The sequence below is a fragment of the Phodopus roborovskii genome, unplaced genomic scaffold, assembly GCF_943737965.1.
Source record: "Phodopus roborovskii unplaced genomic scaffold, PHOROB, whole genome shotgun sequence".
Taxonomy (NCBI): domain Eukaryota; kingdom Metazoa; phylum Chordata; class Mammalia; order Rodentia; family Cricetidae; genus Phodopus; species Phodopus roborovskii.
In genome coordinates, this window is record NW_026125064.1 from 73856 (window position 1) to 126357 (window position 52502).

The following is a 52502-nucleotide window of genomic DNA, read 5'->3' on the forward strand; positions in this document are numbered from 1 at the left end:
GTTGTTTCAGTTGCTGTGATAAAATACCATAACCAAAAGCCACTTGGGGAAGAGATCTTTTCAGCTTCCAATTACATATCACAGCCCATCTTTGAAGGAAGTCAGGGCAGGAACTCAGGCAGGACAGGAACCCAGAACCAGGAGCTGAAGCAGAAGCCACAGGCAGAGTGCTCCTCACCGGCTTGCTGGCTCAGCTCCTAGGACCACCATCAGGGGGGTGGGGGTGGGGGCAGCACTACCACCGTGAGCTGGATGCTCCAACATTAATCATCAACCAAGAAAATGCCCCCACCAACTTTTCTACAAACCTGTCCTAACTATGGAGGCATTTTCTCAATGAAGAGTCCTTCTTCCTGGATAGCCCAAGCTTCTGCCCAAGTTGACATAAAAATTATCCAGCCCAAAAATTTACACCTGGCAAACTTGCTGAGTGAGTGGAAGAATGCATGAGTGGATGGATAAAGCCTTTGGGTCTCCAAAGAGATAAGGATATACTGCTTGTCTTCCTCAGTCCAGGCACCATACCAGGCCAGAAGAAGCTCAGCTAATAGAAACAGAGTTATATCTGTCTTCACTCCCATACCCAGACCCAGGAGAAGTGTTCTTGCCTTGAGTATGCCTCCTTCTTTCTCTCTGAGCTTAAGTTGTGTTCCTGGAGCACAGAATGGCCTTGAGAAGAAGGAAACATCAGCGCCCAGCCTCTTGAGACTTGCTATCACTCAGCTGTCATGCTTCAGAGACCCATACACCACAGGCATAGGGACCTGCCCAAACCCCAGACAAGCTTCTGGCTGGCACTAGCATCACCAAGGAAGTGTATGAGTGAGGTCACCACCATCACCATTGGGCTGCAAGAGACTCCAAGTCCAAACCATCCACCTGAGCCCAGCAAACACCTACAGGAATAGGGAATGTTTTAAAAAAATCATTGTTTTTTCCTTAAGTTGCTAAGTTCTGGGATGAATAGATACCCAACAAAAGTAAAGGAACCTGCAAAGGAGTAATAGTGTTAAGACATAGATAGTCACTGGGTGCGTCCACCTCCCAACAAGTGTCTCCCAACAAGCCTCCCCCTCCATTCTACTTCAGCACAAACGAGTCTCTGCTAAGCAGAGCCACGTCACCCCTTTACATCACTTTGAGTCCTTTGAGAGACGAACGTCACTAGGCACTGTCAGCATCAAATGCCAGAGAAAGAAGAGGAAATGTCCATTTGCAAAGCACGTATGTCCCTGTGGTGACTCATTTCAACAGTTGACATGTTGAGATCTGGAAGCACCTGGAAGATGGGCATGCCTGTGCAGAACTGTCTTGATTAGGTCAACTAAGTTCAGAAGACCTACTCACTGTGGGCAGTACCATTCCCCAGACTGAGATCCTGGACAGGTAATAAAGAAAACAAAATGAGTTGAGCACTAACATTCATCTGTCCTTGCCTCTTGACTGTGAATGCGATGTGACCGACTGCCCTGAGCTCCTGCTGCAGTCATTTCTTCTGTGTGACGGAAATCTGTGAGGAAATAACTCTTCCTTCCTGGGCTGATCATCAGAGGATTTTGTCAGAGTAACAGAAAAGAGGCTAAGACAGTCCCCAAGGCCACTCACACTACGCCTGAGCCCATGGAGTTCACTCATTAATGTAGTTTTGTCTTCCAGGCTCTTTCTTTGTGGTTGTAAAACTGTTTGCCCAAAGACCCAATATTTGAGCATGAACGAGGTTGTTTAATAATTGATCATTAAATAGCTTCAATGTAGACTATAAGTCAAAGTGAAACTCAAGATTATCATAGGAATAAATATGACTGGGTCAATAGCATCACTATGGGAAACCCCTGATGTCAAACAGGCTACTGTTTGCGTGACAAGAATTTCGTTCACCTCAAAACTCGTTAAGAACACCAGAACTGGAGTACACTGTGGTGGCACACATAGGTAATACCGGCTCTCAGACTACAGAAGCAGGTGTGTGAGTGAGGAAACCGAGCATCTAGAGTTCAAGGCCAGCCCAGGCTGCACACACACACCCCTGTCTCCGCAACAGGGTCAGAATGTTATAACCAACATCTGAGGGCAAGCAAGAAGCAGTTTGACTGTGACTTCCCTGCACCTGAGCGACAGATGGCACAGCATTTTCTCCAATATTATTAGTTTTTTTTGGGGGGGAGGGGTAGTTGGAGAAAATGGAAAAGAACAAAACACAATGAAAAACCATTTTCAAAAATGAGAAAAAAGAACTTGAATGTTCTAATTGTGAGAGACATCCTTGGAGTCCCCAAACAGAGAAATGTCCACCCAGGTTTAGCAATAATCCAAAGGAGCCCATCATGGAAGTGAACTACAGAAATACTTCAAGAACACAACATCCCTCAGTTATTAGAAGTCCTACATACAGGACAGGTGTTTTCTGTTACAAGGAGAACATAGGATTTGTTTCCTCAGAGTCTGTCAGGCAACAAGATAATGATGGATTTGAACCAGTGACGAGGACACCTGAACTCTAAATCCAGGATCCAACATAGAGATTCTGAAAACATATAGCTGGCTTGAATAAGATGTGATGGGTACAAGTAAAAGTGGGGAAGACACCAGAGATACCACCAAGCAGTCATGGACTAGGAGAATACCAAGCAGGTGCTTGAAGTTCCCACTGAACTGTCCCAAGAGGAAACACTCCCAGCAAGGGTTTGCTGATAGAGTTTCCATGTGACACCAAGGATGCTATACCAGATTCTGCAACAATGCTCAGGAAAGAGAATGTGCTTCTCCTGGATGCTTCAAAAGAAGGAAGTGTGGGACATTTCCTTAACCTTAGTTGTTGCCTGAATCCCTTGGCACAGAGCATATTGTTGGAGAAACACAAGAATTTACCTTACCATCTGTGGCCTTACCCACCAACAAGCTTGTGAAAATGAGAACAGAGTAATGGGAGATTGTGGTTATGACACTGGGGCATGCCTGACAGGGAAATCCTCCACAAGGGTGGGTTAATAAGTGAAGGAAAAAAATAATATAAGTCTGTGTCTAACTCCTGCCTGTTCATGAAATCGGCTGACCTGGCTTCAGTAGCCAGTGGAACTGTGGCTAGTCCCTGTTTCTCTTGCTCATGCATATTTTATTTGTGATCTTATGTAACTTAGGCCAGTAACAAAATAAGGATATTTCCATATGACCAAGTACTGCTTAATTTTACTGTTATTTAACTTTATACAATAGAATGGAAACATATATTTTATATAAATACCACTGTACAATTTATGGCTTACTTGTATTTTATGTTAAAGATAAAATTACAATAAATTTGTATGTCACTTTAAAAATCTTATGACATGTAAGTCTAAGCAAAGTGGTTGTGCATTTTAAACAATTTATATCCTAGGCAAAGCACTTAGCAAGACAAAGAAGCAAGGGCTTCCAAATGAGAAATAACATTTCTTTTTACAGATGGTATGGTTTTTATATGTTTAAATTTCTTTTTAAAAATGCACACATACACAAACTGTTAGAACTGTCAAAACAATTCCATTAACTTTCAGGGTACAAATCACTTAGAAGTTCCTCTGTCTGGAGCTGCATTAACTCTAGAAATGTATTTGGAGAGAATTTCTCTCTGTGTGGTTCTGTACCCACCTATCCATCTATCTGGGCTGTCCTTAAATCTTTGAGCTACACATCAAATCTCAGGCTGATCACTCCACACTTGTTCAGCCTTCCTGTGAGGTTCACAAGGATTCCCCCAGCTCTGTGGTCATCAGTGATTCCAAATTTGCAGATGTAACCATGCTCCATCATCACATTTAGGAAATGATTGATGGCTTAAGGGCGTGGCCTGAGGAGGGCCTGACATTTCCTCTCTTCTCAGAATCATTGATGACCTTGAGAGCATCTTCCAAGATATCCATGTGCTTCATGATGGTGGTGTGCAAAGATGTGTACCAGGGTGGTGGTGTGCAAAGATGTGTACCAGGGTGATCGTGTGCAAAGATGTGTACCAGCATGGAGGTGTGCAAAGATGTGTACCAGGGTGGAAGTGTGAAAAGTTGTGCACCAGCATGGAGGTGTACAAAGATGTATACCAGGGTGGTGGTGTGCAAAGATGTGTACCAGGGTGGTGGTGTGCAAAGATGTGTACCAGGGTGGTGGTGTGCAAAGATGTGTACCAGGGTGGTGATATGCAAAAATGTATACAGTGGTGGGTGTGCAAAGATGTGTACCAGGGTGATCGTGTACAAAGATGTGTACCAGCATGGAGGTGTGCAAAGATGTGTACCAGGGTGGTGGTGTGCAAAGATGTGTACAGTGGTGGGTGTGCAAAGATGGCAAAAAGAGGGCAACTTGCTTTTTTTTTAACTTTTCTACACACTTCCAACTGTGCTCTAGTCTCGCCTCTGCTTTTCAAGTTGAAGAGGAAGCAGTGTCTCATGGCAGGCAAGGAGGAAAAGAGAGAAGGGAGGGACTGAGTATCCCCAGTGATCAATTCCTCGCCCGGGGTTCTACCTCCTCAAGACACTGAGAACAGGGAGCTGACCCTCCACAAGGCTATTTGTCTAGAGGTTAAATATTCTTAGAAGTGTGCTGCATCTTAAATCTTTATTGTAAACATCTCTTAATGCTGTTCCTTTTTAAACTGTCTGTCAGGGGCAGTTTGTCTGCTTGATTGACAGCTGTCAGACCCTTCATGCTTGGCTGAACACAGCAGCAGATTCAGGGATGAAACTTAGTGGCTAGAGCAGGACAAGCAGAGACAAAAGCCTGATGGGAGTGGCTGCTGTTGTCTGCATGCTTCCTGAGTCCACCAAGACTGTGAGCAAGATGCGGCCACTACTGGAAAACAGCAGAGGAGGCAATCAACAGCACCGGTCTCATAGAGGCCTCTGGGGTGGGGTGTCAATCAAGCAGCCACTCCTTCAGCTGTCCCCTGAGCTGCCATCAGGACAGTCTCAGCTGTGAACTGTCATAAACCCTCCAGGTTGCCCAAGGAAGACTTAAAAATCAGCTTCTCCCTGAAGAGACTCCTTTCTGGTGGTGGAAATCACCTTTGTGGTCACCTCGCTACCTATGCTTTGCCTCAGGAGGCCCTGACTGGTCATAACTAGTTCAGATGACCCTGCGACGATTCTGCCTACGTCCATTGAGGGTAAGCCCACTCACAGGCACTACAGACACAATGCAGTTGTGGAGGAGGAGGACTTCTCTATACACAACAGCTAAGGTATGTGTGTGACTATTGGTAAGAGCAGGCATGCTCTTCCAAGCAGCAGTTCCTCAACAGTGCAGCTTAGGCTCCAACAAGGTCTCCTCCAAGTGGTTGTGAGCTTTCATCATGGGTCGAGTGTGCTGTGCTTATCACACGAAGAACGGTCAACTCCCAGGGCAGCCAGCCTTAGCAGAGCCCAGGAAAAGATAGAAGATGAGTTCCAAAGAACGTCCTGGTACAGAAACAGCTGAGCCCATGAAGGACAGTCTAAGTACTGAGAAGACAGTGGGGAGCAGTGTGCAGAAGTGAAGGGTGGCAGAGAGCCAAGAATACAAATAAACATCAGAGATCGTGGCCATGGAAGAGCATCTAGCCTTGGATGCTGTAAAAGTTCTGGACAGCCAACCAGGAAGACTTACTGGTTTCAGCTTGAGTCAGGGTGGCTGTAATACCAATAGCTAAGTTTTCAATGTCTTAAGCCCTGGCTGTAATACAAGCTACTGGGTGCTGGACCACAGAAATTTAAAACTCAGAGCTAAGAAAACTCTGAGTGACGGGGTCCACACATCCCTGATTCGGAGCTGCACTTTTCCTAATGACATTTCCATCCAAGAAAAACAAAAGAAATGCAGCTTGTCGGTGGCAGTCCCAGCACCTCCCAACAGAAGGCTAGACATGGGGTCAAGCCTTGGGGACAGGGCCCTTGGGGACAGTCAACATGCACACTATCCATCATGAGACATTAGAAATATCCTCTGGCACTTCTAGGTAAAAAGGTTTCTAATCTCATTGTGAATGGTTAATTTTATTAGACTCTTCTGAGATAAGTCCTTTTTTCACAAAACTATCAATTTTGAGGCTTCCTTATATGAAAAACGTGGATTCCTACATATCAGTTATTACCATTTTCTCATACACTGTGGTACTCCATCTATTCAGATTTTGTTAAGATCATTGCAGCCATCTTCATAAGTAAGATAGCCATAAAGTTGGCTTTTCTGTACTGACTTTAAAATCATGCAAAGAAAAAAAAATTTTTTTCTATCTCAGCTTCTTGGTTTCTACAAATTAATTTGCTTGTCCCACTGAGCAAGATGGGAATAAACCCAAAGTAGGGTCAAGTTTTTATACACTATAAATTTACAAATAAGTACCTGTTTACATGGGCTTAGTTATAATTTCTTGGAGTACACTCTTTAAAAATTATTGTAGGGCTGGGGGTGTAGTTCAGAAAGAATATCTTAACTAGAGTTCCAGAGGCCCCAGGTTTGATCCTCAGCATCACAGGAGAAAAACAAAAAACAAAAAAGCAAAACAAACAAACAAGCTGATGGAGGAATTACCCAGGCTGGTTGAGTTTGAATGTCAAGGTTAAATCCAATCACTGTCATTAAAATTGTCCTTAGTGAATATATTCTGCAGCCTGGATTAACAGCGCTGCCTCTTAAGAAGCCAAATTTTCTTTCTAATAATCTAATTATTTCCACACAGAAATTGCATACACTGTCATCTTATAATGAACCAGTCCAGTTTATTAGACAGTATTTTTTTTAATGCTTGGCTTATTATGGGAACACAATGGGCCTGATGAAATTGATAGGGTATGGTTCCTGGATTGCCACCCCTTGGTTGCAGTTAGAGAACAATTAGTTGAGACCTATGTGGAAACAATGATACTGAGGCCAGCATCAGAACACCCAGGCTGCAACATTTTAGGATGAATTAGGGCTCATTTTGTTAATGAAATCTACCTAGCACAAAAAGAAAGTGACACAAAGATGTTGATGACCTGATGTCCTAGCAGATTCCACTTGCTGATAGTGGCATTTTGTAACATTTTTACACTGGAGGAAAAGTTGAATGGGCTGACAACAAATAACTATGCTAATTGCTTTGTGCTGAAAAGACTTGTTAAAGGGTACCAAATGTCAGACAAGAGAAATAGATTGTAGTGATTTGTTGCAAGATGTGACAGCATTAGTTAATAACAATCCACTCTGTGTCTCAAGGCCACCAGAGATTTGAAAGGAAGGTACAGTAAATCCTGAGGTTACAGATGGGTTAACTACTGTCATTTCAGCACTCCAAGGTGCTAACTTCACATGGCACTCTACAAATACCTACAATTTAAGTTATCAATTAAAAGTAAAATAAGACCTATTTTGACTTGCTTGGAAGGTTTCATTTTAACCTCTTTGCAATGTGCTGGCATTTCTTATATAATTCAGAAAAAATAAACCCATAATATTATCATGACAGTCGGGCGATGGCTTGTTTTATTTGAAGGGCTTCCTTTGCAAGAACAAAATTATGCACTTTAACTACAGAATAGGAAGCAAAAATTTTTGTGTAGAACTTAAGAAAAGCTAGGCCTAGTGGTACAGGCCTGTATTCTCAGTTGCTCTAGAGACTAAGGAATGAGGAATCAAGTTGAAGGTTTACCTGGGCTGTCAATGAGGCCAAGGATAGCCTGGAAAATTTAATGAGACCTTGCTTTAAAATATAGTGTGAAAGGAGAGCTAGCTCTAAGCCAACCTCCCTGTGTGACTAGCTCCTCCTGGGCTAGAGGCAGCCAGCTAAGCACCAGCCATCACTGCTCTGACAAAATGTGATCAGCCACCTCACATTCCTACCAATTTCCCCACCATGAGAAGCTGGGCCAGAAGACAGTGAACCAAAGTAAACCCCTCCTGCTTCCCATCCAGGCCACTCTTAAACACTCACTAAATACAGACCATTATTCCTGTGTGTCCCATGTGTCCAGTGCTGAGCCAGCACAGACCCCCATCACCTAATCTGATTCAATGGAACTCAAGAATGACTTCCTATAGGATAACAAAAACAAAAAGATGATCATTGGCTTCCCTCTCCTAGAGCTGGGCAGCAACTCCCTAAATAAAACTATCACAGTAAAAAAAAAAAAAAAAAAAAAAAAAAAAATGTTCCCTCACTCTTGAATCTCACTATAGACTGTTAAAATGCACCTCACTCTTGAATCTCACTATAGACTGTTAAAATGCACAGGTCCCCTCCCCATGCCGCCCCACACTGCTCCTTCCCACTGTTCTTAGACCCCCCCTACACACATGACCAGCATTGCAGAAACTATCTCCATTTACTTCTGGGGTGTTTCCAGGTGCTCAAAAGAAATGATTTCAAAACATTTAATCTTGTCCACCACTCTAGGAAATTGTGGTGTCTGATTTTTTGTTCATGTTTCTGAGAGGGACTCTCCACTCAGAAACACCAACACTCACCGCCCCCCAGGCCACCAGCACTCCCTCCAAGTGAACATATGAAAAGTCTCTTCTTTTATGGCGGGTTCTGACCAGGACAGGAGGGATCCCTGAGCCAGGCTGTCCCCAGCCCAGGACCCCAGGCAGCAGGGCATGGCAGCATGACATCTGGAGGGAGAGTGATTGTGTAGAGACTTTCAACACAAGTCTCATTTTGAAGTCTAGTGTGTGTCACTCCTGGCCTGTCCACTCCGTTCCTTACTCACCCACGGCTACTGTGGATATGAAGACATGAGTGAGCTCATAGCATGAGCTAGGGTCTACAAACACAGCTAATTCCCATTTCCCTTGAGAGCCTAGTTTCCTACTGTATTGTTTGTTGGCCGCTACATGACAAACGACAAAAACAATACCAGCAAATAGGAGCAGTGTACACCACCAGTGTGCATAGCATAACTCACAGCACTGAAAGGATGGATAAAAGGCAGCAGGTAAGTGTTGCAGCACATGTAAACCCGAGTGAAGCCTGCGACTATGACACCAAAGTGAAAAAGCCACTCAGAAAACAAATGCAGCTCCATGAGTCCACTTGTGTGGGACAGAGTCATAGGGCTAGCTACCAGGTAGAGGGAAGGAGGGGGTTTCCAGAAACAAACAAACAAAAAAAATAGCGTTGATGATGGCCGATGAAGAAGAGGCCTGAGGAGGAGGGCCAGGAAAGTGGGGGGGGGGGGCGGCACAGAGAGGGCATCGACAAATCAGTGAGGACCAGGACCATGGACAGGGCAATGGAGAGGGCATGAGAAGACAGTGCAGTTGGGAAATGAGAATGTGGAAAAGGAGGTTGCTGCTTAATGGACATATATAGTTTCCATCCAGGATGCTGAAAATTAAAGTCAGTTTCATATTAATGTGATTAATAATATTCATAGTATACATATTTTGCTGCAAAATAAATCCCACAGTCTGTCATCTCACAGTTTCCTAAGTTCTAGGACACGGCCTCAGCGGGGGTGATGTCAAGGTGTCAGGAACCTGTCTCCTTCTGGATGTTTCACACTGGCAACATCCAGTTCCCATGGTCTCCAGGTTGTTGGTGGAATTTACTAGAACTGAGCCCCTAGCTGTCTTGTTAGCTCTCATCTAGAACTACTCTAAACTTCCAGAAGCCTGGCAGGTCTTTGACCTACAGCCCCTCCGTCCCTGACCAACTACTCTTTAAGGGGACCTTGAAAACACTCACCTGTGAACTCTGACCTGGCAAGGCCAACTGTTTGTGAAGTAATCACAGTCCCTTTATGGTCCTGCCTGACATCCCAGGAAAGGTGTGGTTGTGGTGTGCCTGCTAGGGAATCATGGGAACCATGTTAGTGTTTTACCTATATATCCAGCCTTTGCCTCTGCAGGAACAGTCTCAGTGAATCCAGTTACCCCTGAAATCAGCAGGTGAGGAAGGACAGGCTGACGCCCTGTGGTTAGCTGATAGGACCCTGTGAGAAAGAAGATTCTAAAGAAGGAGGGAGGGAAGGAAGAAAGAAGGGAGGGAAAGGGAACTGGGATCGATATATAAAATAAAAATAAATAAATTAATTAATTAAAAAAGAGATATTACACAAAGAAAAAAGAAAGAAGGAAGGAAGGAAGATTCTACAGCGAGATATAGAAGAAATAAAAGCATGTCTGCTCTGGAGGCCCAGCCCGCTTTAAGGACCTGGGGAGCCTCCTTGATAAGACACAGATGATGGAGGGGCCAGCGTGATCCTCCCATCACTCTGGTAAAGGAACCCCTTGTGGCTCTCAATTAGGCAATGCTTCTAGCTTAATAGTCTGGCTCCAGCTGTTGCCTAGACTTGAAAGCCATAAAACTGGGTCAGGCAAATGATTTCAGGCCTCCAGAGCAGTAGCTCCTGCTAATCAGTTTATCTTCTAGAAGCTGCCAGGGCTTTGAGGATGGGCCAAGTAACAGCTCCCTGCCATGGCTCCCTGGGAGAGGCCCATGCACCCAGCCCTGTCACAGCAGACTCTCCAGGGTCTTCTCAGAGCCACTCCGGTGATCCCAAGGAATAGTCAAGGTGGAAAAGCAGATAATCGATTGGGGAATAACTTCTACTCAGATAAAAATCACCAAAGGAGCAGACAGACAGCTTATTAGAGCAAGGCCAGCTGTCCAGAGAGGACAAGTGCATCACGGGAGGAAACTAGCTGGGTCCAGCTAGGGCAGGAGCAGCTCATTTCAGGACATTGGGCCCATCTGATGAGCACTTATAGAGTGTGTCCTCAAGTACCAGATGCAAGAGGCACAGCCAGTCGCACAGGAGACGGATGGGGACTCTGCCTCCAGAAGGCTGCATGTCCTTAAAATGTTAAGGGCCTGGGATTTTTATGTGGAGCACAATTCTATCATATTTTGCTCTTATAGGTGAGGAAATCACATCATGGTTGTATTGAGACAAAGTGTTCCTTTACTTCTTTTTGCCCCTAGAAATTTATGGACTGATAGAATGTGGTGTGTGTGTGTGATATGTGTGTATGTGTGCGTGTTATGTATGGTGTGGTGTGTGATGTATGTATGTGTGTATGTGTGTGGTGTATGTGGTGTGGTGTGTGATGCAAGTGTGGTACGAGGGGTGGTATGTATGTGTATAGTGTGCATGTGTGTGATGTGTATATGTGTGTGGTGTGATATGTGTGTATATATGTGTGGTATGTGATATATGTATGTGTTATGTATGTAGTGTATGTGTGTGTTATGTGTGTGGTGTATGTGGTGTGGTGTGTGTCTGTGATGTATGTGTGTGTATGCAGTGTGTGGTATGTATGGTGTTGTGTGTGATGCCTGTGTGTGTGATGTATGTGTGTGTGTTGTATGTGGTGTGTTGTATGATGTGTGGTGTAGTGTGTGTGGTGTGTGTGATATGTGTGTGGTGTGTGCTATAGTATGGTGTGTGTGTGGTGTGTGGGTGTGCAGTGTGTGTGTAAGCTCCTTGGAGCTGAGCAGCAGCTGTAAAAGAAGCATCATGGTACCGTTTCTCCCCCTGTATGCTTGAGATTTTCCATAATGAAAAAGAACTAACAACTTAAACTTTAAAGTGATAAATCAAGGGATAGCTTGGTGGTTGTAACTTTAAGTTTTTATCCTGTGCACACATGTCATGGTCCATATTTAGAGGTCAGGGGGAAATCTTGTGGGAATCTGTCTTTCCTTCCACCATGTCCCAGGGTAGAGTTCAGGCCTTCGGGCCTGTTGAGCAGTCAAACTTCCTGACTTCTCACGGCAAGTCTCAGGCCTCTCCACAAGGGGGCACCAGAGCCCACCCATCACTGGGACAGGGATGGTGGCACAGTGCTGGTTAGCGTGGACTGGCTGAACTACATTTCCCAGTAGGCCCCTTCCCCGTGTGGTCTGGTAACGTGGGTGGTGGGAAGCACCTTCTTTTGAGCAGCAGAGGAGACAGGAGGTGTAGCTTAGGCCTCACATGCTGGCTTGGCGCAGCAGCTGGTCCGCCATAGCTGTCATTCACCCGAGCCTCTCTGGACATAGCCAAGTGTGTGTGTTTAGCTCTGGTATGAGAAGCCCCAGCTTCAGCACACGGCTGTCAGCTGAAAAGCCCATATGACACTCGGAAGTCCTGGGTAAGAGACCTAAGCGCTCTCGCTCCTGCCCATCAGGAGTACTCCCTCCCGTCACAGGAGCTCCATCTTGCTCTGCAGTTACAGGCTACTTTAGTTAGTGAGGTCACCACAGTCCTGTAGTAATGCTGCATACAGCTTGTGCTCCCAAAGCTTGTCCTCCAACCTGACTCTTGGCTTAGGCTTCTCAGCACACGCACACTGCATGCCCCAGGGAGGCCTTGAATGGGGCAGATTCAACCTGCTAAACTTGGTTTCTGGTTAGCCTTCAGACCTGTACCCCTCCCCTCTGCATCCATGAGGGTCTCCCTACAGGCTAGCCCTTGTAATGCCCTTGTTCTAGTCTAAAGATCACTCCCCTTAGTCTCCCACTGCTCATGCAGGATTCCCTCCTGGAAGGTGACCTCAGCACCAAAGGACTTAGCCTCCATGCTCTGGTCACAAATGTGGGTGTGGCACTGGCGGCCCCAAAGTTCCAGAAGAGTAAAGCCTGCCTGCTTCTATTCATTCGTTTTAGGGGCCCGAATGCTGTCGCATACAGATTCTCTCCTGAATCACTGAGTAGGGACTGAGTAGGCGCTGGCTCTGTTCTGTTCCACTCCTCTTTGGACTTGTGTGAGAGCTCAAATGTCCTTGTTGGAGGAGGGCTTTGAGGTTTCCTATGCTCAGGACACTGCCTGGTGTCACAGTTGACTTGCCTGTTTCCACCCCCAATTAAATGTTTCCTTAATGAGTTGCCACGGTCATGGTGTCTTTTCACAGCAATACAACACCTAACCAAGGCAGCTTTGTCAAGACCCCTCCCTTGCAATAGCAGGTGACAGCCAACAGGAAGCTCACCCATCACCTTGGTGAATTACAGAACATGAACGGCTGACCAGGAAAGATGGAGCCAGAACACACTGGTCTTCTATTCTCAGTGTGGGTCTCAGGGGGGTCAAGCAGGAGGGCCATCTCCTCCTTGCTCCCCATGGACCAGGCTGAGGGCCCTGGGAGATCCAAAGGCTCTGGGATGCATTTGAGATGAAGCAGAGAGGAGATGGGAGCCAGGTGTTGGTACTTGACCAGGAAAGACAGAGCAGGGAGTTTTCCATGAGATTCCTAGGAGAAAGCCAGCATTTGGGGGACCATTGTTTCAACAGTCTGGTGGGTTCAGGGAGTAGGGATTCTCTTCAATAAAAGCAACTTCATCTTTGCCAGGCCTGCTACAACACCAACGCCTGTGTGTGGAGGTCAAAGGATGACCAGGCATTGAACTCAGGTAATAATATTTTACCTGGTGAGTCATCTTGTCACCTTATTGTCAATTTCTGTTGCTTTCCAAGTGTTTGCCTGGTTTTAACAATACCCTGACATAGGACGACAGGTGAAAGTATATGACGTGTCCTTCTTTGATCCCTGCACATACACACACATACACAACATGCAGTCTTCTCCCTACAGCCAGAATGGGTCTTCAGGGACATCAGGCAAGAACCGATGCTGGCAGGCTCCGCCTTCTTCACACACGCTGATTCATAGGAGACATGCTTCAGCAAATGTGGGCCGCCTTACCCTCATGCCTGCACACCTTTGTTCCACTGTGGGCATCCCATACCTGGGTTTGTTCCAACTGGCTGGTGCTTCCCGCCTGGCTTTCAATGCTGCAGTGACTCACCAGGCTGGTTTGTCCTCTCCCATTTACCAAACGACTATGCAGTCTAACTTCCTGCAAGCACAATTCCTCAGAGTGTTTGGGCACTTCTTACTTGGCGGAATCGATAAAACTGCCACTCATACAGGTTTAATTAACATGCACTTGGCCCATACAATATGACAGGCACAAAGAACTAATTGCCTTTCCTAATGAGGTCGGGCATAATTTCACATGTTTATTGGCTGTTAGTATTTATCTGTTTTGCCAGTTTCTCTCTTTGATGACCATTTCCTGTTGGAAGGAATTGAAGGCATTCTGTATTTATTAAGAAATTAGCCCTTTGGTTCTGCATGCTTTTCAGTTTGCCCTTATCTTCTGCTGCTTTGCCCATGGGAATTTTTAATTTTTTTTTTATGTAATTAAACTTGTGTATATCTTTCTTTTCATGTTTCTGTGGCTTGGGTCATATTTTAAAAGATCTTTCCCACTCCAATATTGTAAAGATAAGCACTCATTGGCACTCTTCCTGAGACATGAAGTATGAAACCCAACTACATCATGGAACCCCCTTTGCACCTGACAGCTAATTGCAACTGTCGGTTTTATGGGATCTGGAATTGCCTGGGATATGGCCCTCTGGATGTTTCTTGGGGGATTATCTTAGCTAGGTTTAAGTGAGGTGGGAATATGCACCGACTATGAGTGGCAGCATCTCCTAGGCTGAGATCCTGGACTGTATTAAAATGAGCAAGTGAATAGGGCACATGTATTCATCTCCCTCTGCTTCCTGTTAGTGGCATATGGCAAATGTTAGTGCCTTACTCAGCCACCATGACCTCTCTGCCATGTTGGACTGCACCCTGGAACCGTGAACCCAAACAACCCTCCTCTCTTAAGTTGCTTTTGCCGGGGTGTCTTATCATAGCAACAGAAGTAACCAAGGCAACACCTCTCCACAGACCTCCAGCCTCCTAAGCTTGAGTGTGAAGAGCAGTAGGTCTTGCTTCCTGACGGCAGTTGGGCACAAGCCCCTGGGTCAGTTGTTTAGCCCACAGGTTTCTCCCACCTGTGCACAGCCTGGCTTCCTTCCTGGCCTTGCAGCTTCTTTGTTATAAACCTCGTATTCTGTTCTCAGATGAATTCCAGAGTGGGGCTAACTTATACGGCACCTTTGTAGCTGTGATCAACACTAGACATACAACTAAAATTCCAGAGAGGAAGGGGGAGGGGAAACTTGCCACCCTGGTGTGGGGGGGGGGAGGAAGGGGGAGAAGAAGAGTGGGGGGGCGGGGAGAGCACACATTTGTCCCAAAGTCTCATGTGTGTCTCATAATGTAAAATACAAACTTAGTAAGTCTCCATAGACTTAAATTCCAATACACGAAAAGTCTAAAACCCTTTAACTATGAGCTCCTCTAAAATAAAAATCAAGTTACAAATTTTCAACATATACAGGCACAGAATAAACTTAATTTTCTAAAAGGGAAGAACCAGGAGATAAGTATCAATGAGATCAGAATGAAACAAAAATCCTCAAGGGAAAATAACAAACTTTGTCTTCTACTTGTAATCAACTGGGCTCCAAAGGGTGTGATTGTTGTTGCCGGATATTTAATCACAATGTGAACCCTGAGATTGTGTTATTTACTGGAAAAACTTGTTTCTAGTTGTAGGGTGGCTTAGCCCTAGCTCACATCTTTAATCCAGGAGCTTTCTCCTTGAACATTGTGAACAGGATTAAATAAAGTCGATGAAAGGTCAAGAGGCGGAGTAAGCAAGGAGCTGACAGGAAGTGAACATAGGATTATTAAGAAAAAAGATCATAGAGAGTGAGAGGGAGTCAGGATGGATAGAGAAACACAGAGGAAGTAGAAGGGAGGGACGTTCAGTTTGAGGAGGTTTGTTTGAAAGGTTTCTGGGATATTGGCTGAGGACGAAGGCCTCTCTGAGCTAGGAGGCGTTGATCCCAGCGTCTGGCTCCTGAGCTTTGATTGAGCATTTGTTAAAGACAAGCTTTTCTCTTGAGCACAGGCCAGCTCCACTCCACACCTGACATTTTTTACTTTCTTTCATATTTATTTACTTTTGGTGGACACCGCATGCCCTGGCATCTCCCATATCCTGGGCTCTGGCTCTTACTGCACTGGGGTTTCACCTTTCCGGCTTCCTGCACAGTCATCTCAGGGTTTACAAACATGACACACAATGTTTAGCCTCAATTGCTCTCCACAACCCCCTCAGTCTTGTATCTTTGCCTTCAAAACAAGCACCTCATGGATGGTGATTTTGTGTGTGTGTGTGTGTGTGTGTGTGTGTGCGTGTATGTATGTATGTATATATATATATAATTTTTTAATTCAAATTACAAACAAGCTTGTTTTACATGTCAATCCCAGTTCCCTTACCCTCCCCGCCTCTCCTGTCCCCCATCCCAACCCCTATTCCATCCCCTTTCTGCTCCCCAGGGAGAGTGAGACCTTTCATGGGGGAGTCTTCAAAGTCTGTCATATCATTTGGAGCAGGGCCTAGGCCCTCCCCTATGTGTCTAGGCAGAGAGAGTATCCCTCTGTGTGGAATGGGCTCCCAAAGTCCATTCGTGTACTAGTGATAAATACTGATCCACTACCAGAGAGGCCTCATAGACTGCCCAGTCCTCCTAACTAATACCACATTCAGGTGGTCTGGGTCAGTCTTATGGTGGTTTCTCAGCTATCAGTCTGGTGTCCATGAGCTTCCCCTTGTTCAGGTCAGCTGTTTCTGTGGGTTTCTCCAGCCTGGTTTTTACCCCTTTGCTCATCACTCCTCCCTCTCTGCAACTGGATTCCGGGAGTCCAGCTCAGTGTTTAGCTGTGGGTGTCTGCTTCTGCTTCCATCAGCTACTGGATGAGGGCTCTAGGATGGCATATAAGGTAGTCATTCTAACACTGCAAAGTTCTGCTACCAGCTCCACATTTAGCCCTCCCAGGCCCACAGTCATAATGAGCTTCTGTGTGTTGACTCTGAGGCAGTGGCTTTAAAGACCAGGGAACCCTTTAACTTAAGACTTTCAGAACCCAACAAGACGAAGCTTCTGATGGGTGGTTCTTGCCTTCGAGACAGCCTTCCCAGCACAGGAGGCTTCACCACAACGGCACCAATTTAGCTAGCTGCTTCATAAGCACCAGCACAAACATTACCCTGCCTTGAAATGGTTTCGTGTAGATGAAGCACTTTGCCATGTTCTCCCTTAAACCCACTCGAGCTCTCAGGACACAGGCAAAACGCCGCCAGATTCTTGGCCACAATGGCCCCAGTCCAGTTACTGATATAGTCCTTGTTGCACTAGGAATTTTTCTCAGCTTTACTGACTTCCCGCGGCCTGCTATAATGACCTGTTCTGCTTCCAGCATTCAGTAACTTTTCTAGCCAACAAACCAAATGTTTCCTCATTCCTTCCACAAAGCAGTTCCAAAGGCTTAACAGCCACATGGTCAGGTTTAATGTATCAACAACCCTGCTCTCAGTACAATTAAAAGTAGCCTTCACAAGTCCCAAGACTAGGGGCCTTCACTTTCCTTTGTGCTACCCCAGTGTGCAGAACTTTTCATCCGTTTTGGTGGCTGACTTCCTCCTGTTTCAGTGCTGGTTACTGTTGGGGACTTCTCACTGGGCTTTATCTAAAATTCCTCTGTAGTCACACTGCACTCCAGAAGAGAAGAGGCCTAACCCACTGTGATCTCCCTGCAGGTGTGGTCCCTGTGAGGCCGGCCTACTCTCAGCCCTTGCCAAGCTCCATCCTGGTCATGGTGGTACTATGTGTATTCGGAAACCTGGGCTCACATTGGTGTTCCTGAGGGATGTGGGAGTTTAGGTCCGAAGGCTGTAGGTCTCCTAAAGGGGATTAGTGCCCTTATAAACTGACAGACACCTGTGACCTCGGAATTGATGCTCACACAATGCTATTCTCCAGAACAGTGAAAAAGCAGTGTTTGCTACCCATACAAACACTATTAGCTTAAGCTCTTTTGTCCTAAATCAGAATGCACCAAGACAGAGTCCCACCTCGGCACGTTATTTCCACATCAAAATGGAAAGTGGATGAACAGGGTAATCCCAGCGAAGAAACCCCAGAGGGCACTGTTGCTTTTACTGCCTGACTGCAGAACTCCGTGATCCGAAATATCACTGAATACGACTCAGTGGACTCAGAAAGCCCAAGTGCCCCGTGAACCTTCTGCTCACAGGCTTGCTGGCCTGATTTGGTTCCCAATGTAGTGGGCCTGAGTCTCCCTCCTTGGGGAAGAAAGGCCAGGCAGAGGCAGCCCTTAGCTGACTTCTGGCCACTTGGATCTCAGTGTTCCCCTCCTTCCACTATGGAACCTTGGAGTTTGAGCTGTGCCACAGAAGGCACCTCTATGACCCCAAGAAAAAGCTGGGTTCCAGATTAGCTGAGCCTCCCTGGAAGACTGGACCGCTTACCTGGATGAAACCAGGCCTGTGTTGCCTCCTCTGGAGATGCTTAGAAGCAGGTTTTTTTTGTAGCTGTTTCTATGGGTGGGCCCTGACCTGGCTAGTTTCCTGTCAACTTGATGTAAGCTGGAGTCATCTGAAAGAAGGGAACCTCAATTGAGAGGATACCTCTCTTAAGATTGTGCTATAAGGCAAGCCTGTGGTGTTATCTTTCTCATACAAATAAAGCCTGTCGGGGGTCAGAGAAAGGAGATTGCTACTAGCTAACCATAGAGGTCTGTCCAGACAGATAGGAAGTGAGGTCACTGGGCAGAAACAGGATCTAAGCAGGGGGAAACAGGAAATCAACTCTGCTGAACTGCTTAGGGGGTAAGATGTGTGGTGGCTTCTCTCTGATCTTTCAACATTTCCCTCTATATCTGACTCAGGCCTTTTATTATCTAGACCAATTAAGAACTCCATTTACACAGGTCTGTACGGGCATTTTATTTTCTTAATTAGTGATTGATGAGGGCCCTGCCCATTGTGGATGGAAATATCCCTGGGCTGTTGGTCCTGGGTTGCAGAAGAAAGCAGGCTGAACAAGCCAGTAAGCAACACCTCTCCATGGCCTTGGCATCAACTCCCACCTCCAGGCCCCTGTCCTGACTTCCCTCGTTGATGGACTGTAAACTGAAATAAACCCTTTCCTCCCCAAATTGCTTTGGTCATGGTGTTTGAGCACAGCAATAGTGACCCTAACTAGGCCTCACTGCTGCATCTCCACGCCGTTATTTGGCGCTGGCTGGTGGGGTAGGAAAAAACTCAAAAAGAAAGTCTTTAAAGACCTCCCAGTAAGACACCAACATCTGAGGGAGAACAATGGCAAGCAGAGGACTTCAATGAGCAAACCTGCTACCACGCAAGGTGACAGCAAACCAACAGTAACATGAGCCCGGGCACACTGCCTGTCGGGTTGGACACAAAAGCACAAGGTCATTCTACCAAACAACTAACCCACACCCTGTAAGGGAAGACATCACAAGACAGGCAGCCTGGGCAGCACTGGCTGAGGATGTCACCGTGCCATTTGGCAGTGAGGTGCTTCCAATGGTTATGGCTCAGCGGCCTTCTAGTCTCAAGGTCATACACGTAACTAAGACCCATTTGTAGGAGAGACTCACGGTTGCTACAATTCTCCCTCCCGTGGCAAGAGGAACATAAGCAGAGTCTACCCCTCCTAGGAGTCCGATGACAAGCTTCAACTCCACAGTTCTACCTGGTTCATTCTGGGGAGCCAGTGCCAAGTCTTTAACCAGCAGATGGCTTTCCCGCAGCCACTTAGGTGGAGGGGCCCCCACCCTGGCCTTCTCCAGCCCCACCCTGAGACTGTTACAATGTGTCATATGGTATAGCTGGACACTCAGATGATGGTCCTGTGACCCTCCCCCAGGGGATGTCAACAGTCAACAGGCCCAGCTGGAATGATCTTTTGTGACTATAACAGATGCTCAACAGCACAGTCCAAGTACATTACATACACAGGAAGGAAATTCTACTCCAAGAACACTGCCTGGACAATGAGTAAGAGGCAGACATTGCAGACAGTCATAAGCAGGTGTCATGTCTGGCCCACATGTGTGCACACTGATCAGGAATATTCGTCAGCTGTCAATTCTGAGCATGAGGCTGTTCAATACCAAGGGCTGACAGGGAGAGCTGCACAAAGCCCTCCCTCTGGACATGGTCACAGCACTGCTGGGAAGGGTAAGTGTGAGCAGCTATCACACCTGGAAGCCAGGCAGGGGGCTGCACAGCTCCATCCTGCTCTGCCTCTCCATTCTTAGGCACGGAAAAGTTGATGGCTCAGCCAGCAGAGGTTGGTTCTGTGCTAACGCCAAGTCAAGGATCCAGCACATCAGTCCAGTCTGTAGTACCTCACGGAAGCAGGAAGCCTCTCAGGACACACTGGCCAACAACTCCATGGTAGCCCTGCTTCAATGCTTACACCAGAGACAACAAGGCTTGGCTTTCTCTCCCGTTAGCCAACTAAGAACAAATTAAAAAGTCACATACAGACACGTCATCATAATAGCTCTTTATTTCATGACCCAAGTAAGCGCAACCCCACTTAAAGCACCAGCTAGGTAAGCACAGAACTGTCCCCCACAACTACCATCATGATTCACCAGTCTTCACTCCAGGATCGCTTACTTCACCCCTTTACCACAAAGGCACAGAAGTCACCTGAGGTCTCAGGCGACAGACAGCATCACCGCATGGCGCACCAATGTGCAGTCCAAATGTTATTAAAGCATAGAGTCATCTCCTAAAGAGTTGTTGTTTTTACTATAAATAAAATTTAAAAGACTAGGCCAATACTGGCCCAACAAGGGACCCAATTTCTGCAAAGGCTGTTTCGCATCAGCCTTTAGTAGCAGAAACATGGATCCAATCTGCCAGAGCGACTCCTAAATGCTATAAAACAACTCTCCCGAGACTGTTGCCACCAACCCGTGTACAGGCCCCAACAATACACTTCGCAGCTAAGGACATTTTGGATTTCATCTCCAGCAGCAAGGGACGCTGGCAGTTCAGTGTGTGGAGACATCTTCACCGGGACGGCTCAGCTGCTGCTGGGTCACCAGTAACGGTGTCTGGGATGCAGGCATCTTGTGTTGTCTGCTCGGCACCCTCATCGTTTTCAGGCTGCTCTGGGCTGGTTACACTCTCATTGGTAAGAATGACCCCATCTTTTTCTTTTCTCCCAACACCTCCAAGCCCATCATCCTGAGATAATGAAGTCGCTCATTCTTGGGCACAAAAGTTCGAATAGAAGCCTTTCCCCGCCACCCACACAGCACAATGGGGCACTGGAGGGCATCTGGATTCCTGCCAACAAAGAAGGTCCCATGTAAGCATTCAGCATCCCATTGGCTACGCCTAAGGACAGACGTGCAACTTCTCAAAACAAACAAAAAGAACAGCTGTACCCAACTCCTCCAACTCCTGCCACGGATGCAATCAGTTTGTTGTTCCTCCCACTCTGGAACTCCCCAAAGGGCAAAGCCTGAAGATGCTGTAGCTGGGACCCTCCTGCCCTTCCCTCCAAGTTTTGGGTTACACGTGACCTACAGCATCTAGTTACTCATCCAACAGTGAGGCATATACACTTACGCAGAATCCGGTTCATACTTCAGCACAACACTTCCCTTTGCTGGAGGAAAAGAGAAACAGTTGCATGTACCAAGGCTTCCACTTAGTGGGTACAGCTAAGATGTATATGCTGTTCTTCAGAGGACAACTCTCAGTGAGGCAGGAGGGCGGAGGCTTAACTACTGGTCAACTCTGAATGCTCCTAGGTCCAGCCTACAGTGACCTGAGAATTGCCATGTCCTAACCTGAAGGCTGGGGTCTGGGCTTTGATCCTAGAACCCAGAGTGTGAGGAAGGAATCAATTACTACAGGGTGTCTTCTGACCTCTACATGCTCACTATGGCACATACATGCCAAACCATCAACGAGAGACATAAAAGAAACCTTCATCTAAGATTTAAAAAAGAAATATAAAGTTCCCGTTTCTTTTTAAATAACCTCTGCTTTGAAAGGAGTTGGAGTGGAAGATAAGAATGTCTAAACTCCGCATTCCTGTGGCTCACACCAGGGTGAGACAAGGCTGTATAAGCTCAGAAGCACGCAGCTGCAGAGAGAGCTGTCTGTACACTCTAGCAGACACTTGTGAGAAGAATGCAAACAAAGGAAAAAAGAGGCTTGGCAAAGACATCACCACCATGACCTAGTGACTTAATGCATTAGTTTAGGAGCTGTAAGAGGATAGTTAGAAACCAAGGCTGCCTGTAGGTCTCAGAAGTAACAGAGGAACCTGAACCCCAGAAGCCTACAAGATCGGTAAGAGTCAAGAGGTGGGCCACACAACCAGGACCCCAGCACTTTATAAACTCAGGGGGTGCTGCCTAGTAGTAGTAGGGTAATACAGAGACAAGGGAAAAACTCCCAAAGAGGAATCGAGTCTTTCATATGAAACGACAAGAATTTGCATAAGGCCCATTTACAGCCTCTGTAACATTAAGTCATCTGCAGGTTAACGTCCTGTCCACAGCTGTTACTCATATTGCTTGCTGTGCAGCCAAGGATGACCCTGAACATCTGACCTTCCTGACTCAGGTCCTAAGTGCCCAGTGTATGTAATTTATGGGGACCAAATGGGGGCCTCTGAAGGCCACACACACAAGGCAGCCTCTGGGTCCCTGCACTCACCCAGGTCTTTGACTTGACTGTAGGCCTCACTGCTGAGTTTTCTGAAGAACGGGTTCTCCTGCGTCAACAGGGTCTTCACATCTTCCATGGACACAGTGATGATTCTTGAATTAATAAACGGATACAATGTATATATCCCCTGTAAGAGAAGGGAAGGAGGGAGAGGAGAGAGACAGAGAGAGTTGTGATCCCATGAGGGCTTTGCTATGAGATTCATGACTTGACTGAAGTCTCTCCCCTGGGTCAGGGCCCTAGAGGCACCCAAGGACCTCTTTCTTAGGAGGCCTGGTCAGCTTCAGCAAGTCTTGAAGTACTGAAATCTAATGACGTGCCGTAAGTCCCTCTTTTGGCTGTCTCCACACCACCATGGCTAGGACTTTCCATTTCCAAATTACCTCCTGTGCCAAACGGAACGCACAGTCAAACTCTTCGCCACTGTTATTGCGACACCAGACTTTTATCCCGGTGTTAATGACCTGGAAGTTAAAAGTGAGATGAAACAGGAATTAAGGACGGACAATTGTTTGCTGCAGCCTCTTCCACTGCTGGGTAACCGGCTGCCTACGAGCAGCTTTGGAAAGCGATGGAAAGCGATGGCCCCTTCTGGAACTGGTTTCCAAGAATCAACTCAGTTCCAACTGCTCATGACAACAATTAAACACAAGAGTAAGTCACACATGTCTCTATGCATCAAAACAGAGGCACTCAGGGTCACTGCCGCAACAGCCCAGCATACCCAAGAGGAGCCGAACAAGGCAGTTCACCACAGCACTGCTAGGAAGCACAGCCACTGGGCTCAAACCCAAGGAAAACTGTCTTGGGAGAAAACAAAATGGGGGCACTGCGACCTGCCCCCCCCCCCCCCCCGAGAAAACCGGCGTGGGTATGCACAGCTCTGCTCGTGCCTCGACGCGCCCTCACCTTCATCTTCTCGCTGTTGTTCAGCAGAACATTCCTCAGCTCCTTGGAGACCATGTAAAGCTGCCGCTTCTTCCCTTCTGTAGTTCGAGTCAACAAATTCATCCTCGGGAAGGAAGGATCCAAGGCGTAAAACTTCCTGTCAACGAAGCGACACGGTTTACACAGTCAGCCCAGGACAGACACCTCCGAACCTCACTTCCAGACATAGTCCAGCTTGTCTCAAAGCACAAGCAGGGTGTACCTGCAGGACAGCCAGGCCAAGGGCTGTTCCAGGAGCAGCTCTCTACCAATTATTACTCCGATGACAAGGAGCCCAGACTCCCACACTAGGCCAAACATTAACACTTTTACAGTCCATGCTTTTCTGTCCCTGTGCAAGGTAATTCCACCAATACCCAGACTGACACTCTTCTCCATTACCCAACAAGAGCAGACTGGGAGCAGTGGCCACTGCCTCTACACGCAACCGAGAGAGAGGAACCAAACTGGGTCCCAGTTGACTGCTCTTCTGCCGCCCTCAAATGCGGGTGGTAAGGCTGGCACGCCTCTTCAGTGCTATCCAGCTCTAAGCTGCGATCAGGAGGAAGGGTCTAACTTCAAGACACCAGCTGTATGCGACTGGTGATGCATTTAAGGTGGGATTCAAGCGGCAGAACCCTTACTCAATAGGCGGGAACAAAGGGTCATCTTCAGGAATGAACACAAATGGATCTTCTTTAAATCCAAACAACTTCATTTTCTTTGATGGAGGAGGGCTGGGGAGGGAATATGGAGGTGGTAAGGCCATCAGCAAGTATGGCAGGAGCATCCACCCCACAGCACTCTGCCTGCCCCACCCAGCACCCGGTCCTGAACTGTAGAGCTGAATCCCAGTCAACACCGAGTGCTGGAAGCAGCTGTGGGTGCTCTCTAACCTGCAGAGCCTAACTCACAATCTGTGCTATGTCCTCGGTCCCTGGAAATTTCCACGGCCGAGGCTCTGGGATTCCATTTAGTTTACATGCCCAGATGTGGCTTTCCTCACCCACACACGCCATCTTTCTTCTCATTACACTCTGTGTTCTCGGTGCTATGTGTCACTTCTGAGCCACCAGCTCCGGTGGTCAGCTGCCCGTCCAGTTCTGAGGGGTCACCAGGATTCCTCTCTGTGGTTCCCACACTGCTGGATGCTCTGGTCTCCCTGGGCTCTGAAGATTTACTCTGCACCTGTCGAGGGGAACAAGTTCATTTTCACAATAAAGCAACAACACACTTCACCACTGTAAGAAATTAAAGCTACCATGTTTATGTCAACCAGATGTGCTTTTCTATGGCATTAGACATTTTTGAGTTTGCTCTTTCAATTGAGGTTTGCAGGCTCTGTTCACGTGGAGGTGACTGAGAAGAGATCCATGAAGAACACCAAGGCTGCCCTTGGCAAAGGTCTACTGAGTCAGCCTGCTCTTACTCATTAACCTTGTGCCTGCTCTGGGTAAGGCACAAGTTCAAAAGAAAGTGAGATTGCTAACCAGGGGCACATGAAATTTAACCAAAAGGGGGGTGTGTGGGAACTGCTCCAAGGGGTGAGTAATTAGGAAGAACATTCTTCCAAGGCTTCAGGAACTGGGGGAAATGAAAAAGGGGAGCAACCACAATATACAACTGGCTTGGAGTAGAAGCAAAAGGTTTTAGTTACATGTTGAAACTTACAAGTTTCTTAGTATTCTAGCTCACCTGCCCAACAGGCACACAGCCCAGGACTCAACCACTAGCAACACCAAACAATCTACAAAGCCTTTGTGCATGTCAGAAGATCTGTAAGACTGGAGCTTCCAAGGGGCTGGAGAGATGGTTCAGGGATTAAGAGCATTGGCTACTCTTCTAGAGGTCCTGAGTTCAATTCCCAGCAGCCACATGGTGGCTCACAGCCATCTATAATGAGATATGGTACTCTCTTCTGGCCTGCAGGCAAACATGCAGGCAAGACACTGTATACATAATAAATAAAATCTTTAGAAAAAAAAAAGTGTATCTTCCAATTCCACCGTCAGATTACAATTTAGGATGCTACTGTACTGTGCAGGCAAGTTCCGAAGTCACAGCAACAGTGTCAAGAGACTGCTCCAACAGCCCACTGTAAGTGTTTCTGAAAAGACACAGCAGTGTCTATGTCTGTGGCTGTAATTCTGAGTGTTCTCTGTTCCCCAGGACTGACTAGTAAGACACAACCTGACGAGAATCGTACCCCCAGCAGTACCCCAGCTCTCTCTCCCACACACACACACGCATATGCACAGACACGCATGCACATACACAGAAACGGGGGTGGGGGCAGACATGCTAACATGGAACCCTGCAAATGACAGCTCATCCAAGGGGAAAGGCCCCATCACACTGCAGGAGTGGGAAGCCTGAGGCACTTCAGTGCAGGCCCATCTACAGCACACTCACAACAGCACTGGACTGTTCCCAACAGCGCAGAACCACCAGCTAGCTATGGGTCCAGAGCATGGGGAAGAAAAAAAAAAAAACGCCACAAGTACAAACAAAGACGCAATATTCTCACAGCACACACTGCTGGAACTGGACACAGGACAGACTCTAGTTTCAACCCCAGCTCCAAAGAACTAATTAAATGCATGCCACTGTTAAAACACACTGTAAGACACAAGGCACCCTGCTACTAAACCTAAATGACTCTGTGGAAACAGCATTTGAAATATATGGGCATAAGTAAAATGCCCTAGTTAATTTTACTTCTTTTTTTTTAAAGCACAGTACTGGAAAACAAAGACTGCCAATGGCTGGCATCCTACCTCTATCAGGAAAGAGAACAGTTCTAAGCTTTACTCCCAAGGAGTTAGGATGGCCCCAGAGTTAGGTCCCCACCCTCAAAGTGAGGACCTTCCTAGCCTACAAAATTCATGGTGACACCTAAAAGCACAGGGTCTCTGCCTTCTCTGGCTGAAAACTGGGCCATCTGTAACTGTAGCCAGAGAAGGCTGCAATCCTTTGAGAAAACAGTTCCTTTCTGTTTTTTTCCAAAGCTGAGCAGTTTTAGTCCTAATCCAAGATTGATCTTGAAACAGATGTTTGCGCAACAATTCCAGGCCAAAGTCTCATTTATGAGTCACAACCAATGGCTGGACTAACAGAGAGGAGGGGAACAACATTAAGAGAGGGACCACATATGGGGCCTGGGAAGGCCATGAGACAGCACTTCCCGTGACTGCTCACTGATGACCAGCACATAGAGAGGACAGAACGAACCCCTACCCTATGGTGTAGGACACTGGATGTCAGATTACTCCAGACTCAGAGCCCCTATTCCTACGCATTATCAATCTCATATCATCCCAACTGCTGTTACATGAAATGCAGATGAACCCCCCTTCCTTTACGCTTAGCCTCTCTACACATCCCACTCCTCAAAGCCTCCACCTGCATTTCAACTGAACCAACTCTTACAGGTCTTGTCTTGTTTCAAGAGCAGTAAGGTCAAGTGTTCCATTAGATAGATGGTTTTGGATTTAAACCCTTACCTTTGGCTGACGCTTATTCCATGGCATTGATGCTTTTTGACCAACACTGCCACAAAGAAGCCTCCAGTGTTCTGATGATGTGGTAGTATCCGAAGGCTAGAACAGTACATGTGTAAGACGTCATGTAAGTGATCTCATTTCCCCCTACCGCAGATACTCAGCTCCTCTCACAGAAGAGCTCCCACTCATATGGTCTTTGAAAAGTCGATGGAGGGAACAGGGGCAGATGAGGGCAAACACACAAAAAGGAGGAATGAATAAGAGAGACAGTGCGAGCATTTCTGGAACTATCACAATGAAGCCAAGCCATCACTTTGTACAATCACTACACACTAATGAATGAGGGGTGAAAAAGCTCATGCAGTTTCCAAAGCATCAACTCTGAGATTCTAACCAGTTCCAGTATTTGTAAACACTGGTTGTAGCAACCAATGGGCACCAAGTTCACCACCTCCATCTCCCTACCACAAAGCCTGCAGCGCCCACACTTACCATCGCTCTAGATGCATAGCCCGTAGTTTTTCCAGGTCCTTTGGTGGGAACATAGTAGGTCGAATTTGTGTGTGCCTGCCCTGGGGAACCTCATCCCAGCCTGCAAACCACTGCCCATCTCTAGTCATGACCTGCAGAGAGACCAGCAGCACTACTCCAATGAGCAGCTTATCAATGCACAGGGAAAGGCATGAGATGAGCTCCCCACACAGCACAAAGGGTACTATATCTGTCTCTCCAGAGAAAGACTATTTGCAAACATAATGCTAAAACATGCTTGGCAAATAACTTATAGCATCTTCTAGAAATACCAAAATACCTTCACCCCAAATCCAGGATAAACACCACCAAACTCACTGCCCAGGTTATTTATTTACTTAAAACAAAATAAAACAAATCTCTTCCTGTTTGGGCAGGAAGGTCAAAGGGGAACTGTTTTGTTTATAAAAGCAAGGTTGAATTGAAACCCCCACGCCCATCCCATACTCATCAAGGTGTTAATCTATGGGCATGAGAGCAAACATAGGTTTTATATGGGGAACAAAAACACATGAAATCTAGCATTTGTCTTTAAATAGAGTCTGTGTTGGGTACTGACTCACAATACCCACACTTAATGTCTTCCAACACTTGTGACTCTTAACCCCTTCAGGCGCCCTGCTCCTTTGAACTGAAGCCCTCACCGCAGGATTACCTTCCACTGGGAGACTCCAGGCATCCACTTCAATCCTGGCAACTCGGCAGATACGTCAGCTAGCTCAAGAGCACCTAGGGAATAAACGAAGAGAACCCCACAGGCTGTCACACTACGCCCACTCAAAGAGACACAGCAAAGTCCATGCAGTGTGGTTCCAGCATGGTAGGAATGTCCAGGGAAGGCAAGTCCATTGACAGAGAGCGGCCTGGAGTAGGCCTGGGAGTGAATGCTAATGGCCACAAAGAACCCTCTTAGGGTGCAACAAATGACCTCAAACTGGACTGTGGTCATACTCAGCTGAGTAACTTTACTAAAAGTCATTTACCTGTATTCTTAAAATGCAAATAAAAATTCAATATACACCCTGGTCAGGTGATCTGCGTCTTCATGCCCTTCTGTCTAAAACACCCCAGAATGAAGTTCAACTATAAAGTTTTACACCCTGGGGAGTTTTTTAAAGTTGTCTTACAGCAAAGCAGTGAGAACACACTCTGATTCTGCTGTCTTCCACAGTGACGTTGTAGGACGCTGTACGGTGGGGGCATCAGTCATCATTTAACCAGCTATCAATACAGATGTGTGGAAAACAACAAACTCCCCAGAGAAGCAGCGAAGACCCCAAATAACTGATAAACAAACTAAAGGATCCCCAAGGGGATCCTACACCTACAGGGGCTTTTACAGAGCAGCCTGCTAAGAACCTCCCTCCTTCAAAGCAAACACAAGTTCTCCATCCAGGGGTGCCAATGTATATGACTACAAAGAGCAATATATTAAATCTCAGTCTACAGGACTCAGCCGAGGAATGGCTGCACAACCCAGACCAATCAGGGCTGTAACACCCCAGGCAAGGGATGGCAAGTGCGCTCCCCAAGTTATGTTGAACTTCCTCCATGTTCCTGAGAGTGGCATACTGGTGGATATGACCCCTAAACATAGAGAAAACCTACTGCTTGCTTTCGGAAGAAAGCTAACACTTCAGTCAAATGCTAAAATGCTATTTTGGAATAGTTTGAAAATGCTGCGTGTCACATGGCTTAGTGTAATTCAGTGTGCTAAGACCTTACAACCAGTGGGATGGGTACTAACAAAACAACCATAGGTCTGGCAAGGACATGACGCAACTGGAACCCACGTACAGGATGTACAATGATGCTGTCAGTACAAAGAGCAGCCCTGTAAGTCCTCAACACAGGAAGAGTTACCAGAGAGTTCAGCAAACCCCTTCCAGATGCACATCCCAAAGCACCGAGAGCAGGCTGTCTAGGAGACTCTCAACACACCATGTTCACAGGCCCCTGATGATTCAGTGAGCACGGGGGAAGTCAAACAGGCTACTGGGTACTGCTCAGCTTACACGCGGAATGAAACCCTGACAGCACACAAGGCTGTCATGAGAAGACAGCTACATTATGACCCACCTGCATGAGGACCCTAGGACCAAAAGTCCAGAGGGAAAAAACCCAAGTGGGGGCAACAGGGCTGGTGGCAGGGGGGACACAGCGACTTACTTGGTTTTGTAGACTGAAGAAGTAAGATGGACAGTGGTGAGAGCTGCACAGTACTGTCAATCCCTAACATGCTGTGCTGCAGTTAATGGGACCACTACCTTACTAAACACCTTTACATGCACCAATGTCGAAAGCAATTCACAAAATTTGACAAATGTATCACAGAAACCAATTAAACACACATGCAAATAATCAGGACCCCCACCCTGTGCTGTCCCCTAAGGGCCAGCACCACACATGCTCACCGTCACTCTTCTCCAGCAGGGCTGCTATTACAGCTTCGTCCTCGACTGGGTTCAAGGAGCATGTGGAGTACACCATCCTGCCCCCTTCTGCCAGCTGCTCTGCACCTCGAGTTGCAATCCGGAGCTGTAGGCTAAGGGAGGACTGCAGGTTAAAACAGAGCATGGGCCGTAGAGCACCTAGTTACCTGTCACACACGGACTATGGTAAGAAACGAACAAAGCACTTGTCCAGGTTGCAAACTACAATTTTATGGAAGCCATTTGTGTTCACTCTTTAAAAAGAAATCTACTTTTATAGTTTTTTTGCTCAGCTACATTTCTCAACAGCTTAACAAGAAAAATACAACATATTTGGAGAATTTCTCTAGGAAAACTCTCCAAATTTATTCACATAAGAGATACAAACTCTTTCCTCCAATCTACAAAACCAGTAGCATTTAATAAGCAAAGTTAAATTATTGGCAGTCAGTTTTTACTAGTCTACTAGACCATCCCACTACACACTGAAGGACATGTGCTCATATTAAAAGAAAAAAAGACCAAGCAATTTAGAAAGAGCCATCGAAAACGCTGTGTGTGAGCTAAAGAGATGGATGGCTCAGCAGGCAACAGCCCTGGCTGAGGACTTGGGTTTGGTTCCAACACCCACATGGTGGCTCATGACCATCCATCCATAACTCCAGTCCCAGGATTTAACGTCCACCTCCGACCTCCACAGGCACTAGGCACACATAAACGTGTGCACGAACACACGCAAAAAAAAAAAAAAAAAAAAAAAAAACCACATGAAATTAAGAAATAAGAGAGAATGCCACACACAAACAGGGCAATACAATAAGCACTAACAGATGCTACCATGGGAGATCAGTTAGTTACAGTGGAGGAAACACATGCTTCCAATGTCATGTGAGCCGGGCATGAAAGGCCATTTAAATAAATATGCATCTTGATGGAATAAAAATAACAGCTACTATGCTTAAAGGCTCTAAAGCAGTGGTTCTCAACCTTCCCAATACTGCAAGCCCTTAATGCAGTGACCATAAAACTGTTTCATTGCTACTTCATGACTGTAATTTTGTTACTGCTCTGAACTGTAATGTAAATATCTGATATTCAGGATATCTGGTAACTGGCCCCTAAAGGGTTGAGAACCATTGCTTGGTAAACTCTCATGAGGCAGCTATTAACTGTGGCTCCAGGTGCCACCCATAGATGGTCAGTCAGGAAATGATACCCATGTTCCGAGTCTAACCAATTTGCTTACCCATGGAGCTGCAAGCTGTTTAAGGTGGTCCATTTCTTCCAAACATCAATGTTTTTTCTCATGGTGCCATCACCACTGGAAAGAAAACATATAACAAACTGAATTCCTGCCTGGGTAGATGTTTCGCAGCCATGTCATATCCTAGCTGAACTGCAAAGCAGGGACTGTGAAATCTCACTATAGCACCTCTATCCTCATAGCAGACAAAGCCAATTCCCAAAGCAAAGACGGATGGACAGAGTAGAAAGCCTCATCAACTCTAAGAGACTCCTTCCATGGGAGAAGCCTTCCATAGGCACAGTGTTCCCGAGAAAACAAGATCTAGGTGTCTTTGGAAGTGAGGAGGAGAACCAATTCTAAATACAAATCCATTTGTTTTGTGCACATGTTACACATACACCCTGAAGATAATTACAGGCCATTCTGAGTATGCAGTGTTTTGGCTGTGACTTGTCACTTGAGTTCAGGTGTGGTTGTTCACTTGCAGATCTGACAAAGACTCACAATGCGTTGGCTTTTGAAGCAAATTTATATTTTCAAATTAGGGGATGTTCAGCCTGCACCAGCAGCACTAATCTGTATACTTAGAACACAGACAGGTCTCTACATAAATGCTATTTTAGAAAAGGGATTAATAAAAAAAAAAAAATGACATTTTAAAACCACAATTATACTTGCAAAGATTTTGCCACAGCAAATTCAACCAAGCTGATTCAACGCTATTACCAACTTTCTCACTGCTTCCATTGACTTGGTGAAAATTAGCTGCACGTGCATTTTTCAGGACAGGCTCACATGGTTCAAAAGTTCATCTGCCATGGTTCGCTGCTGCCCTAGCAAATGACCCTGCATCATCTCTCTGGGACTCATGAGCAGGTTCACAAGATTAGCAAGACCTGACACCATAATTTCAGGAACTTCTTCCACCTACGACCAAATGTTTATTGATATGCTGATTACATACCCCCCCCCCATGGTTTTTGGAGACCCCTGGCTGTCCTGGAATTACTCTGGAGACTAGGCTGGCCTTGAACTCAGAGATCGGCCTGCCTCTGCCTCCCGTGTGCTGGGATTAAAGGTGTGTGCCACCACCCGCCAGGTGGTTAAAGAATATTGTAACCAAGGAAATGAGAGAATTTATGCTTCATGAATTTATGATGCTTCACACAGAACGTTACAAGTTTTACTGACCATGCTCTAAGGTAGTCCATGCCTTAAAGTTCATACATACAGTTCTAAAGTTTCAGTTTCCATGCACTTTCACTCAGCCACACTTAAGTGTAGCAGCTATAATTTCAAACTAAGTTCCACTACCAGCACAAACATTTAAGAAAATGTCATCCTTCTGAAGAGGGTCCCTAAGCCCTCAGATGGGCTCTCTCCTGCAGACCCTGTGCTCTGGTCTCCACAAATCCAGTTACCCACGTGGGTTTTCACCTACTTCTGAACTACATCTACAACAGAATAGGGTCTAACATTTCAGTCATTAAATTCGAAGTATTGGTATGTAAGTAAAATGAGAGTTTCAGTTTCCATTCCTAAGTTTCTTTCACTGAACTAAGTAAGAAACTGTAATAGAAAAGACTAATTTTTTTTCTTTCTTTTGGTTTTTCAAGACAGGGTTTCTCTGTGTAGCTTTGGAGCCTGTCCTGACACTCAATGAGCAGACCAGGCTGACCTTGAACACTCAAGAGACCCACCTGTCTCTACCTCTGAGTGCTGGGATCAAAGGTATGAGCCACCATCTCTCAGCCTACCCCAACATTTTTAATATGCACACTCTAAGAAGAGAATACCTGGGATGCAAATGGATCCAGTGATATCCTGAAATACATCCGTGTGTGTGTGTGTGTGTGTGTGTGTGTGCGCGCGTGTGTGTGCGCGCGCACGCGCGCGCGCGCATGGCTGAATGTCAAACAAATGTCACCTCTCTTCTAGAGCCATTTATCACTGTTTTATCCCATCAACATGACACTCTTTCTCCATATTCATGGCCACAGTAACCATGCACACCACCCATGTTCATGTGTTGTCCTTTAGTCTAAGCTACATGTGACTGGACTTCCTGATAGATTTTGGGTTTTCTGGCCTCTTAATAATATAAATACCTGCAGGGAACATCACATAAAATTCGGTCATAGAAGAGAACCTCTTTCCTTCCGTCCACATCTACTGTGAGTCTAGGGATGCTGGATGCATCATGGTTCACCACCATAATGCAGGGGCTGCTCAGCCTTTTGGCCTGATGAACGAGCAGATAGCAGCGCTTGTTGTCCACATCATTTGCGATTACAAATCCCTCTAGGAACATAAAATTGTAGTCAGGTGAGATGTGGCAGGAGAATCATTCCCTGAAACACATAACCATAACCTCTGGTCGGCAGGTGAGAAAGAAAGTTGTGAGATGTAAGACCCGAGATCAAGATTTTCTAGAAAAGGGGAAAAGAGCTAATCATTGGAGCGTGGACTTCATTCATAGGAGCCCAAAACTATCAAAACCTCCTGTCTCATTTCTTAACAGCTACTACTTTGTCCCTGTTGAGCTGTCTTATGTTAACTAATGACTTCTCTAAGATTATTACTTATGAGTGAGATGAGGAGAGAAAGGCAAACAACACCCAGCCCACATGCCAGAACTCGGCTCGAGAATGAAGATCAGGTTTGGGGTAAGGTCCTGTCACCTTAGCCCATCAAACAACCCCTGGGATATGGTGTCTGGTGTCCCTGCTCGTTTCTGGTTCCTCTCACATTTCAGCAAAAGAGACAAAATAAGCTGAACAGCATTTACAGCCAGGACCATTCTTCCCTATGTCGAGGAACATAAGATATCAGGGACACAAAAGTAAACTGCTCTTGGCAGCTAAGCAAGCCCTTTACCAAAAACATGGAAATCATTAAAAATATGTAATACAGATGCTTTGGGGGGGAAATTGTTATCTATCAACAAAATGAGGGCTTAAGAAAACACAAACAAGGGGGGAAAAACACCCCCAGTGTAAGTATGCAAGCAAAACAAAACTGGGGCTGGGCAGCTTCTAAAAACCAGGAAGCAGGCGACACTGGCAGACTGCAGAAAGAGCTGCCACCTTCTGAGCGCTCTGCTGCCTCCCCACCCCACTGCGCATCACAGCCCAGTTCATATGTGGCACCTAATGCTGCCACGACCCACCGCTGAAAGGTGAAGGGATCTGAATGGAGGGGGACTGGCAGCAACAGCCACGAACAAGCCACTGCGCCTCTCCTATGGCAAACCCTGAACAATGCCCAGGTGTTATGACCCACATTTAAAAGTGGTCTGTGCAGGCCTGACAAAACGCCTGCCCATTTCCTATTAGCGCACACAGACAGGGTCAGTCTGTTCATGATGACTTCAGAACTTGTCAACATGGTATGCGACCTTCGGTATAGTCACAGGCAACTTCGCAGCTCAGGAGGCAGGAAAGGGGAGGAACTTTCCTCACCCACAACCCACCAGAATGGTTTCTCTGCCCCACCCCCACCCCCCAGTGATTACCTGGAAATGGGACACTCATGTCTGCGTGCAACATTTCAATTAACTGTGTGGTCTTGGATCCAGGGGCTGCACACATGTCTAAGATCTATAAAAACCAAACAAGAACGTGCCACTTTTTAAAAGCTGTAATACTCTACATTTGATCTTAAGCCATCTTGTGAGTCATTCTAATATGCTGACTTGCATTTCAAGACCTAAATTACAGAGAATGTTCTCTACCCATAAAACCAAGAAGTCACACGATGAGAGAGACATGGTCCCCACAGGGATGAGAACAGAACGGCACTGCGAGCTGTACAACGGGGAACAGGAATCATCCCAGCATGACACTGAATGTCACTCCACAGCCGGAGCCCATGCTCTTTCACTTCCCCCCTTTTCCTCATCTGCTCCCAGACGGGTGTGTGGACAAAGCCAATTTACTTCAAAATTATGCAAGGGTGTCCCCCACTAATGAGCTCCATGGAGTCAATGTGATTAGGACAACAAGATCATAGAAGGTTGTATCTGTATAGTTAATTTGCTAAGTTAAAAAACCCTTTAAATTCACGTGTAGCTCTGTCTATTGTAAGAAAGAAGACAAAACTAAAAACTACAAAAGCTTATAACACACCTTTATCAGAAAAGGCTAACGCCTGAGGGTTCGAGAGAGGGTTCAGCACCACCGTACCCGCCCTCCCTGCCGCCTTCTATCTGGTACACTATACCTTATGATGGGGCTCAACGTTGAGCAGCAGTGGAGGAATCATGCTGACAGCCTCCTGCCGGCTGATGTTTCCCTTGGGGAGAAAACCAGGGACAATAAGAAAAGCAACACGTCAAATCAGGCACCTTTCGAGGGCATTAGGAAAAGGTCCCATAATCTTCCCAAGACAGGAACATCTCTACAAAACTGTCAGTGAGGAGAGATTTCTGAATTAATGGATAGTCACTTGCTATCTAACTAACAATAACCTACTAGCATCAAAGTTAGAATGTGAAATATGATTCAGGAGGTTGGTACCACAGTCTAGGTCCTTTCAGGCATAGGGTTTGGTGATGTCCTCAAGGGTGGTCTCCTATCTACAAAGCAGCAGGCAGCCAGGAGCCAAAATTTAGTGTAGGAAAAAATTGGTCTTCAGACAATAATCCTCCTGTCCTCTGGGTCAGCTTTTATCAGGGACCCTCCATGTCCATTATCTAGATCTAAGCAACTCCTTGTGGAGACATGACGTCAGCTACTGATCCCATCCATCCTTTCAACAACTAGTACCACTCTCGGGTTGCTTTCATGAGGGCTCAGGAGCGGGCAGACACAAGAGACACACTCAGAGACAGACTTGCAGAGATAGACCAGCACCGCCTCAATCACAACTCCACCAACAGCCTGCAAGCTGTGTGGGCTGTGTGCACGAGCCACCAGCTTCGGCCAAGCGCTAACACATGACAAGCCAGGCATATGACAGTCAGAACTAACATCAGAGTTGACATCTGCACCGACCACTGCTCTCTTGTTTGGACAGCAGTGACTCTGCGGCATTTTCATTAGCTCACCCAGGCACACCGACTCTAAGCTTCTGGTTTACCCATGTGATTCCGGTTTGCAAAGCCAACTCTGCTGAGCTGCACAGCTCTTACTACCTAGGTCCTGATAAAAGCTGGAAGCCTTCCTTCCACATAGCCACCTCCCCTACCACAATACCCACCCGTTGCCCACCTCTAGACCCCAAAGCCTCTGCTCTACTCAAAGCACACACCTGATGCTACCAATGGTTTGCTAATCTTTTATGGAGCCACAAACTTGGTTGGGTGATGGGAGATGTCAGTCTGTAAAAACGTTTCTCATATTGGTTAATGAATAAAGCACTGTGGCCAATAGGAAAGCAAGATAAGCGGGACTAGGAGACAAGGAGGATTCCGGAAGTAGTAAGAGGGAGTCAACATGTAGAGACTTGAGAGAACAGAGGTCTGGGCCCTCTCTCTGGCAAGGTCTGGGCCCTCTCTCTGGCAAGATAAGACCACGTGGAAGTACTTATATTAATAGAAATGGGTTAATATTTAAGACAGAACTAGCCCTTTAAGAAACTAGTAACTGGCCAACAGCCTTATATCAAATGCAGTGTCTCTGTGTGTCATCTGGAGCTGGCGCAGCGGGTGGGAACAGGCCAACGGGAAAAAACATACACTTAACAGATGGGGAGCTGTGCACAGCCCAGTACAGACAGAGTTGTGGAAGCTCTCAACTCTTACTACCAGGGAGGGAAAGCCAAGACAAATTTATATCCTCTACTCTTCTGACAGAAAGCCATGGAGATAGGAAACAGCTGTGAAGTGGGACAGAGGTAATGGCGTCAGGAAAGAAGAACTATGGGAACCACAGCAATCTCTAAAGCTTGCTGAACAAGCAGCCCACTTTGTAACTGGTACAAAATGGGTCACTTGACCAGAAAGAGGTGGACAAGAAGAAGAGGTGAAACTCCTGAGTTAAATGTGAAATTAAAGACCTCAAAAGAAGGAAAAGGGAAGCTACAGGGAGTACACTTATCAGCTACATGAAAAGACAGTGCCTGTTCTCTGCCTACAGACCTTGATGACTGAAGCTGTTCACGGCAGCCTGGAAGGACTGCAGCTACGAGAACCACAGCTGCACTTAGCTACAAGCATTTGTTTTCACGGGCAAAAGTCAAACATAGGAAAACCAAATAAGTGTGAAATTAACAATGCCATTAAAAAGGAAACTGGACAACGTCCATAGTCCACTAATCTGCCTTAAAATCTTGTCCTCCACGTGCATGACAGGCAAATAGAATGCACATCTAAGAAAAGGGTTATATACCAAACAGGTGGACCATGAGTGATTGCCTAGTCCTGCACTCGCCACATTAATCCACAAAGAGGAGACAGTAAGACAAACTGAACAGTGACAGGCGAACTTACTATCTTCAGGAGTCCATGACTGAGACAAGAGCAGTTTGGCCGACATGGAGAAACTGAGACTAGCAGGGCTTGACTGTGCCCGGTCCCCCATGCAGTGGAAGGTCGCTGACACTGCGCCTTGTGCTTTCAGGCCCCCAGTGCACCCACAGAACCGACTTACACACTCTGTCTCGCTGACCAGGAACTGATGGAGTTTGGCCAGCAGCGGGGACTTCCTCAAGATCTTTCGACTCAAGTTTGTGTGCCAGGCAAGCCCTTCAGGGTACCTAAGTGAGGTGAGCCCAGAGTTAACCACCATTCTCATACAATAAGGCATACATGTGCAAGCGGGCATTTAAATGTTTGACAAACATCATCACCACTTTCTTAGATTACTTTCTATTTCTACACAAAGCAGTTTTACAGGGCAACAAGATAGAGGCCCACTAATGCACTCACTTTTAACTCCCAGGCCGGGGTGACCTAGAGACTGAAGGACAAAGTCTCTCTCGACGTCTGTGTCAATCTCTGAACATTCTATCTTTATGAGGTCAGTGACTGGGAGAGGTATCTACACTTGGCCTGTACCTATTTACTGGTCTGCAATGACAGAAATGAGGGCTCTGATGTGACCCATAGCACAGTGCTCACCACACCCAGTTAACTCGACGTAAAATTAAGCAGGCGAGACGGTGATCAACGTGTGTGTCATTGCTGTCATGCATGCAGCATGACAATGAACTCCGTTAACAATGCAGGGTCACAAAGGTTCTACGTATCAATCTGTAGCCATGGTAGCAGCCGGGACAATGAAATAAGGCTGACCGGAAAACAGACACAAGTGACAGATTTAAAGTTGGGAGTAACAAGAACAAACAAGTTTCCAACATCTTAAAGCCCTATTCAAGATTCCCGTAATAAGATTAAGATTGCCGTAATAAGTTCTGTCTACTAAATTATGAAAACAGGACTGAGTGTGGATTTCTCACACAGAACCCTCCACTTACACAGTACTTTTAAGCTATGTTCGATTTATCAGGCAGTTAAACAAAAAACTGAGGTCACTACAGGTAGTAATATAGATACATGTGCGGTTTTGGCTCCTAAAGTTGTATTTCAAAAATCATCTGGACTACTGTGTTACCTGAAACACAGAGAAGCAACATGCCAACTATTATATAATTTCTGGCAACCCCCAACTTGCCTGTGTCCAATGACAGTAAACTGTACAAATCGCCAGGTCACCAGAGCGTCATTATGAACACCATATACCACTCACCAGAGCGTCAGTGTGAACATTTACCAGAGCATCAGTGTGAACACCATATACCATTCGAGTGTCAGTGTGAATGACATCCATATACCACAACCCAGAGCATCAGTGTGAACATTCACCACTCACCAGAGCATCAGTGTGAACATTTACCACTCTCCAGAGTGTCAGTGTGAACATTAACCACTGTCCAGAGTGTCAGTGTGAACATTTACCATTCACCAGAGCGTCAGAGTGAACATTTACTACTTTCCAGAGTGTCAATGCGAACATTTACCACTCACCAGAGCGCCAGTGTGAATGCCATATACCAGAGCCTGTTAGTGTGAACCACTCAGACTTACTAGAAATAACTGAATTTTCATTTCAAGTATGGGAGCAACCTGCACATCGTTTGAGTGAACAGCTGCTTCCTAGGTCCTATGGATCAGTTTCTAGTACCAATAGTTAAGGTGTAAGTTTACAATAAGCTTCAAGGTCTCCTATAGTGAGCCTGGCAGCTACTGATCTCCTAAGTAAAATGTTTTAAACTTCCAAATAGCTAAATGCAAAACTGAAAATGAACAAGAAAAAAAACAAACAAAAAAACAAACTGACCATATATCTTTAGAGTAGCCAGCAAAAAAAATATATATATATATAAATAAATTAAGATAGGATTTCATGTAGCTTTGGCTGCATTAGAGCTCCCTACATAGACCAGGCTGGACTTAAACTTCTGATTGCCACCGAGTCCCAAGTGCTGGGATCAAAGGCTTATGCTATCTCACCAGACAATGGCAAATATTTTAAAACATGTACTTTTAAGACCAAATAATCATGAACAGGTGTATTTGTTGCGAAATAATCTTTTTGCACACCATGAAAATATGTCTTTGCCAAAGCACCTTTTGATTGGTTTACAAAAAAGCTAAGTGGCCTGGCCAATAGCTAGATAAGAAAAGAGGTTAGGCAGGTCTTCCAGGGACAGACAAGAGAGAGGTCTGGGGAAAGAGGACAGGATTCGCCAGTGGAAGCAGAGGAGAGGCAAAAGCCCAACTCCCATGGCAACACATAGATGAATAGAAATGGGCTAAGAGATAGTGGGACAAGCCTAAGCTACAGGCCAAGCTTTCATAATTAATAATAAGTCTGTGTCATTTTTTTATGAGCTGGCCGCCCAAAGAAAAATCTGCTGACATGTAGTTGTTTTAAAATCAGTGTCTTAAAGGGTTTTAAAATCCATTTGAAGTTTTATGAAAGACAGAAGCAGCACTATCTTTTTATATTTGGCCAGAGAGAATACCCTGTGGCTGGCTGCATTTTGAACAGAACCACAAGTCCCAGAAAGCTGCTGCCTTACTGCTGAGATTTCCAAGTATCCAACACTAACATGTAAACCTGATTAAATAACCCATTGATAATGGGAAAAGCTATTAATTAGGAACCAAAGCATTCAGTCTTTCTTCATACCCTAGCTGTGTTCAGAAAACTAAGCACTTAGCAGTAGCCAGCTGCCGGCCACTGACAGAGATAGAGACACTCTGACCTTCCCCACCTATCGTGACCTTACTCTGAGGGCTTTGGAAGGCTTTGCCCCATGCCCGTACACGACTGCAGAAAATGAGTCGGGAAAGCAACTTTGCCATTTGCTGCAGTTGGGTGCTCAAGGGCTGTTCAAAGAGTCTGACTGTAAAGTAGAGAACATGGTGACTACAACAGCATGCTGAGGCCAGCAGACAGAGGGTTTCTCATCTGCAAAGCCTCCCTGCCCAAGCACTATTCAAGGTTTACAGAACAAATGTCTCCAAGTGAGACGTAAAGCAGTAACTCCACGGGAAACTAAGGTGCCAGAAGCCCCTACATCAAGCAATGTACAAACACCACTACCACCAGTCTCAAACCAAGACTCAAGGAGAAGTTAGGAAGAGGCCAGTCAGCTGGCCAGCTACCAGGGGGAGGAAGGCCAGACACTGAGAAGACTCCATACCTTAGCCAGTCAATGACCAAAGCAGCCGAGACACAGCTTCTGTTCTGACTCACTACAACAGACTTGAACTGCACTACAGCAGCATGCTCGAGTCATTCTCCTATGTATTACTTCCCGGATTTTAAAATCTAGTCCAAACACATAACCCGGGAGCCGGGTATAATGCTTCAGGACTCTTACTCTGCAGCAGTGACATTAGGTTTGGATCATTGTTGCACATAGATTTTAGCATCTGATATCCAGTACTCCTATCGGTGAATATGCTGTGCCTAACTATGCTAAGGACACAGAAAATCTAAATGGCCCGTGGAAAAGGACATCTATATTCCATGATTGACAAAGCCCTAATCCTGGGTTGTGACCACAAAAGGCTACCTAAAAATAAAAAATGACATCAATTTACAAATAGTCAAAATGCCAGACATGGTGGCACAGATCTTTAATTCCAACAGAAGGGAGTCAAGGTGTTCATTCTCTGTGAGTTCGAGGCTAGTCTGGTCTACAGAGCAAACCTAGACCGGCCAGGAGCTACAAGAGACCCTGTCTCAAAATAAAAGGCATAAAATTGCCCAAATCTACAAAGCTACCAGAAAAGACTTTACTAAATTCACCCTTACACAGCAATGACATAAAAAACTTTTTGTGTGTATGAAAATTCTATTCCCAAATCCGAACTATGAGACACACATAATTTTAAAAGTCTGTAAGTTTGTCCATTCACTGTACGGAGCACTTTCGGTATTGCATGAGGCATCCTACACCTTAGCCTCCAGGGATCACAGGACAAGGAAGTCCCATCATGGGACCATGGCCGCTGGACACACTGAAGACTGAACCTGCCTGAAGGCTGTGTGGGGAGACACTGGGACATAAGCCACACCAGCCCTCGTCGAGGCTTTGCCAAGCAGAGTCTCTCTCCCTTTCTTAATGGAGAACATCTACCCGGGAACTCTCAATGGGAAACTCAAGTGGGTTATACACATAAGTGAGAAAAGTCACTCAGGAACATCAACAAAGAGGCTAGACCCAAAAAACCAGCTGACGGAACTCTGTGTGGGAAACAGGACTGACAAGGGTGTCACTTATGAATGTGTGCACACCAGTCTGATGTTAGTAAAAGCACCAGGGAAAATAACTTAAGATGCTGGAAAAGCTCACCTAGGCTCTTTATGTCAACATCGATTACAGAGCTGAGAAATGCATCCAAGGGATAATAATATAAATAAATAGAATAGAAAACCAAGATGAGGGAGGATTTTGTACCAACCAGCTTAGAGGCTGTGGAACTTCAACTTTCTGTCCATCTACCTCCAGGTCCTCCAACTCCTTAAAATACTTGTTCTTCAAGCAATGGAGAATCTCTTTTGCATGGCTATGAAAAACAAAACAAAAGTAATTTTCCATAGTGGCCTAAAACTCTGAGTTGATAAAATTTAATAATTTTAACGCTAAAAACATTTTAAAACTAAAACCAACTCCGAAATGTTCCTTCATCATCCAGGGGTGTGCAGCCTTCTAACACTGTGACGCTGTTAATTTATAAGAATTCAATTTGCAGAGCACCAAAACCGATTTAACTAAATCCCAAACCTCTGTAGTTTGCTGCTTTGCGTTGGGCGCACAGGTTGAACACACCTTAAAAATACGGTAATGAAATACTGCATTTCTGCCCTGCTTCATTTTCACTTGGAGCAAATCTGGGGGATTGTGTACAGTAGTGGGCGGGGAGAAGAGGCAAAATTAGGCGCCACAAGTTTTGCATGTTCCTCATTGGGCGCATCAACTCGCTCACCCGCAGGAAGCAGTTTCCTAGTCATGTTCTGATCTTCCACCTGCAACGCCTATGCAGCCCAGGCTGCTCCCCTGCACCCCATCTCCCCCTCCAGGGCCTGATGTCCACACCACCCCCCACCAGGAAAACCACAACAGACTTACCTTTTGTAACCGGTGATCCTCAGCGTGGCCGGGAGGGGCTCCCGGAGTGAGTTCATGAACTGGTCCCACTCTCCCTCGGGCACGATCTTGAGTTCTTGATAGTAGTGCTCGAAGAGCTTGTTCTCCTTGATGATCTCGGGGTACCCACCTTCCCAATCCTGACGGGGGAAGCCAGGGGTGAGCGAGCCCCCACCCCCGCTAACCCGGCCCACGAGCAAGCCTGCACGCCCGAGCCCACGCTGTCCCCGGTGCCTACCGCCTGTCCGCGCTTGCTGCCGCCCTCGGTGCCGTCCTCCGCGCCCTCAGGCTGCGGCTGCAGCCGCCGGCCCCTCTCCCGCCGGCCCATGGCCCACGCGGCTGCACCACGCGGAGCGCAGACAGCGAACCAGCACAGCCAGCTCGCACGCTGCACTTCCGGCTGCTCCCCAAGGACCCCGCGCAGGGTCCTAGCGGGGGCAGTCTAGAAATATGCCTTGTAGGATGCAGCTCTATCCTGCAGGAAACGCACACGAGGAATGGGTGATTGTCCTTCAGGGAACATGTGTCCCCCACGGCAACCCCCACGGCAACTGAGCATGCATCAACCCGTCTTGCGCGGAGCCCAGGCACCTGCGTGGACGACCTGAGAGCGGCGCGTGCGCAGAGAGGAGGCGGGGGGGGGACTGGAGAGGCGTGGTTTCTGCGGGGGCGTGGCCTCAGGGTGCAGAGCGGGTCGCAGAGGGAGGCTCTTAGAGCAAGGGGCGGGGCCGTAGTTGTGTAAACTGGACTGTGGGGCTCGGCTGGGGCTCCGGCTGCCGGGCACGCCCTTGCGGACTTGGACCTCGCCCTCCCTCCACTCGGGGATGCGAGCCAAAGGAGCCCTAGGCCAATGGGTAGCTCTTCCGGATCGCAGGGGGCCCGAGGGAGGGGCTGGGCTCTCTGCGTAGGCAGGGCTCTCCGCAATAGGCCTCTGCTTTGGAACCCCCGCGGGGAGGGCGTTGTCTGGTGGTGTCAGCTTGTCGTCCAGTCCCCGCCCGAACAGGTGGCTCGCCCCTCCCCTGGGCAGGTACGCGCTGCTGGGGCGCTGGCTAGAGTGGGCCGCTCTGCGCCCTCCTCCTGGGCTTATATGTGGCCCCACTTGGACGCCCAGGTATGGAGCACGCTGCTCGACCTCAACTATGGACTTGGACGAGTTACGCCTGCTGGACGCGCTCACCTACGTAGAGGGGCTCATGGCCTTCGTGGCCTTCGCGGCGCTCACTTTGTTGGGCTCTCCCTACGGCCGCTACTCGTCGCACTATCCCGGCCGCCAGGTGCCGGCGCGACCCGCCTGGTTCCTGCAGGAGCTGCCCTCGATGGCTTGGCCGCTGTTTGAGTACGCTCGCCCTGCAGCCGCGCGCCTAGGCAGCCTGCCCAACCGGGTCCTACTGGCCATGTTTCTGATCCACTACGTGCAAAGGTAATGTTCTAATCCTCCTGCACTCGCTTCTCCCCCCACCCCACAGCTGTTGTCTAACGAGAACTCGCGCTCAATGATTTAATTCCGAAATACAGAGGATGGCGTGGAAAGGGAGGTATAAAAGTTCGCGTGGAAGTGGTGGGCGTGCGTGCCTAGTCATGGCTAGTGGTACAGTAGTCCCGATTTCTCTGGCTGTCTGCAGCGTAGTGATGTTACTGCGTGTCTACTGTTTCGCCCTTGGGGAATCTTTATCCTTGGCGCAACCTCTCTCATAACCGGGTGACCCAGCTTTAACTTGCTAACAGCTTAGTCTCTCGGGTCCTCTCTGGACCCCGAATTGTGGGTGGACTTGAGCAATTTCAGAGATGTGTTGTCTTTGTTTGAGAGGGGTTGGCTTTCCAGGCACAAACACAGCTAGCTTATGAATCTCTTCCCGAGAGAAGTTTATGTGAAAGATGTTTCAGTGATATCTCAGGCCTTCAGGTTTTCTAATAAACTGGACTGGACTGTCTCCAGTTATTTGTAACTGACTCCGACATTTGTAAGTCAACATTTGAATGTTTTCATCCAGATCCGGAAAATTGCACAATAAAAAGTATTCTTAGGGAATTGAGTTCCTTGATGTTTGCAAGTCTCTCATTCTCTGGTTTGGGGGACCTACCTTAAAATGCTCATTTTCTGGAGACTCTTGGAGAATTCAGTGTTATGTTGGTAGCCTGTTCTTTATTATATTACAGTGAGAAGGAAGAATGGTTTCTCAGTCCTGTGCCCACAAGTCCCTGGAGTACAGCATAGTACAGTAGTTGATTTCTAGGCCAGCCACTCGCTCTCACCATCCTGAACTAGTCATCTTTAGTGCAGGCATTTTTATATGGGGACATAATCAACACATAACAAAGACTGGATTCTGTGTGCCTCAAAGAACTGCATTCCAGCAGCTGGAGACATGGCTCAGTGGGGAGCTGTGCAAGCCCAGGAACCAGAGTTTGCTTCCCCACAAGCTTCTGTAGTAACACTGTCCCTGTGGGGAGATGGACAGCAGAGATAGGGAAATGGGACTAGCTAGACTGGTATGCACAGCAGTGAATGACATTAGAAGGCGAAGATGGACAGCTGAGGTTGTCTTCTGACCTCGACGTGCACTCTATCACGTACATGCACGTACATGCACCCACACACAGATACAAATAAAAACACAAAGAAGATAACAAACACAAAGTTGTTGTCGAATTGCTTGATCTATTTTTATGAAGGGACAGGACATCGCTGCTGTTTGAATATCCACTGAATTCTTGTCCGTGGAAATACCTCCATAAAAACACCAAAATTTGTGTCAGTGTGTATCACTTATGGATAAACGTTAGTTCTGGAGGCAAACTGCTAAAGGTACGTCCATCTAAATAACAAATCCCGGAGACTCCCTTTGGACTGAGAGTGTTACTCATTGTCAGGACATTAGCTTAAGTGGTGCAAGGGAGGCTCTGAGTTAGGGGAGAGAGCGCTAGCATTGAGCAAAGGGGAAAAGGGCTCACAGACTATTGGAATGAGAATGTATGTGCCATTGGTAAAGCCAAAAAAATTAAAAGGGGCAGCCTCAGGATTACATACAGTATTTTGAAACTAACACTTTCCTTAAAGAGTTATAACTGGGGGGGGCAGGGCAGGGGGGAGGTCAATAATCTAAGGTTAAACAGACATCCTTGCAGAAGTTATTTTTGGTGTAAGGTTGTGGTGACCACTGCCCAAGGTTGTAGTTCTGGCATATTCTTTCATGATAAGTCTTCCCAATAACACAGTGGTGCAAGCCCCTCCCCCAATTACTTCTTGCCTTCTTTATCTGTTGTCATTAGTACAATGGCAGAAGTGGTTATTATTTGAAGAGCTGTCACCTTTACCCTTTGATGGAGTACTTTCTCTGAAGTGCTGGGTTCTGGTGTAATGTAAGCCTAGGAACAAGTGATTGGTAATGGGAGATCACAGTGCCCGTATCTCAGGCACATGCAAACAGGGAGGTTTATGAGGATCCGTTCTCCATTGTGCACCCGTTTTACAGTTTGTAAACACCATCATTCCAAACTCCTTGGCCTGGCAAGATCCTGCTTGCACTCATGCTCAACTGTCAAAACCTCATCTCTCAGTTCCCTCAGAGAGTCATGCAGGTGCAACATGTAGCATTAGTGCCGGCACAGACATGTATCCTACACACATGTCCAGTGCAGGTTGTTTCCATAACGTTCATTCTTCACAAACCTGACACCTGCTCAGCCCCTTTGCAACATGCTTTATCTTTAGTTTTGCTCTTTCTTCCCATTCTGGGGCATTCTGACTATTCAACTCAGACCAAATAAACAAATATAAATAAATAATAAATTATCCTACCACACAGAATTCTTTCTCATACAAAAATATCCCATTTCCCTGTTTAATTTTTTTCTTACCTAAAATTCATCCTCATAACTATCTTTTTCTTCAGGGCTGTCTTTTCTATTTGTTGGTTCCTTTCCACTTTGCTTATATTTTCCCCTTTACCTTTGTATTTTATAAGTAATCTTATTTTTAAACCCTCCAATGTAGACATTAGTCTACTTCTCACTACAAGCCATTCATCTAGTTTGCCTAACAAAAAAGAAATTCACTTTGATTTTTCTCATGCCATGTACATGTGATGAGACAAAGCTTATGAAAATAAAGGTTGTCAATGTTAAAATTTTCACATAGACCTATGGTTGCAGTAAGTACGTATTTGATCATAGAGAATGGTTTAAACTGGTCATGCATATTGCTATGTGATAAGTAGTCCTTTGCATAGAATTTAACAAGCCCAAGAGACCTAAATTTACATTTTAGCTACTGGTATTTCAGAACTTCCACTTAACTAAGAAATTACTGAAATGCTTGGTGTCTTACCTACGTATAGAATTAAGTTTGATACTCAGGAGAGGGAAACGAAAGAGAATGAAAAGGGGGAGAGAATTCAGCATCATTCAGACTTTATCCCAGTATTATGTAATTTGACATAACTTTTAACTTTCATCTTACATGGGTGTACTGGCACACTCGAATCCCAGCACTCTGAGTTGCAAGCCAGTAAAAAAAAAATTTCAAATTACATGGAAAGTTTATTTACAAACATTCCATCTACAGTGACCTCTAGATCACTTGTGGAAAATGAGCCAACAAACAGTCATCAAGTGAAGTTACTTTTCTCTCCGGAAAAGTAACACATCTTTTGCACATCTGTAACCCCAGCATTGTAGGCAGATTTTTCTCTTGGCACAGAGAAATGACACAGAGACTTCTTATTAATTGTGAATGTTCGTCCTATAGCTTAGGCCTGTTCCTAACTAGCTCTTGTACCTTACCCATTTATATTCATCTACATTCTATCATGTGGCATTATCTCTCTTCCATCTTCACCTCCTTTTTCCTCTGCCTGTCTCATAGCATCTCCCTCCGTTCTTCTTCCCAGAGTCCCTCTCTGTCCCTGGAAGTCCTCCCCTTTTACCCTCCTCCTAGCTTCACCTTCTTATAAATCACAGCAACACATTTCCACACAGTGTACAAATATTCCACAACACAACACTCAGACCAAAGCAAGAGGATCTCAGGGTCAGTGTTAGCCTGGGCTACATAGCAGGACCCTATCTCTAGAAAACAAAGAACATGCAATGCTGTACAGCATGGTACTTTAAAACAAAACATTATTTGCAGAACAGGGCATATTCATGCAAGGTCTCTGGCCTGGGAAGCACAAAAACAACAGCAAAATGTTGGAAGCTCTAAAGGAGTTCAGTCCCACAAGGCAGAGTGGAAGTCCCTTCTTGCAGGACTCAGAAAAAGAGAAGACTTGACAGCACAAGCTGCAGCCAGGTTGTCCCTGATTCCCCAGGTGGTAGAGGGCTTCGAGAGGGAAGGAAACTGAGGCTCTGAGAATGTGGAATGTGGGTTAGGTGAGAAGGTGGAGATGCCTTAGAGTCTGGCAGCCTGCAGTCTGTAGGCTTCCTTGGAGTAGTGAGAGTCGTTTGCCTGGAATTCAGACACTCAGGAAGGCCTTAGGTGACCCTCTCTTTCCCTCCCTCCCCTCCCTCCCTTCCTCCCTCCCTCCCTCCATTCCTCCCTCCCACCTTGCACACCTCTCTGTGTGTGTGTGTGTATGTGCGCTTCCAGAAAGCTAAGAGCCCAAAATTAACTATGAGGATGGACAGAGGGCAGCATTTAGGCTTAACTTGAGTAGTCTGGTCCAGGACTCTTAACAGTTGTTTATTTTTAAGCTTTTATAAATAAATGCTTCTGAAAAGATATATATAAAGAAGCAGGGTGTTGGTGGCACACACCTTTGATCCCAGCACCCCTGGAGGCAGAGGCAGAGGCAGGCGGATCTCTGTGAGCACAAGGCCAGCCTGGTCTACAGAGCAAGTTCCAGGACAACCTCCAAAGCAGCATAAGCCTTGGGAACTTAATAACAAAATTTCTCAGTTTCCAGTAGAAACTAGACATTGCAGGTGGGAGACATCTTCCAAAAGGTTGGTTGTAAACCCCTTGGGTTTCCATGGCTCTTGGGGCAGACAAAGTTAGGTTCACACCAAACAAAAGGGATCTTTTATTATTGCTCTGAGCACAGAGATTTGACCCAGGCAAGAAGGTGGTTGAATAAAATGGCATACTTATTTCACTACCCTAAGCAATGGGTAGCCAAACAAACTAACACACTTATTTCCCCTTTTGGAATTAAATAACAAGCAGAGAGGGATTTCCCAGAGGGTATGACACATGCTTTTGGGAGAAGTACCAGGGCCTTTGCGGGTTTTGCACATTTAAGAGAATTTGGTTAAGATGACCTTTGCCAAGGTAAAGCGAGAGAATTGCACAGAGTATTTTGAAACAGCAATTCTTGACCAGAAGTAATACGGGGTGTAATCTGCCCAGACAAGGCACTTCTGTATTAGCTACTTTTCTGTTGTTTTGGTGGAAACATGTGACCAAGGAAACTTTTAGAGATGAAGTATTATTTTGGGCTTATGGTTCTGAAGGGTAGGGGTCCTTCACCAGGCATGGTGGCAGTAACAGCTGGGTTCACATCCAAAAGTCAAAATTAGGAAACAGAATGAACTTAAAAGGGCACATGTTAATCTCTCAAAGCCATCGCCGGTGAGACACTTCTTCCAGCAAGGCCATATCTCCTAAGTCTCCCCAGAGTCAAAACTGAGGAGCAAACATTCAAGTAATGGACCATAGGAAATATGCTGTCATTCAAACCACCATAGCCTCGTTATAAAAACGTCTTGTAAAAATCACTTTTGTTTGTTTGTTTTGTAAGGCAGAGTGGCCATTGAGCAAATTTTGAGTCTACCTGTTATCATAGGGTTATCCCAACACCATAATTTCTTGGAGTAAGTTCCTACACTGTGCAAGGTTTCCCACCTAATAGCATGAGCTGTTTCTTCTTGATGCCTAAGTATGTGGATTGGTATTCATGATAAATAGACTGCTGTCTGAACAGCTCATGGAGTACTGGCACATGAAAGGGTTTGATAATTGATGACAGGCACTGTTTTACCCCTACATACATATGGGCCTATCTCTTCCCCGCTCGATGCCAGCAAAGAACTTGTGAAAACACAAAGTAAGAAATAAATTTCACTCAGCAGTTTCAGTCAAAGCCTTTGGGTTTGGAATGCCTTGATTAATTGTAGACAAGTGAGAGAATGGAGACAGCTGTGTAAATGCGAAAGTCACATCTGGGTGGCAAGGCTGGGCAGACCCTCTATAGGGAGGAGAACCCTGAGCACAGCAACCACTCCTGTGCCCCCATTAAAATCTTTCCTCCCTCCTCAAGATCCCTATTCTAGTTTGGTGATCGTACTAGTACCAAACATTATACACACACACACGTTGTAAGAGTTAAAATCTGGGATCCAGCCAGGTGGTGGTGACACACACTTTTAATCCCGCACTGGTGAGGCAGAGTCAGATGGATCCCTGAGAGTTCAAACCCAACCTGGTCTACAGAATGAGTTCCAAGACAATCAAGTCTACACAAACCTTGTCTTGAGTCCCCACATGAGATCTACCATCCACTCCTGAGAAAGGATATGTGTTGTTTGTCTTACTCCCTTATTTTTGCTTAACACATGGATCTCCAGTTCTGTCCCCTCTTTCCTGCAAGTGCCATGACTTAGTCTTTGTGGCTGAGTGAAAACTGTTCCAAAAACCACTTGTTTTGCCAGATGTGGGTGGGAAGCTGTCTTTGCAGGGCTACCCAACCAAAAGTGGGGTCTTGGCTGAAGACTTTCTACTATCCTTATCCCTTATAAGGAACACAGACTTAACCTTATGGTATCCTCCAAGTAATTTGGTTATCAAGCCTGCAGGTTCAAGAATGAACACACCTGTTGTTGTTTAGATAAGACAGACACCACCAGAGGCTGGAAACACCGCCTTAACCAAGTGTTTGACCTATTGGTCTTTTGACATACTAGGGACGGTCTTGAACTCTAATCCTCAGGCAAGATGAAATGGACCCAACCCATCTTTATTGGCCCCCAACAGATGTGGTATTTAAAACTTCTGGGAGGGACTTGTGTGGGAGTGGTGGGTAGGGTGGAGGAAGAGAGAGAGAGATACATGTTGCTAGACACCTAGCCCAGGTAATTTGTTGACATTTAAGTTTCACCAGTAGAAAAGATAAGCAGTTTCCACTCTCCCCATGCACCTCATTTTATTAAACAGTCATTCGAGCTCTATCGGCAAGTTCTGGAAGAAAACCAGGGTGGAAACAACATTTACTACAGCCAATCTGGCAAACTGTCCCTAGCCCTTGTTGGTGCAGGTTATTGTGGGTGGCACAAGCCAATCGAGGGCAGTTGAGAACAAAATAACATGGGCAAAACCAAGAAGTGGTGCTGAGAGTCTGGTGTACCGGAGTGTGTACCAGTGAGTGCACCAGAGGGAAGCACACCTGGCCTTGGGAATATGAACCTTTGGTTCTGAGAGCAGGCTCGGGGAGGGGGTGGGAGTGCTCAAAATGGTAGTTGGGGAGGTCACCAAGGGTAACGGCAGTCTCTTGGACTCCCTCAACTAACTACGAAAGGGAGGTTTCCCATGCTTGGCACTGGGGGCTTTGTTAGATACTCTTGAGGCTCTTGAGGAAAGCAGAAATCTACTGATAGCAGTCCGTCGTATTCATTTTCAGTGGTGCACTTGAGAAGCTCTTGTAATTCTGTTTTGTCCATTCTTTGGTATACGTTCCATAATGATATGACCTTGCAGATTAAATTCTTCCTATCAAATATTAGATGGCAACTCCCCATTACCCAAAGAGACTTTTAAAACATGAAAGTTCTGTCTCATGAAACATTGGCAAAGCCCGAGTAGAGAAATTATGTTTGTTGCAAATTAACATGATAAGAGATTTCGCATTAAATTTGGGTTTAGAGTAGGAAAATGTATAAAGCACATGACATGACTAAATTCCAATGGCATTATCATTAAGCTGTAAATATTTTGCATCTGGTACATACCCCCAGATGTTCAGATGAATCAAGAACACAATTTGCTGAATCTGCAGAGAAGCTCCCCTTCAAGAAGACCTACAGAGCTCACCAGGAGCTTGGGGTCCTCATTCAGGACTTGTGTGTCTTCCCTCTAAGTTCAGAATACAAGTGAACCTTTCTGGGCTGCCAGACTGCTGTGCCAGAGCTTAGACACTCGTACAGCCCATTCCCCATGCTCAAGAGCAAAAGGTGATGATGGTCAAGTTCATGCTGTATCGGATCTGCCCATGGGTGACTGAAGCATTTATCTAAATTGCTCTGTGGTTCTTAATAAAAACTCAGGAGTCAGATACTGAGGTAGAAACCTGATAGAGTGAAGGGTGGAGTTCCAGTCCTGAAGAGTTGAACATTTACCTCCTGCAGAGGCCAATTTGGATGCCAAGGATCCTTGTGATATAATTGTTACATCTGCACCTGTGTCTATCAGACCTTCCATGATGACATCATCTATTCCTATACTTTTAATATTGGTCTCTACTCATTTATAGAAGTTTGCCAATATACTCACTTTGTGATTTTTTCTGACTTTTTTGTTCTCTCTTTTGTGGCTCTTCTACCATCCAGAGCTGTATGTTTTCTTACAATAGGTATTAGGCTCTTTAATTGCTCTGGGTAGTGGGTTCTTTCCAAGGTGACAGGAAAGGACTGAACTGGATTCGGCAGAGGGGCCTTCAGAGGCCCCTCAGGGTGTTTCCTAATGGAGGCAAATGATTACCTTGGTACTCTCTGATGGAAGCCTACACTCCCTAGTCCAATGCCTGCCTTTGCCACACCTTTTGCATAATCCAGAAAGTTCGTTCTGTTTGGATTATAGTTATAAAAAAATTTGTTTATAGAAATGCCTTGTTTATGATATCTTTCCAGGTGACCTT

The 52502-nt window shown here is 46.1% G+C and overlaps 1 protein-coding gene and 1 long non-coding RNA gene across 2 annotated transcripts; one reads left to right on the top strand and one right to left on the bottom strand.

The window, feature by feature from the left end:
- Positions 1 to 20529: 20529 nt before the first annotated feature.
- Positions 20530 to 43017, bottom strand: LOC127225602 (RNA cytosine C(5)-methyltransferase NSUN2-like). Its single transcript, XM_051189095.1, is given in 21 exon segments — positions 20530 to 20877; positions 20880 to 21016; positions 21302 to 21341; positions 22403 to 22541; positions 22798 to 22878; positions 23324 to 23459; positions 23986 to 24078; positions 24348 to 24529; positions 26845 to 26876; positions 26879 to 26940; positions 27337 to 27467; positions 28031 to 28104; positions 29790 to 29920; positions 31054 to 31128; positions 33162 to 33354; positions 34568 to 34652; positions 35275 to 35346; positions 37644 to 37749; positions 41972 to 42076; positions 42640 to 42797; positions 42896 to 43017. Coding segments are annotated over 21 exon segments (2262 nt in total). The 5' UTR covers positions 42986 to 43017; the 3' UTR covers positions 20530 to 20737.
- Positions 20902 to 21717, top strand: LOC127225613 (uncharacterized). The gene is made up of 2 exons (XR_007834832.1): positions 20902 to 21038; positions 21487 to 21717. It is a non-coding gene; the product is annotated as an uncharacterized LOC127225613 (long non-coding RNA).
- Positions 43018 to 52502: the final 9485 nt, after the last annotated feature.